The sequence below is a fragment of the Muscardinus avellanarius genome, assembly GCF_963383645.1.
Source record: "Muscardinus avellanarius genome assembly, chromosome: 10".
Classification (NCBI taxonomy): domain Eukaryota; kingdom Metazoa; phylum Chordata; class Mammalia; order Rodentia; family Gliridae; genus Muscardinus; species Muscardinus avellanarius.
The window spans coordinates 50852293-50923147 of NC_137796.1; the positions used below are offsets into that span (position 1 = coordinate 50852293).

The window sequence follows — 70855 nt, forward strand, 5'->3', positions numbered from 1 at the left end:
GATGAGGAGGAGGAGATGAGGAGGAGGAGAAGACGAGAAGGAGGAGGAGAAGGAGGAGATGAGGAGGAGGAGAAGGAGGAGGAGGAGACGAGGAGGAGGAGGTGATGATGATGAGGAGGAGACGAGGAGGAGGAGGAGAAGGAGGAGGAGGAGAAGGAGGAGAAGACCAGGAGGAGGAGGAGAAAAGAAGACGAGGAGGAGGAGGAGGAGGAGGAGATGATGATGATGATGATGATGAGGAGGAGACAGGAGGAGAAGGCGGAGGAGGAGGAGGAGAAGGAGGAGGAGACGAGGAGGAGGAGGAGGAGACGAGGAGGAGGAGGAGAAGGAGGAGAGGAGGAGGAGAAGATGAGGAGGAGGAGGAGAAGACCAGGAGGAGGAGGAGGAGGAGGAGGAGGAAAGAAGACGAGGAGGAGGAGGAGGAGATGATGATGATGGAGGAGATGAGGAGGAGGAGGAGGAGGAGGAGGAGGAGGAGGAGGAGGAGGAAGAAGACGAGGAGGAGGAGGAGGAGGAGGAGGAGGAGGAGGAGCAGCGCAGGTATATAGTCTCAGTTCCTATTACTCAAGAGGCTGAGGCAGGAGTTATTTCTACTCTTGAGCATAAAAATTTGAGGCCAGCCTGGGCAACATAGAACCTTCTCTCAAAACAACAAAAACTTTAAAGCTGGGCGTGGTGACACATGCTTGTAATCCCTGCGCTTGGGAGGCTGAGACAGGAGGATCGCGCAGGTTTGAAGCCAGTCTCAGCTACTTACTTAGTGAGGCTCTCAGCAACTTAGTGAGACCCTGTTTCCAAATAAAGTATAAAATAGGTTTGGGAGTGTAGCCCAAAGGTAGAGAACCTCTGGGTTCCATCCCCGGCACCACAAAAAACAAACAAACAAACAAAACAAGGAGAAATACATGAGGAAAGACACAGAGGTAATAATTAAGTGGTTTATTGGGTTTCAAATACACTAGAGAAAGCCTCGTTAAAGTGTTTTTTTGTTTTTGTTTTTGCTACTAGGAATTGAATCCAGGGACATTCTTCCTCTGAGCTATACCCCCAGCCCTATTTTTTTTTTCTTTGCAGTACTGGAGATGGAACCCAGGGGCATTCTACCTCCGAGCTACACTCCTAGCCCTATTTTTTATTTTGAAATAGGGTCTCGCTGAATTGGAAAAGGCTTCACTAAGTAGCTGAGGCTGTCCACGAACTGCGATCCTCCGGTCTCCGCCTCCCAAGCCCAGGGATTACAAGCGTGCACCGCCACGCCTGGCTGGCTACTTTATTTTCGTGTCTCACCAGGTTGATGAGTCTCTCTACTTTCTGAGGCTAACCTTGAAACTGCAAATTTCCTGTCTCAGCCTCCCAATTAATCCCACTCCAAATAGTGGGATCACAGGTGTGCACCACCACAGCCGTTTTTGTTTTTTTTTACGGATCTTGCTAGGTTGTGAGTCTGACTACATTGCTGAAGCTGTTCTACCTACAATCCTTTCTCAGCCTCCCAAGTATTGGTTGTAAGCATGCTTCACCACACCTGTCTTCTCAAGTGTTGTTCTGAGTAAAGAGCTGAAGATGCAGAGGGAGCGCAGTCTAGGCAGAGGCATGAATGCAGGTGTGTAGGCCGGCGTGGGCGCAGGCTTGTCATCTCAGCATTTGGGAGGCTGAGACCAGAGGATCATAGTTCGTGGACAGCCTCAGCTACTTAGTGAGGCCCTCCGCAACTCAGTGAGACCCGGTTTCAAAAATAAAGAATAGCCGGGCGTGGTGGCGCACGCTTGTAATCCCCGAGCTTGGGAGGCAGAGACAGGAGGATTGCGCAGGTTCAAAGCCAGCCGCGCACGCTGGCTTAGGAGACCCTGTTTCCAAATAAAAATGTAAAAATAGGTCTGGGAGTGTAGCCCAGAGGTAGAAGGGCTTCCAGGAACCCCAGTACCACAAAAACAAGTAAATAAATAAATAAATAAATAAATATTAAAAAATAAAAAATTAGAGCTGGGGGTGTAGCTTGGAGGTCGAATGCCCCTGGGTCTATCCCTAGTACTGCAAAAAAAAAAAAAAAAAAAAGAAAAGAAAAGAAAAAAGAATGATGTAGGTGTGTGTCAGAGAAACTGCAGGGAAGAGGGAGTGTAAGGAGAGGCCGGGAAGGCGCAGGGAGCTGTGAATCCGAGCTCTTGGTCTTTTTCACACTGAGTGAGGGGAGCGGGGCGCAGTGATTGTGGCTTTGCCCGCAGCCTCGTGCAGGCTAGGTGAGAAAGTATCTGTCCCTCAGGCAGAACCTAAGTCCATGAGGGCGGCACCCTGTCTGAACCCTGTGCCTCAGCACTGCTATGATCCGGTGAATCAGTGAGGTCATCTGATGCCCAGCTGGGACTGCGCTAATGACAGGTTAGAGCCGGCGCCCATGGGCTAGAAGTTTGGACTCTTGAGGTCAGTCAGCTGGCAGGGGGATCCTCTCTGTCCCCATTGCTCTGTGCACAGATAAGTTAACTCTGGATCTGTTTATTCCTCTACAAAGTGAAAGCTTACTTCATAAGGTAAAGCATTTTGCACAGAGCCTGCCCTGCAAAGGTAAACAGAGGCCCATTTATGTTAGGGCTTCGTGTGTGTGTGTGTGTGTGTGTGTGTGTGTGTGTGTGTGTGTGTGTGTGTGTTTGGTATTGGGGTATGAACCCAGGGGCATCCAACCAGCTATACCACCAGCTCTTTTATTTTGTAGGGGTGTTGGAAAGCAGGCTGGAAGAAGCGCTTTCCCCCCAGTATGAGAGGTTAACTAGAGAAGTCTTCTTCCATATTAGGATTAGAAATAAGGTATTAAAATATAGAGTTAAGATATAGAAGTAAGGTAGGATTGGAAATAGAATGAAGATCCATAAGCCCAGCTGCCCAGGTTGCAGGATTCAAGGACGAGGGCAGGGGACCCACAAGGTCAAAGCCTCTAATCTCCAGCTTGCCGGCCAAGGTCTTTGTAAATGGGACCCCATCCCCATATCTCTGAGCTAGATCAGCAAACAAGGCCAGGCTAATCTGCTCTCCAGGCAGATTCTTCAGTGCAGAGATAAGCCTGGCCCAGCCAAGGTGGGTGGGAAAGGCAGAGCAGGCTCTGACGTGTGTGGATGCATGTTTTAAAATTATTGGTTGTACTTGTTTGTTCTTGTATCTGATTGGTTGTATTCTAAGGTTGGCGGGCTCGAACTTTTGGCGGGCTCTGACGTGTGTGTAACCACTCCCTCGTGTGTAACCACTCCCTCCTAGGGTTATAAAATTCAGAGCGTGGAGTGGGGAGGGGTCGAACCTCGGCCATAGTGTCTTGGTCTCGACCCCTGGCTAGCCGGGACAGCTGCAGCACAATAAACCTCGCTTGCATTTTACATCTCTTGTGAGTCCTTCGATATTTGGGTTGGTGGGCGATTCTCGGACCCTTCAATTTTATTTTGAAATAGAGGTCTCACTAAATTGCTGAGGCTGGCCTCAAACCTGAGAACCCTGTGAACCTCCAGCCTCAGCCTCCTAAGTACTGGAATTTCCTATTTCCTAGTTCCTATTATTATTTGCAAGTATCTTATCATTATTCTTCATGAAACTGGCAATAGGGTCCTCAGGGTTTTGTTTTGCTTTGTTTGTAGTACTGAAATTAAACCCAGTGGCAACTCTACCTCCAAGCTACATCCCCAGACCAATTTCATTTCTAATTTGGAAACAGGGTCTCAGTAGTGCTGACAACCTCACTAAATTGCTGAGGCTGTCCTTGAACCTGTGATCCTCTTGTCTCAGCCTCTCAAGTACTAGGATTATAAGCAGGTGCTACCACACCCAGCTGGATCCTCAAGTTTAGCTGAAGCAATTGAGCCCAGAAAGAGTGCAGTGTCTTGCCGGGCATGGTGGCGCATGCTTGTAATCCCCGCGCTTGGGAGGCAGAGACAGGAGGATTGCGCAGGTTCGAAGCCAGCCGCGTGCGCTGGCTTAGGAGACCCTGTGTCCAAATATAAAATGTAAAAAGAGGTCTGGGAGTGTAGCCCAGAGGTAGAAGGGCTTCCAGGAGCCCCAGTACCAAAAAAAAAAAAAAAAAAAAAAAAGTGCAGTGTCTTGCCCACGGACTCAGGCTCGCTCTGAGTAGCTGCGAGGCCTTCCACTCTGAAGACTAGTGAGGGCTGTCCTGCTGCCCGAGGCTTCCGGCACAGGGAGAACACGGCCCCATCCTCCGGCTCCCATCCGCTGTTGTGTTAGAGTTAGGGCGTGAGTCTGCCATCTTTCACAGAGATACAAAAGACAGAGGCTTAGCAGAATAGCATCACTTTTCTCTCGCATGAAGCCTGAGCTGGTGTGGACCAGAGCTGGGAGCCCGGCTCTTTCACCAAACATCCCTTTAGGGTCCCGCCATGGAGGCTGGGCCTCCAGCCCCACCACGGGTGCTCTGGACCTAAAGAGCAAGTGGGCGGCGTAACCCTTCCTTCTGAGGACCTGGGGACTGCAACACACACACATACACATACACACACACACACACACACACACACACACACACGGCCACCAGGTGCGGTGGTGGGTACCTGTAATCCCAGCCACTCCGGAGGGAGGCTGAGGCAGGAAGATCACAAGTTCAAGGCCAGCCTGGGCAGCCTAGTGAGAACCCTGTCTCAAAATAAAGCAAAGAGGGCTGGTCAAGCTCAGGGATGGAGGGTACGGGGTTTAATCCCTAGTACTAAAGACACACATCTCACCTGAGAAGACAAGATGTCCCTCAGGGGTCACGGCAACCCTGAAGCTTTTACTTATTCAGTGCAATTTAGGAAGAGATGTCTGGATGCCAACTTTAGTGGGCAGGGAAGCTGAGACAGGACGAGGGGGTGGGTTGCTGAGGGGGCTCTTGGCGAGTCCTGGCGCTCGCCGGGGTTGACTGCAAAAGCCGCAACAGCGAGGCTTGGTTTAGTCTTCCTGGAGTTTACGTGAACAGTTTACACGAAGAGATTATAAACATCACAATCCCTGTCCTAGGATGTTTTCTTTGAAATCAACATCTCAGCAGACGGCTGGCCTTAAGTACACAGGGACTCAGCTTCCTTTCTCATCAGAAAAAGAATTGTACTGGCATTATTATTATTTATTTGGTACTGGGGGCATTTTGTGTGTGTGTGGTAGTAGGGATTGAACCCAGGGACACTCAACCTTTGAGCCCTTTTTATTTTTTGTTTTTGAGTAAGGGTCTTCCTAAATTGCTAAGGCAAGGCTGGCCTTGAACCGGAGATTCTTCTGTCTCAGCCACCACACCTGGTTTATCTTACATTTTTACTTTTTTGTGATACTGGGGCTTGAACCCAGGGGTCTCTGAGTTACATCCCCAGCCCTATTTTTTTTTAATTCTTTATTTTGAAACAGGGTCTACTAAATTGCAGAAAGCCTTACTAAATTGCTGAGGCTGGCTGTGAACCTGGGATCCTCCCTTTTTAGCCTCTCAAGTACTGGGATTATAAGCATGTGCCACTATACTCAGCTTAATTTTTTTTTTTTTCAAGTCTGGGGATGGAACCCAGGGGCATTCTACCTCTGAGCTACACCCCCAGACCTGTTTTTTATTCTTTATTTTGAAACAGGGTCTCACTAAGTTGCAGGGGGCCTCACTACCTGAGGCTGTCTGCGAACCACGATCCTCTGGTCTCAGCCTCCTGAATGCTGGGATGACAAGCGTGCACCACCACGCCCGGCTTCGGCTTAATTAAAAAAAAAAAAATTTTTTTTTGTGGGTCTGGGGGTGGAACCCAGGGGCATTCAATCTCTAAGCTATACCCCCTGCCCCATTTTTATTCTTTATTTTGAAACAGGGTCTCACTGAGTTGCGAAGGGCCCAAGTAGAAGCTGAGGCTGTCCTCAAACCACCATCCTCCTGTCTCAGCCTCCCAGATGCTGGGATTACAAGAGTGAGCCACCACGCCTGGCTGACCACGGCCAATCTTGCTCTGGCCCCTGGTGGTTGGACACTAAGAACAAAAAATCTGGCTGGGCGTGGTGGTGCCCACTTATAATCCCTGCACTTGGGAGGCTGAGACAGGATTGTACAGGTTTGAAGCCAGCCTCAACTATTTAGTGAGACCCTGTTTCCAAATAAAATATAAAATAGGCCGGGCATGGTGGCGCACGCTTGTAATCCCAGCATTCAGGAGGCTGAGACTGGAGGATTGCGGTTCGCGGACAACCTCAGTTACTTACTGAGGCCCTCTGCAACTCAGTGAGACCTTGTTTCAAAATAAAGAATAAAAATTAGGGCAGGGGGTATAGCTTGGAGGTTGAATGCTCCTGGGTTCCATCCCCAGACCTGCAAAAAAAAAAAAATAAAATAAATAAATAAAATAAAATATAAAATAGGTCTGGGTAGCCCAGAGGTAGAAGGCTCCTGTGTTCCACCCCCAGTACCGGAAAAAAAAAAAAAAATCTGGATAGACTATCCTTTGGAAGGTATCAAGGGGTTAGTAATCCAAACTTGGCCTCCACCCAACTGCCTGTCCAGCCTAGAATTGGTTTTATTCTATATTAAGGGGAATAAGCCGGGCGTGGTGGTGCATGCTTGTAATCCCAGCATTTGGGAGGCTGAGACAGGAGGATCCTGGTTCGTAGCCAGCCTCCCAGTAACGCAAAAGTTAAAAAAAAAAAAAAAAAAAAAAAAGGAACGTTAATGGGCTGGGGATATGGCTCAGTAGTTGAGTACTTCCCAAGCATGTGTGAGGCTCTAGGTTCTATCTCCAGCACTGTAAACAAAAAATCAAAAACAAGGGAGGAGAGAGAGACACTGATCTTGGGGAGCCTCCACATGATGCCAAGCCTGCTCTGTGTCCTGGGGGGCTACGTCCCCTCATCCCTGAAAGTGCCCATTGCAGACCCAATGCTGAGAATCACCTCAGTGAAGAGCTGTCAGGGTCGCACCTTACTCACCCGCAAGACCTTCAGGAGGAGGGTCTCCTCTGTGGAAGGCCAGCGATTGGCCCGCGCCCCACAGCATGTTGACTGTGACATTTCATGATCGTGCTGTTCTGCCAGCCCTGATTAATCTGACCCGTTAGAGGCTGGGGCCGCGTATATCCGCTCTGTCTCGTACAGCTACTCTCAACAGAAGCCCAAGCAGCAGAGCGAGGCCAAGTACTCCAGCCCCCTGCAGGCCGCCAGGAGCCGCGCAAGGGGCCGCTGCACCACCCACTAGGCCCCAGCTGAGGGAGTTCAGACGTTACCTGCTGACCTCTAGTGTCACTGCCGGTCACCTCAGGGCCAAAAGGCAACCATCTTTCCCAGCGAGGAGACTCTATAGCAAACAAAGCCTGCGGGGAGGGGCACAGGGTATCCCACTCAGGAACCCGTGTTCATCTTAACTCGCAACGCAACACTGTGCACAGCCTCAGGTGCCACAGAGGGCATCACCCGGGGCCCTTGGGAGAATCCCAGTGGGATTCTGTAGCCAGGAGTGATGGCACATGCTTGAATTCCAATACCTCAGAGGCTAAGACAGGACGATTACAGGTTGGAGGGCAGCCTCAGCAAGTAGTGAGATCCACCAACCTGCTAAGGTTGTTTCAAAATAAAAAGGACTGGGGATGCGGCACAGTGGTGGAGAGCTCGCCTAACTTGAGACCTTTGGTTCACTCTCCCGCCAAAACAGAAAACAGAAGAAAAAAAAAAAAAAAAAGCCAAGCCGGGCGTGGTGGTGCACACTTGTAATCCCAGCATTCAGGAGGCTGAGACCGGAGGATCACGGTTTGTGGCCAGCCTCAGCTACTTACTGAGGCCCTATGCAACTCAGTGAGACCCGGTTTCAAAATAAAGAATAAAAAATAGGGGCAGGGGGTACGGCTCGGAGGTCGAATGCCCCTGGGTTCCACTCCCAGACCCGCAAAAAAAAAAAAAAAAAAAAGCTAGCCAGGTGTGGTGGCGCACACTTGTAATCCCAGGCTTGGAAGCCTAAGACAAGATTGCTGGTTCAAGGACAGTCTCAACAACTAGTGACACCCTGTTTCAAAATATAAATAAAATAGGGGTAGAGGTGTAGCTCAGGGTAGAATACCAGTCCCACACACACAAAAAGCAGCTGGGTACCGTGATACATACTTGTTCTCCCAGTACTTGGGAGGCTGAGACAGAAGAGTTGCAGGTTCAAGACCAGTCTCAGCAACTTAGGCCCTCAGCCTCAACTGAGACTGCTTCAAAACTTAAAAAAAGCCGGGCGTGGTGGCGCACGCTTGTAATCCCTGCGCTTGGGAGGTGGAGACAGGAGGATCGCGCAGGTTCAAAGCCAGTCGTGCTGGCTTAAGAGACCCTGTTTCCAAATAAAAAGTATAAAATAGGTCTGGGAGTGTAGCCTGGAGGTAGAAGGGCTTCCAGGAACCCCAGTACAACCAAAAAAAAAAAAAAAAAAAGTGGCTAGGGTTGTAGCTCAAAGATAGAATACCCCTGGGTTCTGTCCCCAGTACCAATAAATTAATTTAAAAATAGGGCTGGGCACAGCAGGACATGCCTGTACTCCCATAATTTGGGAGGCCAAGATAGGAGAATCACAGGTTTGAGGACAGCCTCAGTAAGTAGTGGGACTCTCATCGAACTAGCAAGACCATTTCAAAATAATAAAATAAGCCAGGCATGGTGGCACACACTTGTAATCCCAGCATTTGGGAGGCTGAGACCGGAGGATTGTAGTTCACGGACAGCCTCGGCTACTTAGTGAGGCCCTGTTTCAAAATAAAGAATAAAAAGTAGGGCAGGGGTGTAGCTTGGAAGTCAAATGCCCCTGGGTTCCATCCCCAGACCTGCAAAAAATAATAATAATAAATAATAATAATAATAATAATAATAATAATAATAATATAGACTGAAGGTGTAGCCCAGAGGCAGCATGTCCCTGGATCAAGGATGTGCCAGTCAGTGTGTTTAGAAACATCCAGGGGCAGGGCCCACAGTCAGCAGTGGCCATGCTGATCACATGTTTTCTCAGCAGGACAGTGCGCCAACAGCAGACGCTGCAGCGCTGGATCAGGACGGAGCAGCGATCGCACCTCTACGCCTCCCCGGGGGACAGATGAGCGCGTCCCATTCCAGTGTGCCCATGTGGCCACCACCGATTCACGCCCAGGCTTGTTTGTGGAATGATCAGATGTGACTATGGCATCTGCACAAATGTAGAGGCCCAGCACATCTTGCACTTGGGCCCATGTGGCCACTGCAGGGAGAGTTGGCAAACAGGGCATTCAACGGATTGGTTGTTTTCTTCATGACCCAGGACTAATCGGCCCAGGAAAGAATCCAGAAAGCCAAGTCACACTGAGCCGCACTCTCCAAGTCCCCTTCTGGTCAGGTGGGCTCAGGCTTGATGTTAGGGGAGATACATTAAACCCAGGAATGATGGGGACAGAATCCCAGATTAAAAAAAAAAAAAAAAAAGCCTGAAGCCAGGCACAGTGGTGCGCACCTGTAATCCCAGTACAAGGAGGCTGAGACAGGACTGCAGGGTCTAGACCTGCCTCAGCAATTTAGCAAGACCCTCCACAACTTAGCTCTCCAACCTGTTTCAAAACCCCAAATAAAAAGGGCTGGGGGGTGTAGCTTGGGGATAAAATGTCTCTGGCTTCAATCCCTAGTATCCAACCAAACCAAGTCAAGCCAGGTGTGGTGGCACACATCTGTAATCCCAGTACTTGGGTGGCTCAGACAGGAGGATCATAGGTTCACCGTCAGCCTCAGGAACTTACTGAGGCCCTCCACAACGAACTGAGACCCTGTTTCAAAATAAAATAAGAGCCGGGCGTGGTGGCACACGCTTGTAATCCCAGCATTTGGGAGGCTGAGACCAGAGGATCGCGGTTCACGGACGGCCTCAGCTACTAAGTGAGGCCCTCTGCAACTCAGTGAGACCGGGTTTCAAAATAAAAAATAAGAAATATAGGGCAGGGGGTGTAGCTTGGAGGTTGAATGCCCCTGGGTTCCATCCCCAGACCCGCAAAAAATAAATAAAGAAATAAATAAAGAAATAAATAAAATAAAATAAGGCTGGAGATGTAGCTCAGAGGTAGAGTGTCCCTGGGATCAAACCCCAATACCAAAATAAATACCAAACAAAACTACAGATTGTTTCTAGACAGAACATCTTATATACAGTTCTAAGATCACTTTGGTAGAGTTTAAAGTGAAAGTCGCACAAAAGAAAACACATGCTCTATTTTAAAAGGGAAGGCCCTTTTTTAATTAAACTTAAAAGTTTTATTTTCTCACAATCCTAATAAAAAAAAATCCTTTGTTTCTACATTAAAAAAAGACATGACTCAAACAAAGGAAACTACTAAAGCACTGCTTTTGTGATGGGAAAGGAGGCAGCAGGGTTCAACGTGAGGGTAAAGTACAGCCGGGGACAGAAGGTCAAGGGGAAATATGCTGGGAGGGAGGCCGCCAGCAGCTGGCACCCTGCCTCCTGAGGATCCCCAACAAGCCCCTCCATGGAGTCACAAACAGACCGAAGCCCTAACGATCTCACAAATACAACCACTCTATTTTAAAAAGCGCACTCGCCCTCCCTTCCCTCTGCTCCCGGGCTCGGGCAGCAGGCCTTCACAGGACGTAAGTGCTCTTCACCAGCTGCTCCTTGTCGTCCTCGGAGCTCCAGACAGTGTGGAGGGCGCGTTCCTGCCTCTTCCGTGCCACCCGGATCAGGCAGACCACAGAGGCTCCCAGGAGGAGGATCAGGACCATGATGAAGAGACCCACCAGGACCACCGCTGGGGACGACAGAGGACCAGTGAGGCAGGAGGCAGGTGGCCACGTGAGCTAGGGCAAGGATTGCACCACCCAGAGAGTCGCCGAGACCCCCGACCAGAGGCCGGGCCGTGTGCAGAGGGTCTCTTTGTGCTCGTTCTTTTCTGTCCCGGCCACCTCTGCTGACCTGTGCCAGTGTGAGGCGGACAGATGCACACAGAGGACCAGGAACGCTTGCCTTTGGTGTGTGTAAACATAAAACCCGGCCAGGTGTGGTGGTGCACACCTGTAATCCCTGTACTTGGGAGGCTGAGACAGGAGGATCGTGGTTTGCGGCCAGCCTCAGCTACTTAGTGAGGGCCCTCCACAATTTATTAAGACCCTGTTTCAAAATAAAGAATAAAAAATAAAAAAAAATCAGGATCGGGGTAGCTCAGAGGCAGAATATCCCTGGGTTCCATCCCCAGTACTGCAAAACAGAAGTAGAAAAAAAAAAAAAAAAAAAAAAGCAATCCAAGTTTTAGCTGGGTTCAATGCTGAACACCTATTTCCCACAATTTAGGAGGCTGAAACAGCAAGATGGGCCAGGCGTGGTGGCACACACTTGTAATCCTGGTACTTGGGAGGCTCAGATGGAGCATTGCACAGGTTCGAAGGCAATCTCAGCTACTAGTGAGTCTCTCAGCAATTTAGTGAGACCCTGTTTCCAAGTAAAATATAAAATAGGTCTGGGAGTGTAACCCAGAGGTAGAAAGCCCGTGTTCCATCCATTCCTAGTACCACAAAAAAAGAAAGAAAGAAAGAAAGAAAGAAAGAAAGAAAGAAAGAAAGAAAGAAAGGAAGGAAAGAAAAAGAAGATGGCAGGTTCTAAGCCAACCTCATCAATTTAGTGAGACTCTGTTTTAAAATAAAAAAATAGCCAGGCATGGTGGCATCCGCTTGTAATCCCAGCACTTGGAAAGGTTCATGGCCAGCCTCAGTTACTTAGTGAGGGTCTCCATAATTTAGTGAGACTGTTTCAAAATAAAGGATAAAAAGTAGGGATGAGAATGTAGCTTGGAGATAGAATGCCCCTGGGTTCCATCCCCGGTGCATAAAAACACAACAAAAACAAAACCATAAAACCAAAAAGGTTCTATGTCCACGCACACACGCCTGGACCAGCAAAAGGAAAAGACACAGGAGGCCAGGGTGGCTGCCTGGGAATGAAGTCGGGTGGGGAGGGTGTATTGGAGTGGAGCCAGCAGGGCCCCTGGTGCTCCTGATGGCCGGTAAACACAACAATGGCTGTCCCTGCGGTTCCACTGGCCACCTGAGATGCTCTTTCCAGGTGGGGCTCACTGGGCTCCCTCCTCCACTGGCTGCTTTAGACACGGCCTTCTGGGGCAATCTCCAAATAAATCAATCAGTCAATCAATCTCTCTCTCTCTCTCCAATACTGGGATGGAACCAGGGGCATTCTACCTCTGAACTACACCCCCAGCCCTATTTTCTTCTTGTTTTTTTTTTTTGTTGTTGTTGTTGTACTGGAGGTGGAACCCAGAGGCTTTCTACCTCTGAGCTATACTCCCAGACCTATTTTATATTTTGTTTGGAAACAGGGTCTCACTAAGTTGCTGAGAGCCTCACTAAGTAGCTGAGGCTGGCTTTGAAACTGTGAAATCCTCCTCTCTCAGCCTCCATAGCTCTGGGATTACAGGCGTGCACCACCACGTCCAGCTCTTATTTGTTTATTTATTTATATTTTTTTTTGCGGGTCTGATGATGGAACCTGGGGCATTCTACCTCTGAGCTACACCCCCTGCCCTATTTTTTATTCTTTATTTTGAAACAGGGTCTCACTGAGTTGCAGAGGGCCTCAATAAGTAGCTGAGGCTGTCCGCGGACTGGGATCCTCCAGTTTCAGCCTCTCAAATGCAGAGATTGCAAGCGTGTGCCACCATGCCTGTGTAGCCCTATTTTTTTTTTTATTCTTTATTTTGAAACAGGGTCTCACCGAGTTGCAAAGGGCCTCACAAGGTAGCTGAGGCTGTCTGTGAACCGCAATCTTCCTGTCTCAGCCTCCTAAATGTTGAGATTACAAGTGTGCACCACCATGCCTGGCTTTCCAACCAACTCTTAAGACCTGAGCAAGGCCCGGTATGGTTGTGCACACCTGTAATTCCAGTAGTAGTGAGGCTGAGACAGGAGAACTGCAGGTTCAAGGATAGCCTCGGCAAGAAGTGAGACTCTCATCAACCTGGCAAGACCCTGTTTCAAAGTTAAAAAAAAAAAATAGGGCTGAGGTAGAGTTGAATATAGAATGCCTCTGGGTTCAATCCCCAGCACCACACACACACACACACAAAGACCTGGGCACGCTAGGTATGATGGCATATGCCTGCTGTGATCCCTGTACTTGGGAGGCTGAGATGGGAGCGGCGCAGTTTAAGGCCAGCCTTAGCAATTTAGCAAGACTCTCAGCGACCTAGTGAGACTGTTTCAAAACAAAAAATAAAATAGGGCTGGGGGTGTAGCTTGGAGGTAGAATGCCTCTGAGTTTAATCCCCAGTATTCCTTCCCCCAAAAAAGGATCTGGGCAGCTTCTCCAGCCCTTGCTCTGCCTAAGAAACCAGGTGCCAGCCTTCAGAACAAGGCAGACCTGCAGGCCAGGTCCTGGCTCCTGAGCAGGCCAGGAAAGAGGACAAACCCGTATGGCAGGTCCTCTGGGCAAAGATCACCATGCAAGACTCAGGCTCAGAAAAAGAAGAGTGGGAGCGGGCCCAGCCTCTCATCAAGCCAGGCTGCTTGAGGGCAGCAGTGTTGGCCAGAGGCTGCTGTGGCCCTCCTGGTTCCCTGGGACTATTTATACCAGACAGCAGCAAAGTTCCCTGCCAAACTCAGATCAGCCTCCACTAGCAGACTCCGCAGAACTCTCAGGAAGACCTTGTCCCCCAGCCATGGCTGGCTGGCCTCCCGGGCGGAGCCGGTCTCTGGAAGGAATGACTCACATCAGCCCTCTGTGTAGTGTGCAGTGGGACAAACGTCCACCACCTGTTCCAAGCTGTCTTGCCATTCTTGTGTATAGAAAGTTTTCTATCACAAAAATACTTAAAGTGAAGGACAATGTGGCCAAGACAACAGGAGCCTGAAGAGCATGGCTGGGCAGAACTACTTGGTCAAGGAGAAGGTGGCAGGCGGCTAGAGGAGGACAGGAGGCCACTGACCTTTGGTGCCAGGGGGCAGGACAGGATACATCTGCTTTCCTGAAAGAGAGCGCACACCCTGAGAAGCCAGCTCCCCATGCCCCCCACCCCCCGGCTGCCGCCAACCCAGGCCCCTGGGGTCCCCTCGGCCTGGGTGCTCACGGAGCTTTTGCTGGGGAGCTTTAGCTCCTGCCGGGGTGAGGCCTCGCTGCTCAGGTGGGGCCCACAGGGCAGCGTTGCCAAGGCCTCGTTTTGGGGTTGGGGAAGGCGACTCACCGAAGCAGCGCTGCATGCATGCATCCTCTGACAGGTAGCTGTTTTTATTGCCCCGGCAGCCTCCATAGATGAAGCGATCACAGGCGTTCTTCTCAGTGTCGAAGTACCAGCGTGAGAAGGCTGCGCGGCAAGGCCCGGTGACTGCCTTGGCAGCGCAGTAATCTGGAAGCGAGAGCAAGAGAGCCCAAGGGACACAGATTAGCAGGGTCCAGAAGTGGAGTCGGGCTGGAATGTGCCCAAATGTGCCTGAGCAGACACACTGCAGCTGGTAAAGAACCTGAAACCTGGCCGGGCGTGGTGGCACATGCTTATAATCCCCGCACTTGCAGCGACCCTGTTTCCAAATAAAATATAAAATTGGTCTTGGAGTGTAGCCCGGAGGTAAAGGGTTCCATCCCCAGTACCACCAAAAAAAAAAAAAAAAAAAAAAAAAAAAAACAAAACAAAACAAAACAAAAAACCAGAAAGCTGGCGTGGTGGCACACACTTGTAATCCCAGTACTTGGGAGGCTGAGATAGAAGGATTGCAGGTTGGAGGCCAGCCGCAGCAACTCAGTGAGGCCCTCTGCAAACCCTGTGTTTTCTAAAGAATAGAGGAAGCTGGGCGTGGTGGCGCACACTTTAATCCCAGCATTTGGGAGGTTGAGACCGGAGGACTGTAGTTCGCGGACAGCCTCAGCTACTTAGTGAGGCGCTCCGCAACTCAGTGAGAACCTGTTTCAAAATAAAGAATAAAAAATCAGGCAGGGAGTGTAGCTCGGAGATCAAATGCCTCTGGGTTCCATCCCTAGACCCGCAAACCCCCCTCCCTCCCCCCCAAAAAAACCAAACCAAACAAAAACAAAAACAACAACAACAACAAAAAACAACCAGAGGAATCAAGCTCAGAGGTAGAACACCCCTGGGTTCATTCCTCAATACTCCCCTCCACACACACACACAAACACACACACGGAAAAAAAGAAGCTCAAAGCCAGGTGTAGTGGCGCACACTTGTAATCCCAGAATTCGGAGGGCGGAGATCGGAGGATCGCAGTTCGCAGACAGCTTCAGCTACTTAGTGAGGCCCTCTGCAACTCAGTGAGACCCGGTTTCAAAATAAAGAATAAGTAGGGCAGGGGGTGTAGCTTGGAGGTCGAATGCCTCTGGGTTCCATTCCCAGGACACCCCTCCCCCCAAAAATCTGGAGAATTACAGGCCCAACCTATCCCAGCTGATGCTCTGCCCAACATTTTCATATGCCTTCATTTTCTTTTTTTCTGTACTGGGGACTGAATCCAAGGGGCATCCTATCTCCAAGGTACACCAATAGCCCTTTTTATTTAAAAATTTTTTTTGTGTGTGTGTGTGTGGTACTTGGGGGTGGAACCCAACAACTTTTCTACCTCTGAGCTATATGCCCAGACCTATTTTATACTTTAATTGGAAACAGGGTCTCACTAAGTTGCTGAGAGCCTCACTAAATAGCTGAGGCTGGCTTCGAACCTGCGCGATCCTCCTGTCTTAGCCTCCCAAGCGCTAGGATTACAAGCGTGTGCCACCACGTCTGGCTTTTATTTTTATTTTCAAACAGGGTCTTCGTAAGTAGCTGAGACTGTCCTCAAGCCTGCGATCTTCCTGTCTCGGCCTCCCAAGTACTGGGATTAGAGAAGTGTGCCACCATGCCGGGCTCAGACACCTTTTGTGCAGTACTGGGGAGAGAACCCAGGGGCCTTCTACCTCTGAGCTACACTACAAGCCCTATTTAATTTTTTTAATTTGGAATCAGGGTCTCGCATTGATGCTGAGGCTGGCTTCAATTGTAATCATCCTCTCTAGCCTCCCAAGTGCTGGCATGTGCCATGCACGGAGCTGAACATTTTCTTTACAGCCAATCGGTGCTCATTTGCAGACTGATATTGTATACCTAATACTGCTCTAGGTATTTACATGTACTGACTCTGCCTCTGAGTCCTGTCCTGGGATTCTCTTTTCACTGTAGTTCAGCTACAGTGTAGCTGTGATGTAACAGCTGTGATGTGACGCAACATTAACTTGCCCACAGCTTGTAAGAGGAGGAGCAGTACGTAAATTCTAGAAGCACATTCTATGCTGCCTCTAAAGCAAATCTTCTCCACTGACATGTACTGCTTCCTGCCAGCCCGGCACACACAGGCTCGTCCTCCTCCACCTACCTACCTCTGGAAGGTGGAGAAGCCCTGCTCTGGGATTCCCTTAATAGAAACCTGCAAGTGTGTCTCAATTCCCCATTAAGTAAAAAATTGTGTTTTGCCCCATGCATAATTTTTTCTTTAAATTATACCTTCAAAGTTGAAGATATCATTAGAGAAGTCATCAGAATCCTGTCTTCTGGGAACTGAAATACAAACATCTTTGTTAGGGAGGCGGGGACAGACACAGGACATATGGCCTAGGCGCCTGAATATAAAGGGTCGTGAAGAGCCCGGGACACCAGTGTCACCTTTAAGAAGCAGTGTGAACCACACCATCTTCCAGTCCTAACGGGCTCTGGAGCGCTGGCCACAGTGAATGGACAATGCAGGGGAGGCCCAACCACCACCCCAGAGTTGCTACGGAAACCAATCCAGCCGCTCTTCTGCTGTGATCAGGAAGTCTTGTTCATACTTTCTGACACAGTCAGAAATTTCACTGTCCTGGGGAAATTATTTTCTGAAACAGGATGCAATCCAGAGTTGGCATGCTTAGGGACTCTCGGGCTCTGGGTCAGCTTAAGCCAGCCGGAGAGTCCGCCGCAGAGCCAGAGTCGTCCCAGAACCGGCGTAGGCTTCCTGGCCTCGCGGAACTGAAGGGACTCAGCCCAATGCTGGCATTTTGTACAAAAGCCAAATCCTGGCAGCCACCTGAGTGAAGTGCTCACTCTCTCGTGAGCACTGGTGTCCACCCAGACTGCACCTGGTGCACGGGCCCGCGACACCCAGGCCCCCGGGGGTGGGAGCAGAGTCCCTCCCTCCATGGCAGCTCTCCCTGGCCCAGCCAAGCCTGGGGACCAGCCTCCGCTGCTTGCTGGAGCACAGCGCCACTCACCTGAGCTCCTGCGGAAGAGTCCTTTAAGCATAAAGGAAGAGCAGGGCGGCTGCTGTCAGCACTACAAAGCAAGCTAACACAAAGCTGGAGATCAAGGACTGCAGGAGACAGACAGGCGGGTGACAGGACCTCGAGCAGAAGGAAGGAGGCAGCGAGGACAACAGGAAGCAAAGGAGGCTCAACAGGCGAGAGGAGGTGGGAAAGGCAAGAGCGCAGCAGACAGAGGCCGTGGGCTCGCAGGGGTCTAGCCACGTGGGCGGTGACCACCTCCAGCCGGGCCCCTCTGACTGCCGGGAGGCACGAGGGAGCCTGGGTCCCCTGGCAGAAGAGGGAGATGCCAGGGAGGAAGTGTTGGGGCCAGAAGCCAGCCACCCGGCAGAGCCTTGTTTGCCTATTCTGAGCCAACAGAACCAGGAGGTGGAAGTCCTCTGCAGCTCCCAAGTTACCCGTGCTCTTCCTCATGACCATCTGGGCAGCCCGTATTCCATCCTGGGTCTTTCTAAGAACCTACCACTTGGAAGAGAGGAAGCGGCTCCATTCCTGCCAGTGCCCAGGTCATCAACGGAATCCTCTGCAAAGGGACAAATAAACAACAGTGAGAAAGCGCACATCCCGGGCTGCCTGACGAAGTCTCTGGGCAGTCCAGGGGTTCAAGCATGTCGCATGCACCGCTCAGACACCCTCACCTTTTTTTGGCGCTGGGACTGAGTATTGAGCCCAAGGCACTTTACCACTGAGCTACACCTTAGCCCTTTCTATTTTTTATTGGGAGACAGGGTTATGTTATGGAGGCTGACTTGGAACCTGCAATCCTCTTGTCTCAGCCTCGTAAGTACTGGGATCACAGGAATGCACCACTGCACCTGGGTACTCACACTGTGTGTGTGTGTGTGTGTGTGTGCGCGCGCGCGCGTGTGTGTGACCTCCTGTCTCAGCCTCCCAAGTACTGGGATGAAAGGTATGGACCACCAGTACTACTTTTTTTGTGTGTGTGGTACTGGGGATGGAACCCTTCTACCTCCAGGCTACACTCCAAGACCTATTTTATATTTTATTTGGAGACAGGTCTCTTAAGCCAGCATGGCTGGATTCAAACCTGCGCAATCCTCCTGTCTCCGCCTCCCAAGTGCGGGGATTATAAGCGTGTGCCACCACGCCTGGCTGGACCACCAGTACTACTTTATGTGGGCCTTCAGTGTGTCATCCTGGATGATAAGCCTGCCGCAACTCAGACTAGCTCCGAGGACTCAACTTTAAGGTCAATTTGCAGGAAATTGATGTACTAAATGACTTTAATTAAAAGAGCTGGAAACCAGGTGTGGTGGCACACACTTATAATCCCAGTACTTGGGAGACTGAGACAGGAGGATTGTGCAGGTTCGAAGCCAGCCTCAGCTATTTACTGAGGCTCTTGGCAACTTAATGAGGCTCTCAGCAACTTTGTGAGACCGTTTCCAAAGAAAATATAAAGTAGGTCTGAGAGGCTAGCCCAGAGGCATAGGTAGAGTGTCCCTAGGTTCCATCCCCCGTATCCCCCCCCCCAAAAAAAAAAGCAGCTAGAAAACAGGGTGGTGAAGTACACCTATAATCCCAGTACTTGGGCTGGGCATGGTGGCGCACGCTTGTAATCTCCATGCTTGGGAGGCGGAGACAGGAGGATCATGCAGGTTCGAAGCCAGCCGTGCTGGCTTAAGAGACCCTGTTTCCAAATAAATATAAAAATATAGGTCTGGGAGTGTAGCCCGGAGGTAGAAGGGTTCTATCCCCAGTACAAAAAAAAAAAAAAAAAAAAAAATCCCAGTACTTGGGAGGCTGAGACAGGAGGATCACAGATTCAACACCTGCCTCAGCCATGCAGTGAGACCCTGTTTCAGGACAAAAATAAAATAGGGATGGGTATGTAGCTTAGAGGTAGAATGTCCCTGGGCTCAATCCACAGAACCAAAAAAAAGAAAGAGAGAGAGAGAAAAAAAGAAAGAACTAGTCCCCCACACGCCAGCTTCCCCACTCCACCTCACCCTCTCTCTTTTCTCTTGTGGTGCTAGAGATTAAACCCAGGAGTGTTCTACCTCTGAGTCATACCCCCAGCCCAAATGCTTTAAAAAAAAAAAAAAAAAAACAGCGTCTGTCTCACTAGGTTGTTGAGTCTTGCTACGTTGCTGAGGCTGTCCTCAAACATGTGATCCTCCTGTCTCAGCCTCCAAGTTCTGGGATTACAGGTGTGCGCCAGGCGCCCGCTCGCTCTCCTCATCAGCTCACCCTCTGGCAACTGCCTACATGGACTCACATGCGGGCACAGGTGCGTGGCTGTCAGTCCCCTGGGTGGTTCTAGTTCTCATTATAAATTAATAAACGGGCATCCTCATTGTCATCTGGCCTCCCATGGAGCTTGCTGCAGAGGGCTCCAGGGACCAGAGGCGCTGTCACTTCTCAGCTCTTTCACAGGCCCCTGTGAGAACAACACACCCAGGAGACACACAGCCAGATGCCTACAAATGAGCTTTTGGCACCTTGCGGCTGGGCCTAGGAGTCAGGGCACCTGCTTTCCCCCTGCAAAATGCAACCCTTTTCCCCAGCAGTGAAGTCCTCACACCTGCGGGCACCTGCTTGTGTCCTGAGAAGACGGAGCTGCGTAGTGCAGCCAAGAGGCAGAATGTACTGTCGGACTCCTCCCCCACCTGGAACCATCACACCCGAGAAAGATCCCTCTCTCCCTCCCTCCCTCCCATCCTCCCTGCCGAGTGAGGGCTGGCACAGCTGATGTAATCATGCCTGCCCCTTGGCTCTACAAGCTCTTGCTGAGAGAAAAGCAACTCGAGCCTTGGGCTGCCCTGTCACTTCTGGCTTCACACCCGAGGCCACCAAGGCTCTGCGGGTTAAAAGCTGGTCTGATCTCTAAATGCAAAGCTCAAGGCCAGGAGAGATGAGAGGCTGGGAAGAGACTCGAGACTTCAACACAGCCAAGGAGGGCAGGGGCAGGCTGACAGTGACCTCTAGGGGGCACTACACAGAACCAGCACTCAGCCTCGTCACCAGGAGAAGCTGCATGAAGGCACACACGCAAGTGTCAAGAAGACAGGAACTGAAAACCTTTACAGGAGCGCTGGACAGCCCCGCCACGTCCATGCCGCCATGCTCTGCCATGAGCCAGCTGGGGTCACGGCCTGGGTGTGCTGTCTGGGCCTCAGGGTTTTTTTTTTCAGGTCTGGGGATGGAAGCCAGGGGCATTCGACCTCCGAGCTACACCCCCTGCCCTATTTTTTCTTTATTTTATTTTGAAACCGGGTCTCACTGAGTTGCAGAGGGCCTCACTAAGTAGCTGAGGCCGTCCGCGAACCGCGATCCTCCAGGTCTCGGCCTCCCGAATGCTGGGATTACAAGCGTGCACCACCACGCCGGCTCTGAGCCTCAGGTTTTTATTTAAACTCTAAGGCTGAGTGCTGGGAAGCTAAACTCCAGGGCACATGTTCCAGTGTTAACCTGACTCATAACCTGGCTGTGTGAGCTTTGCAGGTCACGTGATTGGACATAAAAATAACCCGAATGCCCAGGGAGCCCAGGCAGCAGTGGGAGTAGCTCAGAATCCCCCCACACACCCCGGGCTGGGCTGCTACGGCACCTACACCCAGAAGGGAGAGGAAGGGAGAGCGAGGGCCAGCAGCCCTTTGTGGGAGAGGGAGGAGCTTGTGAGGTCACTGTGTCCTACAGGGACCTGCACTCTGGCTGGTTTCTTCTGCTTTTTAAAACTTCTCCGAGGACGGGCATGGTGGTGCATGCTTGTAATCCTAGTACTAGGGAGGCCGAGACACAGGAAGATGGCAAGTTTGAGGACAATCTCAGCAGGCAGTGAGATTTCCTAACCTAGCAAGACTCTGTTTCAAAAAATAAATAGGGCTAGAGTTGTAGCTTGGAGGTAGACTGCCCCTGTGTTCAATCCTCAATGCCACACACAAAAAGAAAAAAACCTCCTCCCAAGTTCCCCCGTGAGGAGGGTACTGCCAAAGGCGCTCACACCTTAGGGCACGGAGCGCCTCTAAGCAGCAAGCCTCCCAGGCTCCCGGTCTTACCTGTGGTGCCTGTGACGCCAGCGCACTTCTCTAGACACTGCTCCTTGCTCTGGTAATTGTTGCCATTCCCTTCACAGCCTCCATAAACAAACAGCTGGCAAGACCCCTCGGTGACATTGTACCACCACCTGGGCATGGAGGCCCGGCACGGCCCCACCACCTTTGCAACTCGGCAAGAGTCTGAAATACAAAGTAGAACCCAGTTGGCGTGGTGGGCCAGGGCTGGCGTCACAGGACACACACATTCCTGTGGGCGGCCCACGATCTCCCCAGCCCCCAAGAGCCAGGGCCCTGTGGTACAGCCAGTTCCTCTGTGAGCTGTGTCTCCTGCGTGGGGACTCCAACCCTCCCATTTGACTGGGTTTCAGTGCGGGGAGATTCTGTCCCCCGCTCCCCTTTTGGTACTAAAGATCAAACCCAGATGCATTCTACCTCTTAGCTACACACAGTCCTTAAAACAACTGAGCCGGGCGTGGTGGCACACGCTTGTAATCCCACCATTCAGGAGGCTGAGACTTAGGATCACGGTTTGCAGACAGCCTCAGCAACCTAGTAAACCCTGTTTCAAAATAAAGAATAAAAAACAGGGCAGGGGGTGTAACTTAGAGGTCAAACGCCTTTGGGTTCCATCCCCAGACTCGCAAAACAAAATACAAAAAACAAAAACAACAACAAAAAAAACTGTGTGCGTGTGGTACTGGGGATTGAACCCAGGGGTGTTATACCTCTGAGCTACATCTTAGCCCCATTAAATTTTTTTTTTTTTTCCCTGCAGGTTTGGGGATGGAACCCAGGGGCATTTGACATCCGAGCTACACCTCCTACCCTATTTTTTATTCTTTATTTTGAAACGGGGTCTCACTAAGTTGCAGAAAGCCTCACTAAGTAACTGAGGCTGTCCGTGAACCTCGATCCTCCGGTCTCAGCCTCCCGAATGTTGGGATTAAAAGCGTGCACCACCACGCCTGGCTTATTTATTTTGTGTGTGTGGTACTAGGGATGGAACCCAGGGGCATTCTACCTCAGAGTTACCCCCAGCCTTGTTTTTTTTAAATTATTTATTCCTTATTTTGAAACACGGTCTCATAAAGTTGCAGAGGGCCTAAGTAGCTGAGGCTGTCAGTGAACCTGCGATCCTCCTGTCTCAGCCTCTCGAATGCTAGGACTACAAGTGTGTGCCACCACGCCTGGCTTAAAATCATTTATTTATTTAGGTACTGGGTATTGAACCCAGAGGCATTCTCCCTCTAAGCTATACCCTCAGTCCAATTTTATATTTATTTTGAAACAGGGTCTTGCTAGGTTGATGAGTCTCACTACTTGCTGAGGCTTTCCTCAAACCTGTGATATCCTCCTGTCTCAGTCTTCCAAGTACTGGGATTACAGGCACAGACCACCATGCCTGGCTCTGCCCTTACTCCGTTTAATCAAAGACATACATATCCTGTATAGAAGCATGGATTTCAAAGACAGAACAGACCCCAGGACCCTTAAACATGCTGCTCCATCCAACACTGAATGGCAGAGCTGGAGAAGCGAGGTGAGGAAGAAGATGCATTGTTGGCACAGACTCCAGGGCCTGGCCTTTTCGGCCCCCTTCCCACCCAGCAGGCCACTGCACACCCTCGGATCCAGCTCTATTTCTCCCACCCCAAAGGCAATGCAGGTCACATCCCTGCTCCAGAACATTCAGTGGTCCCCATCTGAGCGTGCTGAGGGAGACCTGGCTTCCAAGGAGTCCCAAAATCTGATGCCACTCTCATAAAAGAAACAACAACAACAACAAAAAGTTACAAAGTTCCAACCAGATCACTTATAATTAAAAGGCTAGACAGTGGCCTCTCTTATAATGGGATATAACAGATCAGGAGTCAGGGCCTCATGACTCATACCAGGAACCCCAGTACTCGGGGAGGCCGAGACAGGAAGATCGCAAGTTCAAAGATAAATTTAGCAATTTCAAAAGATCATTAAAAGGGGGGGGGGGGCTGTAGGTGTAGCTTGGAGGCAGAATGCCCCTGGGTTCAATCCACAGTACAAAAAGGGGGGAAGGGAGCATCACTAGCCTAGAGGAACTCCTGCACCCTCTCCTGGAGGAGCCCAAGGGTAGAAAAGCAGCCACACAAGGGAGGAGCCCAAGCAGGGGCTCCACCACTGCCGCTGCACCTCGGCACGGCGACCCTGCACTCAGGACCCGCGAATCCCACCTGCGCAGGACTCAGGGTGCTTGATAAACAGGTCTCAAATAACACACCCTTGTGGCACACTTGCTCACAGGTCGGGGTTCAAGCCTCTCTAGCTGTGTTCATGTTTGCTAGGTTTATTTCACCACCTGGGGATCACCCCTGAAAGCACAGGTCAGGATCTGTGCTTCTATTGCACCTCCCAAGATGTGCTTGGCAATGGGCATGAATCACATGTTTCTCAAAACACCAATCTCTGATGCAAGAGGTCACTTCTGAGACCACCTCCTCCAGAATGCTCACGAATTTAGAGTTTACATGTTGGTCAACCCCAGGTGGCTTGCATAGCAGATAATCAGCTCCTGAAGCAGGAAGTGAGATCTGAAAGCAACCATCCATTAAATCACCAGTTCGAAGCTCCTTTATCTGGATGTTTCACTGAATTAAGTCATAGAGCATGCCCAGAAAAGACAAGTCAACGGAGACAGAAGGTGATGGGGTGCCTGGGGTTTGGGATGGGCATGGGGAAGGATCTTCAGGGGATGATGGGACTGTTCTAATCCCAGGACTTGGGAGTCTGAGACAGGAGAATCACAGGTTCAAGGCCAGTCATAGCAATTTAGGGAGACCCTGTTTCAAAACAAAAAATAAAAAGGGCTGGGGTACAGCTCAGAGGTAAAATGCCCCCATGTTCAAGCCCCAGTAACCCTTGCCAAAAGACTGGATTGTGATGATAGTTCTGTAAAATACACTAAACATCCTTGGAATATATACTTAAAATAAGTGATTTAATATCATGTATCATTTTATTTTTCTATATTGTGGTATTTGGGATTGAATCCAGGGGTATTCTACCTCCAAACTAAATCCTAGCCCTTTTTTACTTTTTGTACAGAAACAGGGTGTTGCTAGGTTTCCAAGAGTCTCATTAGGTTGCAGAGGCTCATCTCAAAATTGCCATCCTCCTATCTCAGCCTCCCAAGTACTGGGAATCCAGGCATTCACCACCACATCTAGCTTATAATTTATTTTTTTATTTTTTATTTTTTTGGTGGTACTGGGGTTCCTGAAAGCCCTTCTACCTCCGGGCTACACTCCCAGACCTATTTTATATTTTGAAACAGGGTCTCGTAAGCCAGTGCGGCTGGCTTCAAACCTGCACGATCCTCCTGTCTCCGCCTCCCAAGCACGGGGATTACAAGTGTGCACCACCACGCCCGGCCATCTTATAATTTTTAAGAAAAACACAGGGAAGCCAGATGCAATGGCACAGATCTATATTCCCAGTACTTGGGAGGCTGAGACGGGTGAACTGCAGGTTGGAGGCCAGCCTCACCAAGTAGTGAGACTATCAACCTGGTGAGACCATGTTTGGAAAAAAAATTAGCCAGGCATAGTGGCGCGCGCTAGTAATCCAGTACTTGGGAAGCTGAGAAAGAAGGATCACAGCTTCACAGCCACCCTCAGCTACTTAGTGAGGCCCTCTGCAACTATGTGAGACCCTGTTTCAAAATAAAGAACAAAATAAGCTGGGCGTGGTGGCGCATGCTTGCAATCCCAGCATTCGGGAGGCTGAGACTGGAGAATCATGGTTCGCAGACAGCCCAGCTACTTAGTGAGGTCCTCTGTAACTCAGTGAGACCCTGTTTCAAAATATAGAATAAAAATTAGGGCAGGGGGTGTAGCTCGGAGGTTGAATGCCCCTGAGTTCCACCCCCAGACCTGCAGAAAGAAAGAAAGAAAGAAAGAAAGAAAGAAAGAAAGAAAGAAAGAAAGAAAGAAAGAAAGAAAGAAAGAATAAAATAAGAATGCCCCTGGGTTCAATCCCCAGTACTGGGGGGGGGGGGGAATTGGGCTGAGTGTATAGCTTGGAGGTAGAATGTCCCTGGGTTCAATCTCCAGTAACACACACACACACACACACACACACACACACACACACACACACACACAGCTGAGTTCAGTGGCAGACACCTGTAATCCCAACTACACCTACTTAGGAGGCTGAGGCTGAAGCAGGAGAATAGCTTGCCTTCAAGAGTTGGAGGCCAGCCTGGGCAACATAACAAGAGCCTCCCAGTCTCTACAAAGAAAAGTTGGGGTGCTTTTTTTTTCTGTGGTACTAGGGATTGAACCTAGGGGCATTACCTCTGAGCTAAACCCCAGTCTTATTTTATTTTTATTTTAAAACAGAGTCTCACGCTGGGCGTGGTGGCACACGCTTGTAATCCCCGCACTTGGGAGACTGAGACAGGAGGATCACGCAGGTTCAAAGCCAGCCTCAGCTACTTAGTGAGGCTCTCAGCAACTTAGTGAGAACCGTGTTTCCAAATAAAATATAAAATGGGTCTGGGAGTATAGCCCGGAAGTAAAAAGCCTCTGGGTTCCACCCCAGTACACACTAAATAAACAAACAAACAAACAAACAAAGTCTCACTAAGTTAATGAGAGTCTCACTATTTGCTGAGGCTGTCCTCTAACCTGTGATCATCCTGTCTCAGCCTCCCCAGTACTGGGATTACAAGTGTGAGCCACCGTGCCCAGCTTGGGTCACCTTTTGCCAATAATACATCAACCAGAACCAGCTCATGTACACCTGCAGCAGGTACTTTTGACAATAAGCCAAAGGTCACAAAACACAGGTAAACAAGGCCCAGGAAAAACATGCAGAAGAGTCCTCTAGTGTATGATTCAGCCCAACCCACACTGTGTCAAATGCCAGAGGCAGTACTGCTACCAACAGGACAAGAGGAAGGAGGATCACACAACATCCAGTTATGATCCCACTCTGCAACCATCCAGCCCGGGCACACCCAGCCTATCCAGAGCACCCACAGCCCACAGCCTCCCAAGTACCGGGATTACAACCACGCGCCATTACGCTCGGCTCTGGTACAACTTCCTCTCTCTCTCTCTCTCTCTCTCTCTCTCTCTCTCTCTCTCTCTCTTTCTTTCTTTCTTTCTTTCTTTCTGGTACAGCTTCCTTTCTCTCCCTTTCTTTCTCTCTTTCCTTCTTTTTGTTGGTCTATACTAGGGATGGAACCCAGGAACATTCTACCTCCAAGCTATACCCCCAGCCCTTTTTATTCTTTATTTTGAAACAGGGTCTCACTGAGTTGCAAAAGGCCTCACTAAGTAGTTGAAGCTGTCTGTGAACCATGATCCTCCTGTCTCAACCTTCCAAATGCTGGGATTACAAACATGTGCCACTACACCCGGCTCTGGTATAGCTTTTTATTTTTTATTTTTTAATCTTTTTTTTGGTGGTACTGGGGTTCCTGGTTGCCCTTCTACCTCTGGGCTACACTCCCAGACCTATTTTTACATTTTTATTTGGAAACAGGGTCTCCTAAGCCAGCGCGCGCGGCTGGCTTCGAACCTGCGCGATCCTCCTGTCTCTGCCTCACAAGCGCGGGGATTACAAGCGTGCACCACCACGCCCGGCCTGGTATAGCTTTTTAATAAAAATATTTTTTGAGGGAAAAATTGTGTACTTCAAATGGGTCAATTCTATACTATGTGAAATACTTTTCAAAAAAAAGGCCAAAAAACAAAACCAAAATAAAACAAAGGCCAAAAAGCAAAGGGAGGGGCCAACAAAGATCAGTACAGCCAAAGAATAACCACCACACACCTTGCCAGGAACAAAGCAGGTGCTCCATGGCAGAAATTAGCGGCTTCTCGTAGGAGCCAGCTATGTGCTATATACTGGGAACAGGAGCCTGAGGGTATGTGAAGAGGAAGAGAAAAGAGACCTCTGTAGGGATTAGTCAATTCTACACTGCCCAGCGTCTAGCCCACATCTTACAGGCTCAGACACGCACATACCCAGTGTGCAGAAGCTTCCCTGGCACACAGGAGGCTACAGCAAACCTGAGCACCAGGTTACGAGTGCACAGTAAGAATATCCAGGGACAGGCGTCGTGGCGCGCACTTGTAATCCCAGCATTTGGGAGGCTGAGGAGGATCGCAGTTCACAGACAGCCTCAGCACGTGGTGAGGCTCTTTGCAATTCAGTGAGACCCTGCTTCAAAATAAAGAATAAAATGTAGGGCTGGGGGTATAGCTCAGAGGTAGAATGTCTTTGAGTTCAATCCCTAGTACTGCAAAAACAAAACAAAACAAATTTTTTGTTTTTTTAAACAAAGAATAAGCCTGGCATGGTGGTACACGCCTGTAATCCCAGTATTTGGGAGGCTGAGACAGGAGGATCACAGGTTCAAGGACGGTCTCAGCAACTCAGGCCCTTGGGAACTCAATGAGATGCGGTTTCAAGATAAAAAGTAAAAAGGGCTGGAGTGTAGCTCCAAGGGGTCAATCCATAGAGTGACAGAAAAAATAGAGATGAAATGATTGAAAAATGATTGGTCTTAGAACAGTCTTGGGAAGCAAGCGTGATGTCAAGTCCTGCTTGTGCCTTCACAAGTGCTAAAATGCAAAATTAAGTACATTCCACAAGTTTCCAAAACACAGATGAGAAAAACAGGAAACAGCGGAAGGTACCCAAACTTGGATGCACTCACTTTAGAAAATGTGAAGTAAATACGGACTCATCTTTAGGAAACAACATACGTTTGGAAAAATACCGGAAATGTTTAAAATCTCATACTACCTGAAATATGACCTAACTTACAAAATCCTGGCAGGCATTCTGATCATTAGCTGTTTAACATTGCAAAACAGACTGGTCTTCTGACTGGTGAGTGATACCATGGAAAACAGGTTTCTCTGGTTTTGAGGTCCCTAGAGCTTTAACCACACAACCAGCCAAGGGCTCAGACGGCTTCGCCCCCGGTGGCCAGCTGGAATGATCTGCTGTCACCTTCCAACAACACATGACCAAAATTCTAGGCTCCCAGGCCAATCAAATCTAATTTTATAAGCTTAAGATAGTACCTCATCATTCTTCAAAAATGTAGTTGCAGCTGTGCCCACTTTGTGCTAAAGAAAGTTTACTTTAGGAAAATTTCAAGCATACTAAACAAGTACAGAAAGTACTCTAATGTGAGTGTATCCACTTCTCAGCTTTCTCAAATTCTAGCTTTTTTCTTTCTTTGGTACTGGGGATGGAACCCAGGGTCATTCTACCTCTGAGCTAAACTCCCATCCTTATTTTATTTTTATTTTGAAATAAAGTCTTACTAGGTTCATGACTCGCCGAGACTGTCTATCCTCTAATCTGCAATCCTCCTGTTTCAGCCTCCCAAGTACTGAGATAACAAGCCTACACCACCAAGCAGGGCTTTAAATTACAGCATTTTATTCTTTATTTGGATACAGGGTCTCACTAAGTTGCAGAGGGCCTCACTAAGTAGCTGAGGCTGGCCTCCCAAGTACTGGGATTACAGGCATGCACCACCACACCTGGCTAAATTCTAGCATTTTATTTTTCTGGTACCAGGCATAAAACCCAGGGCATTCTACCTCCATGCTACACCGCCAGCCCAATTTTTTTATTCTTCATTTTGAAACAGGGTCTCACTAAGTTGTGGAGGGCTTCACTAAGTAGTTTAGGCTGGCTACGAACCTGGATCTTCCTGTCTCAGACTCCCAAGTACTGGGATTACAAGAATTCTAGCTTTTTTTTGTGTGTGCAGTACTGGGGATGGAACCCAGGGGCATTCTACGTCCAAGATACACTCCCAGCCCTATTTTTTATTCTTTATTTTGAAACAGGGTCTTACTGAGTTGCAGTAGTAGCTGAGGCTGTCCTCGAACCACGATCCTCCCAACTCAGCCTCCCAAATGCCGGGTTCATAAGCTTGCATCACTATGCCAGCTTTTATTCTTTATTTTGAAACGGTCTCACTGAGTTACAAAGGGCCTCACTAAATAGCTGAGGCTGTCCGGGAACCTGTCTCAGCCTCCCAAATGCTGGGATTACAAGCATGCACCACCATGCGTGGCTAAAGTTTACTCTTAGCATTTTCATTCTTTTTTTTGTGTATGTGAGTATTGGGGATGGAACCCAGGGGCATTCTACCTCTGAGCTACACACCCTGCCCTATTTTTTTCATTATTATTCTTTATTTGGAAACAGGGCCTCACTGAGTTCCAAAGGACCTCACTAAGTAGCTGAGGCTGTCTGTGAATCGTGATCCTCCTGTCTCTGCCTCCTGAATGCTGGGATTACAAGCATGTGCCACCATGCCTGGCTTTTATCATTTTCTTTGTGGTACTGAAGATTGAACCCATGGACATTTTACCTCTGAGCTACACCCCCAGCCCTATTTTTTAGTTTTTATTTTGAAAAAGAGTCTCACTAAGTTGCAGAGGGATTCACTAAGTAGCTGAGGCTGGCTGTAAACCTGCAATCCTGTCTCAGCCTCCCAAGTCTGGGATTAGAAGCCTGCACCAACCATCATGCCTGGCTTATTTTATTCTTTATTTTGAAACAGGGTCTCACTAAATTGTGCAGGGCCCCATTAAGTACCTGAGTCTGTCCATGAACCTGCAATTTTCAGTCTCACCCTCCCAAGTTTGGGATTACAAACCTGTGCCACCATGCCCCAGCTTCAAAGTTTACTTTTAAAACAAGAAGCCGGGCATGATGGTGCATGCTTGTAATCCCAGCATTCAGGAGGCTGAGACCAGAGGATAGCAGTTCGCGAACAGCCTCAGCTACTTAGTGGGGCCCTTCACCACTCAGTGAGACCCTGTTTCATAAAATAAAAAGACTAGCCGGGCGTGGAGGCACACATTTGTAAGAGACTCTGCGCTTGGGAGACTGTGACAGGAGGATCACACAGGTTCAAAGCCAGCCTCAGCTACTTAGTGAGGCTCTCAGCAACTAGGTGAGACCCTCTTTCCAAATAAAATAGGTCTGGGAGTATAGCCTGGAAGTAGAAAGCCTCTGGGTTCCACCCCTAGGACCACCAAATAAATAAATAAATAAATAAATAAATAAATAAATACTAAAAAGTAGGGCTGGGGGTGTAGCTTAGAGGTACAATGCCCCTGGGTTCCATCTTCAGTAACACACACACACACACACACACACACACACACACACACAAACTAGCAATGATGAGTAATACCAGTACTTGGGAGGCTGAGACAGGAGGAGCGCAGTTTTGCAGCCAGTCTCAAACTATTTAGTGAGGCCTTCTGCAATTTAGACCCTAATTCAAAATAAAGAATAAAAGCCTGGCGTAGTAGTACTCACTTGTAATCCCAACGTTTGGGAGGCTGAAACAGGAGGATCGCAGCCCGCAATTCGAGGACGGCCTCAGCTACTACTTAGTGAGGCCTTTTGCAACTCAGTGAGACCCTGTTTCAAAAATAAAGAATAAGCCAGGCGTGGTGGCGCACGTGCTTGTAATCCCAGCATTTGGGAGGCTGAGATGAGAGGATCGTGTTTCGCGGACAGCTACTTAGTGAGGCCCTTTGCAACTCAGTGAGACCCTGTTTCAAAATAAAGAATAAAAAATAGGGCTGGGGGTATACAACCTAGTTTCAATCCTCAGAACCCCAGAATTCCCAGAACAGCTAAAAAATAGAGCTATAGATATAGCATGGAGGTAGAAATGTCCCTGTGCTCAATCACCAGTACAAAAAAAAACCCAACAACTGTGAAATGATAAATTTGCCATCAGGACCATACAACAAATTCATAATCCATTCTCCAGTGTTTCTGGGGTCACCTGTATATTAGCCATGTGCCCAGTGGCCAAGACTTCCTGGGGTTAATGAAGTCATTCCCTGCAGGACTCTCCCTCCGCCTCCCCATGAATCACAAGCCACTCATCCTTATGTGGCCGGCTCAAAGGGGAGGCCCGGCTGCCTGGTCAGCTATCTCAAGACAAGCCTGAGTGTGCAGCTGACTAACAGTTGGTGAAGTGAGAAAGGGGGAAGAGAGAGTGAAAGAGGAAAAGCTTGCTTTCTCCACCCCAAGCTGCTCCCCAAAATGCTGAACAGCCCAAAGGAATGATTATAGAAAGGGGCCACTCTCCCTCAGTGGACCTAAAGACAGGCCCTCTAGGGCCTGTAAAGCCCATGCTTTTTTCTTTCTTTTTTTTTTTTTTTGGTGTGTGTGGGGGGTACAGGTGATGGAAGCCAGGGGCATTCTACCTCTAAGCTACACCCTCAGCCCTATTTTTATTCTTTATTTTGAAACAGGGTCTAAGTTGTGGAGGGCTTCACTAAGTAGCTGAGGCTGGCTGTGAACCTGCGATCCTCCTGGGTCCAATACCCAGCAAACATAAACACATACACACACACACACAATCTTAGAGAACCCCTGGCTGAACCCCAACCAACTCTTTTTATAGTACTGGGGACTGAACTTAGGGGTGTTCTATCCTCAAGCTATACCCACAGACCTTTTAATTTTTATTTATTTTGGGGAGTGCTGGGGATTGAATCCAGAAGCATTCTACTTCAGAGCTATACCCCCAGTCCTATTTATTTATTTACTGTGTGTGTGTGTTAGTTACTGGGGATAGAATCCAGGGGCATTCTACCGCCACACCTATTTTTTTTTCCCTCTCTTTTCCCTGATTCTAAGGATTTTGAACCCAGGGGCATTCTACCTCTGAGCTACACCCTCAGTCCTATTTTATTTTTTGTAGCATTGGGTATTGAACCCAGGGAAATTTTAACTCTGAACTACACCCTCTGCCCTATTATATATTTTTATTTTGAAACAGGGTCTCACTAAATTGCAAAGGGCCTCTTTAAATGGCTAAGGTTAAAGCTGGGAATGGTGGCGCACGCTTATAATCCCAGCATTTGGGAAGCTGAGAATGGAGGATCCTGGTTCGCAGACAGCCTCAGCTACTTATCAGGCACTTCACAACTCAGTGAGACTCTGTTTCAAAAAAAAAAAAAAAAAAAAAAAGACTAAAAAGCTAAAAGGTACAATGCCACTGGGTTCCATTTCCAATACTACAAAACAAATAAATAAATAAAATAAAATAAATAAATATAAGCTGGGTGTGGTGGCACATGCTTGCAATCCCAGTGCTTGGGAGGCTGAGACAGGAGGATTGCACAGGTTCGAAACCAACCTCAGCTACTTAGTGAGGCTCTCAGCAACTTAGTGAGACCCTGTTTCCAAATAAAATAGAAAATAGCTCTGGGTCTGGGAGTATAACTCAGAAGTATAACCCAGAAGGTCTTTGGGTTCAATCCCCAGTAACACACACACACACACACACACACACACACAATAGGGCTGGGGGGTGTAACTCTGAGGTAATGCCCCTGGTTCCATCCCCAGTCCCGTTAAAAAAAAAAAAGTCACGCAGGTGCTGGGCATGATAGCACATGCCTTTAATCCTAGTACTTGGGAGTCTAAGACAGAGGATTGTAGGTTTTTGGCCAGCCTCAGCAACAACTTAGTAAGACTGTTCCCAAATAAAAAATAAAATAGGGTTAGCCGGGCGTGGTGGCGCACGCTTGTAATCCCTGGCTTGGGAAGCCGAGCCAGTAGAATCACACAGGTTCGAAGCCAGCCTCAGCTGCTTAGTGAGGCTTTTCAGCAACTTAGTGAGACCCTGTTTCCAAATAAAATATAAAAAAGATCTGGGAGTATAGCCCGGAGGTAGAAAGTCTCTGGGTTCCACCCCCAGCACCACCACCAAAATCAATCAATCAATCAATCAATCAATAAAATAAAATAAAATAGGGTTGGGGATATTGCTCAGAAGTACAATGCCTCAGGATTCTATCCCTAGCACCAAAAGGAGTGGGGGAAAGAGGGCAGTGGTGACAGGCAGGTAACTGAAAGGAATGTAAGTAATTATAGACAAAGGGGACTTGCATACGTCATGCCCCAAAGAGGCTCTCCAGCTGGGTATGGTGGCACAGGCCTGCAATCCTTGCAATTTGGGAGGCTGAAGCAAGATTACAAATGCAAGGCCAGTCTGGGCAATTGAGTGAGACCCTATCTCAGAATAAAAATGGCCTGGGGATGCAGCTCAATAGTAGAGCACTCTTGGGTTCAACCCTAGTACTACTGCAAGAACAAAAACAAGAGGAACCCAGCATGCAGGAGCTGTCCAGTAATCCCAGTACTTGGGAGGCGGAGAAAGGAGGCTTGAAGACTGGAGACCAGCTTCAGCAATCAATCTAGTGAGAACCGTAGCAACCTGGTAAGACCCTTTAAAAAATAAAAAATTAAAAAAAAGGAGCCGGTGTGTGGTAAACGCTTGTAATTCCAGTACTTGAGAGGCTGAGACAGGAGGATCGCAGGTTTGCAGCCAGCTTCTCCTTAGTGAGGCCCTCTGCAACTTAGTGAGACTCTGTTTAAAAATAAAGAATAACAAATAGGGCTAGGGGTGTAGATCAGAGATAGAATGTCCCTGGGTTCAATCTCCAGTACTGGGGAAAAAAAGGGGGTCTGCGGGTAGAGCTCGGAGGTAGAAAACAAAACAAAACAAAAGAAGAGGCTCCTAGCCTCGGCCTGTGAGTGCTATGCAGGAACATAAGCCTGTGTTTTGGTCAGATCTTCACATTTTTCATGCAAAGCCAAAAATCAACTTTTTACATAAGAAATTCCCAACTCTGCCAACTGTACAGGTCATGGAAGGGCTGTGTGAAGCCTCCTGGAAAAGGCCGCTTTCCACTGTGGAGTAGATTTGTGCCTGGACGCTAGAAACACCAGTGCAGGATACGTTTCCCTACTGGTTTGCAGGCTGGCAGGACACTTCCCCAGGCCTCGGAGAGCCCATGCACTTCCCACAGCCTTCCCGCTGCCCTCCACCACCCAGCCTCACCAACACGGTCAGTTTCAGATCAGGAGACGCTGATCAGACAAAAAGGCCCAGACTCCAGAGTGAACCCTCATCTCCACACGCCTGTTCTGTCCCCACCTCCACCTCACAACTCCCGGGACCTCTGAAACTCAGGACCTGTCTTCAGCAAAACCTCATTTCTTCAGTTTTTCTCTGAATTCGTGTCACTTTAGCCAGACCCGGAGCATCCTCTCCAAACCCCCAGCTGAGACCCCACCTTAACAGAGTTCACTGCCCGCCTGTGTGTCATCTGACCCAGCTCCCTACTCCTCTCCTCCGTAATCTCTACGCAGGACTGCTGCTGCCCAAGCTGCTCTTCTCACTCTTTGCAATTTCCACATCTGGCAGATGATCATCAGGCCTCTGGGTTCTTCCACCTTCTCTGCATGACCTGGTCCTCCCTACAGCCAGTCACGCCCAGATCTGACCTCAATAACAGCAGCCTCTTCAGAACCTGGGTTTCATCACCTACAGTCACTGCCCAGTGTGTCCCTCCAGAATCAGCTCCAACTGTTGGTCCTACCTACCGCCTTTCCTCTGCCCCTCCTCTCCCTTTTCTTCACACGGACTGAGTCCCAGGAACAACTATGTTAATTGCTCCCTCAGACACATTCTCTACTCCCTTCCCTCTCCACACCTGCACCTGTGCATGTACCAGGAGGAACACCTCACTCTTAGCAGATAGATGACCTTGCTTCCTGAGAAATCCAAAGCAATTGAAGGGAGGGGTAAAAAAAAACACATCAAACCGCCTGTTGCTTCAGATTAAGTTGTTCAAGCTTTCAAACAAACAGCACTCTAGATAAGTGAGGGCAGTAGTTCACCTAGCCAGACAGTCATACTTCTGAAAGGTCAACAGGTTCAGTCGGCTGGGGTAGGGGTGATGGGGGAGGAGGCCCTATGAACAGAGAAAGCCTCTGCTGCCAGACTTGGCTTTGTCAATTGTTACTGTGTGACCTTCTACAATGCCTGTGGCACCACCACCACTCCAGGTTATTTCCAGGATTAAACAGGCAATACCAGCTCACAGTAAGTGTAACCGGATGTAGTCACAAGCCAGGTAACTGGAGGCACCTCCTAACATAACTACTTCATCTAAAAACTCCAGAAGGGCTGTCAAATTCTGGTTAACACTGCAATAGTCAACACAACCATTTCTGATTGGGGTTCTCTGGAACTGAGCCTCTCTCCACTGGCCCCTGGAAACCCCAATAACTTTTCCCCCTGCCTCAAGCCTAAGGCAATTAGCCATTCTCAAGGCTATCAAGAGGATGCCCTGTCAAGCATACATTCTGCTTCCTCTTTCACCCAATATGTTGGCCTGTAAAGCCCTGGGCCAGCCAGGTGTGGTGGGACACACCTGTAATTTCAGTACTTGGGAGGCTGAAACAGGAGAATTGCAGATTTGAGGACAGTCTCAGCAACTCAGACCCTCAGAAACCTAGGGAGACCCTGTTTCAAATTTAAAAAATTACAAGGGGTGGGGGTGCAGCTCAGAAGTAGCTGGGTTCAGTCGCCCTTACCAAATACAATAGAATAAAGCAATGCCCTGGGCCCACTTTGCCCACCTCCCATTTCCTCCTTCCTGCTTCAGCTTCAGCCACCAGCCTTTTTCCTTGAACATAACCAAGTCTGTAGGAGCCTCAAGGCCTTTGTACCCCATTATCTCCAGACAGCTGGACAACTGGTTCCCAAGGTCTTTGTGTGGCTGCTGTCTCCTCATTCTTCATTTTATTATTTATTTCTTGTGGTATTGGGGATGGAACCCAGGGGCCTTCTATCTCTGAGCCACACCCCTGAGCTATTTTACATTTTACTTGAAAACGGGTCTCACTGAGTTGCTGAGAGCCTCACTAAGCTGTGGCTGGCTTCGAACCTGAGATCCTCCTGTCTCACCCTCCCAAGCGCTGGGATTACAAGCATGCGTCACAACGCCCGGGCATCATTCTCCATTTTAGAGCTCCGATGCCACCCTGCTCAGAGACCTCTCCTGACCACCTGAGCTAACGCCGTCACCACCATCCACCATCATCTTCCGGCACCGGGTCCCTGCACTTCACCCCATCCACGTACCTCTTACTCATTTAATCTTGTGGCAAGAGTCAACTTAAATGTCCACTGTCTCCCCCACTGGGCTACACGCTCGGTGAGCGCGGGAGCCCGAGTCCACTGTCCACACCGGCGTCAGCACCGTCCCTGCCACACTGCAGGGGCTCGCTAGGTTGGCTGAATCCAGGGGTTCTTCTTTCGAGAGAGCTCTTCACAGCCCGCTGGTCTGAAGCAGCCGAGGTAACTACGCTCGAAGACGCCCACCCCTGCTGCGCCATGCCAAATACCGTCTCCTACCAAGGTGCCTTCTCCTAGGGCCCCGGCGAGGTTCCCCCTCCATGGCGGTCTCTGACAAACCCTTTCTTCTCGGGCGCCAGCAACGGAGCTGGAGAAGCTTCAGGAGGCGGCGGCCCGAGGCCGAGGGGTGGGGACGGGGCTTCCTCGAGCCAGAACCGCCGCGCCCCCCCCCCAGCCACCTGCCCGCGGGTCCCCAGGCCGCGGGGCTCGGCGCTGCGCAGTCCGGCCCGGAGGCCGCGCCCGCCGGCAGGGACCCCCGCCCGGCCCCCGCCCGGCCTCACCGTGCACGTCGCGGGCCCCGCCGGCCGCCTGCGCCCCCGAGAGCAGCAGCGATGCCAGCAGGGCGAGGAGCGCCCGGCCGCCGCGCCGCCCGCTCGGCCGCGCCATCGCCGCCCGCGCCGGGCTCCCGCAGGCAGGTCGGGCACCTGAGGCTCCCCCGCCTCGGCGCCGCCGCGTCCCCGCGACCGCCCGAGTCGGAACCGTCCGTCCGCCGCGCGCAGGCTCGGGGCGCCGGAGGCAATGGCGGACGCCGCGCAGCAGCAGCGGGAAGGCGCGGCCGGGGCGGGCGCACCTGGCGGGCGGGCGGGGCAGGCGCGCGCATGCGCAGGCGCACCTGGGCCCCGCCCCTGAGCCCGGCCCCGCCCCTCACCTGCCCCCTGGGCCGCCGCGGCCGGGGGCCCGCGCTCCGGTGGACCGCTGGCGGCGCGGGCGGCCCCTGCACCCCCGGCGGACGGCACCTGCGCCCGGGGCTGGGCCTTTGAGTGGGAGACTTCAAAGTGCTTTTTGGAAACCTGTGGCTTTTTGCTCATCAGGCTTTAGACTTTTTTTTTTTTTTTTTTTTTTTACAGGTCTGGGGATGGAACCCAGGGGCATTCGACCTCCAAGCCACACCCCCTACCCTAATTTTTTATTCTTTATTTTGAAACCGGGTCTCACTGAGTTGCAGAGGGCCTTACTAAGTAGCTGAGGCTGTCCCCGAACTGCGATCGTCCCATCTCAGCCTCCCCAATGCTGGGATTACAAGTGTGCATCACCACGCCCGGCTTCTAGTGAGACTCTTGTTTTATTTTTTATTGTTTATTTATTTATTTATTTATTTTTTGCGGGTCTGGGGATGTAACCCAGAGGCATTTGACCTTCGAGCTACACCCTCTGCCCAATTTTTATTCTTTATTTTGAAACAGGGTCTCACTAAGTTGCAGAGGGCCTCACTAAGTAGCTGAGGCTGTCCGCGAACCGTGATCCTCCGGTCTCAGCCTCCCAAATGCTGGGATTACAAGCGTGCGCCACCACGCCCGGCAAGAGACTCTTGTTTTTAGACAAAAAAAAAAAAAAAAGGGGGGGGGGGAGTCAGGAATCCAGGAGTGGAGGTGCACCTGTGATCCCAGTACTTGGAAGGCTGAGACAGGAAGAGCACAGGTTCAAAGACCCTGTTTAAAATTTAAAAATAAATAAATAAATAAAAAAGGAGACCGGCAGCGCAAGCCTGTAATCCCAGTATTTGGGAGGCTGAAACAGGAGGATCAAGGTTCACGACCAGCCTCAGCTACTTAGGCTCTTGCAATTTAGTGAGACCCTGCTTCAAAATAAAGAAAAAGCTGAGCGAGGGGGCACACACTTGTAATACCAGCATTCAGGAGGCAGAGACCAGAGGATCACAGTTCATAGACAGCCTCAGCTACTTAGGCCCTCCACAACTCAGTGAGACCCTGTTTCAAAATAAAGAATAAAAAATAGGGTAAGGGGTATAGCTCAGAGGTCAATGCCTCTGGGTTCCATCCCCAGACCCGCAAAAATAAATAAATAAATAAATAAATATTTAAAAATAGGGCTGGGGGTGTAGCTCAGAGGCACAATGTCCCTGAATTCCATCCCCAGTACCGCAAAAAAAAAAAAAAAAAAAAATTAAAAAAAAATTAAAAAAAGAATAAGCCGGGCGTGGTGGTATAGCTTCTAATCCCAGCATTGGGGAGGCTGAGACAGGAGGATACAGGTTCACAGACAACCTCAGCTACTCAGTGAGGCCCTTTGCAACTCAGTGAGACCCTATTTCAAATTAAAGAATAAAAAATAGACTAGGGGTGTAGTTTGGGGGTAGAATGCCTCTGGGTTCCATCCCCAGTACTGCAAAAAATAAATAAGGAAGGAATAAATAATAAAAATTGGACATGGGGTGTGATGGCACACCCTTGTAATCCCAGCATTTGGGAGGATCGAGGCTTGACAGCCTCAGCTACTTATGAACCTCTTCACAACTCAGTGAAACTCTGTTTCAAAATAAAGAATAGCCGGGCGTGGTGGTGCACGCTTGTAATCCCCACACTTGGGAGGCTGGGACAGGAGGATCGCACAGGTTCGAAGCCAGCCTCAGCTACTCAGTGAGGCTCTCAGCAACTTAGTGAGACCCTATTTCAAAATAAAGAATAAAAAATAGGGCTGGGGGTGTAGCTTGGAGGTCGAATGCCCCTGGGTACCATACCCAGTACCACACACACAAAAAAAGAATAAAAAATAGGGCTGGGGCGCTGGGTGTGGTGGCGCACGCTTGTAATCCCAGTGCTTGGGAGACTGAGACAGGAGAATCGTGCAGGTTCAAAGCCAGCCTCGCTGTCTTAAGAGACCCTGTTTCCAAATAAAAATATAAAATAGGTCTGGGAGTGTAGCCCGGAGAAAGAAGGGTTACATCCCCAGCACCATCAAAAAAAAAAAGAAAAGAAAACCACACACGCACATGCACACACACGCACACACACACACACACACACACACACACACACACACACGAGGAAAGGGGGGTAAGGGTCTGGAGGTGTGGCTTAAAGGCAGAATGCCCGTGGGTTGGCTCAGAGAAAGAATGCTCCAGGGTGAAAATAGTAATAAGATATTACTATGAAGAACCTTCATTGAGTTATCAATATGGTGTTTTTTGTTTGTTTGTTTTAGTGGCACTGGGGATTGAACCCAGGGGCATTCTATGAGCTACACCCAGCACTGTTTTATTTTTTAAGCTTGAAACCGGCTCACTAAGTTACTGAGGCTGGCCTTGAACCTGTCATCCTCCTCCCTCAGCCTCCCAAGTACTGGCTCAATATGGCTGAACACGTTGAACCGTGGAGGGTCTTCTTCTTCTTCTTCTTCTTCTTCTTCTTCTTCTTCTTCTTCTTCTTCTTCTTCTTCTTCTTCTTCTTCTTCTTCTCCTCCTCCTCCTCCTCCTCCTCCTCCTCCTCCTCCTCCTCCTCCTCCTCTTCTTCTTCTTCTTCTTCTTCTTCTTCTTCTTCTTCTTCTTCTTCTTCTTTTTGTGGGGGATGGAACCCAGAGGCATTTGACCTCAGAGCTACACCCCCTGCCCATTTCTTTCTTTTTTTTTTTTTTTTTTGGTGGTACTGGGGATGGAACCCAGAGGCTTTCTACCTCCAGGCTATACTCCCAGCCCTATTTTATGTTTTATTTTGAAACAGGGTCTCACTAAGTTGCTGAGAGCCTCACTAAGTAGCTGAGGCTGGCTTCGAACCTGTGCGATCCTCCTGTCTCAGCCTCCCAAGTGCAGGGATTATAAGCGTGTGCCACCACGCCCAGTTTATCTTTATTTTGAAACAGAGTCTCACAGAATTGCAGAGGGCCTCACTAAGTAGCTGAGGCTGTCCACGAACCGCGATCCTCCGGTCTCGACCTCCCGAATGCTGGGATTACAAGCGTGCGCCACCACACCTGGCTTAGTGGAGGGTTTTTCTGCCAGCCATTTTATTAATCTTGCAGTGAGGTTCTGGGACTCAAGGTCAGTAATCTGAATGTGAGGCCAATGGTCTCTCCCAGCACTTGAATGTCCCACCCTACTATGTTCTGGCTTCCGTGTGTGTGTGTGTGTGTGTGTGTGTGTGTGTGTGTGTATTACTGGGAATAGAACCCAGGGCCTTCTACCTCCGGGCTACACTCCCAGACCTATTTTATATTTTATTTGGAAACAGGGTCTCTAAAGCCAGCTGAGGCTGGCTTCGAACCTGCACGATCCTCCTGTCTCAGCCTCCCAAGCCTGGGGGATTACAAGTGTGCGCCACCACGCCCAGCCTCCCAGACCTATTTTACATTTGATTTGGAAATAGGGCCTAACTAAGTTGCTGAGAGCCTAAGTAACTGAGGTTGGCTTCAAGCCTGCACGATCCTCCTGTCTCAGCCTCCCAATTCTGGGATTACAAGTGTGCGCCACCATACCCATCTTGAATGCATACTTTTCTAAAATACTCTTTCTCTCTACCAGAATATTATTTGCAAGAATAATCTTGAAAGAATCATTATTGTATTTGCTCTTTAGTTTTTAGGTGTTTTTTTTTTTTTTCCTTCCTCAGTGCTGGGACTGAGCTCAGAAGGACTCCTACTATTGAACTGTAGCCCAATCCCTTTTTAAATTTAATTTTATTTATTTTGTGGTATTGGGGGTAGAACTCAGGGGCTTTTCTACCTCCGGGCTATACTCCCAGACCTATTTTTTATACTTTATTTGGAAACAGGGTCTCACTAAATTTCTGAGAGCCTCACTAAGTAGCTGAGGCTGGCTTTGAACTTGTGGAATACTCTTGTTCAGACTTCCTAGTGCTGGGATTACAAGCGTGCGCCACCACGCCCGACTCTTTCTTCCTTCCTTCCTTTATTTATTTATTTATTTATTTATTTATTTATTTATTTAATATTTGGTGGTAATGGGGGTGGAACCCAGGGGCTTTCCTACCTCCGGGCTATAATCCCAGACCTATTTTATATTTTATTTGTTTTTTGTTTTTTATGGTACTGGGGATGGAACCCTTCTACCTCCGGGCTGCATTCCCAGAACTATTTTATATTTGTTATTTGGAAACAGGGTCTCTTAAGCCAGCAAGGCTGGCTTCGAACCTGCGCAATCCTCCTGTCTCTGCTTCCCAAGAGCAGGGATTACAAGCGTGCGCCACCACGCCTGGCTTTTATATTTTATTTGGAAACAGAGTCTCACTAAGTTGCTGAAAGCCTCACTAAGTAGCTGAGGCTGGCTTCGAACCTGTGAGATCCTTCTGTCTCAGCCTCCCTAGCACTGGGATTACAAGCGTGCGCCACCACACCCAGCTCCTTTCTTATTTTTGAGACAGGATCTCAATAAGTTACAAAGGCTGGCCTCAAACTTGTTATCCTCCTGGGCCTGTGCCACTGTGCCTGGGCCCTCAACTCTAAATATCTTTTTTTTTGAGAAGGTGTTACTGGGAATGAAACCATGGCCTTGCTCATGCTAGGAAAGTGATCTATAACTGAGCTGTATCTCCAGCCTAGCCCTAAATGTATGCAAATGTATGTGTAAGTATGTATGTATATGTGTGTATGTATGTATGTATATGAGTGTATGTGTATATAGAGAGACATATATATATGACGGGATGGACACTGGAGATTGAACCCAGGGGCATATACCTCCCAGTTATATCCCCAACCCTTTTTTTTTTTTTTTTTTTTTTTGCAGTACTGGGGATGGAAACCAGGGCATTCTACCTCTGAGCTATACCCCCAGCCCTATTATTTATTCTTTATTTTTGAAACAGGATCTCACTGAGTTGCAAAGGGCCTGCCTCATTAGCGTGGTTGCACACGCTTGTAATCTCAGCATTTGGGAGGCCGAGACAGGAGGATTTGGGTTTGCGAACAGCCTCAGATACTTAGTGATGCCCTCTGCAACTCAGTGAGACCCTGTTTCAAAATAAAGAATATAAAAAAAGGATAGAGGTTCCACTTGGAGGTAGAATGCCCCTGAGTTCCATCTCCAGTACCGAAAAAAAGAGAAAAAGGTCCTTACTAAGTAGCTGAACCTTTTTTTTTTTTTTTTTTTTTTTTTTTTTTTTGCAGGTCTGTGGATGGAACCCAGGGGCATTTGACCTCCAAGCTCTATCCCCTGCCCTATTTTTTTATTCTTTATTTTGAAACCGGGTCTCACTACATTGCAGAGGGCCTCACTAAGTAGCTGAGGCTGTCTGCGAACTGCGATCCTCCGGTCTCAACTTCCCAAATACTGGGATTACAAGCGTGTGCCACCATGGCTGGTTTAGCTGAACCCTTTTTTATTTTTTGTTTTGAAATAGGGTCTCCCTAAGTTCCTGAGAGTTTTACCAGGTTGCTGGGGCTGTTCTAAAACCTTCAATCCTCCAGTCTAAGCTTCCCAAGTACTGGTATTACAGGCATAGGCTACCATGTCCAGCTTAACCCTAAATACATACATACACATACATACATACATATATATATACACATACATATATATGAAAATACATATTTTATACATATATGTATGTGTGTATACACACACACACACACACACACACACACACACACACACACACACACACATATATAGATACTGGGGATGGAACCCAGGGGGTATTCTCCCTCCAAGCTACACTCCCAGTCCTATTTTTTATTCTTTATTTGGAAACAGAGTCTCACTGAGTTGTAAAGGGCCTCACTAAGTAGTAGCTGAGGCTGTCCTCAAACCATGATCCTCCTGTCTCAGCCTCCCAAATGTTGTGCTGACAAGCATGCGCCACCACACCTAACCACCAGTCTTATTTATTCTTTATTTTGAAACAGGGTCTCACTGAGTTGCAAAGGGCCTCACTAAGTAGCTGAGGCTGTCCGCAAACTGCGACCTCCTGTCTCAGTCTCCCAATGCTGGGATTATAAGCGTGGCCCACCAAGCCCAGCTTAACATTAAATATTTTAATTGATTATATATATATATATATATATATATATATATATATATATATATATATATATTGTGTGTGTGTGTGTGGTACTGAAAATTGAACCCAGAAGCACTTTTACCTCTGAATTATACCCCCAGGCTGATTTTATTTCTTATTTGGAAACAGGGTCTCACTGGGTGGCTAAGAGCCTCATTAAATTGCAGGCTGTCCTCAAACCTGTGATCCTCCGGTCTCAGCCTCCCAAGTACTAGTATTACAAGCATATGCTACCATGCCTGAGTCTATTTTACTTTATTTATCTATTTATTTATTTGGGGTACTGGCAATTAAACCCAGGGACATTCTACCATTCTACCTCCAAGCTACATCCCCAGCCCTATTTTTTATTCTTAATTTTGAAACAGGGTCTCACTGAGTTGCAGAGGGCCTCACTAAGTAGCTGAGGCTGTCCTCAAACTGTGATCCTGTCTCAGCCTCCAAACTGATGGAATTGCAAGTATGTGCCACCATGTCCAGCTCCAAGCCCTATTTTTTATTTTGTATTTTTATTTATTTATTTATTTATATTATTATTATTATTATTTTGGTGGTACTGGGAATGGAACCCTTCTACCTCTGGGCTATACTCCCAGACCTATTTCATACTTTATTTGGAAACAGTGTCTCACTAAGTTGCTGAGAACTTCACTAAACAGTTGAGGCTGAAATGTGTGCCATCCTCCTGTCTCAGCCTTCCAAGCGCTGGGATTACAAGTGTGCACCACCACGCCTGGCTCTATTTTTTATTTTAGAGTAGGACAATTTCTTCTTTCTTTCTTTCTTTCTTTCTGTCTGTCTGTCTGTCTGTCTGTCTTTCTTTCTTTCTTTTTCTTTTCTTTTTTTTTTGTGCTACTGACAATTGAACCTAGGAACCCAGGTATGCTAGGTAAGTATTCTATCACTGAGCTATACCCCAGACCCCATTTTAATTTTTATCTTGATTTCTTCGGGTTCTTGGTAGCACTTTAGTCCAAAATAATGGCCTCCTGTCATTTTTACTTAACAAAAAAACATTGCTCAAATTCAACAAAATAGCCTGGCACAGGGGCTCATACCTGTAATCCTAGTTCTTGGGAGGCTGAGACAGGAGGATCACAGGTTCTCAGCCAGTCTCAACAACTTAGTGAGGTACTCCACAACTTAGTGAGACCCTTTAAAAAAAAATAGGGCTGAACATCTAGGTCAGCGGTAGAATGTCCCTACATTCAATCCCCAGTATCAATCAATCAGTTAATCAATAATCAGGTGTGGTGTAACACACCTATAATCACAGTACCTGGGAAACTGAGACAGGAGAATCACAGATTCAAGGCTAGCCTCAGCAATTTAGCAAGGCCCTCAGCAAGTTAGTTAGACTCTGTTTCAAAATAAAAAACAAGCCAGGCGTGGTGGTGCACACTTGTGACCCCAGCATTTGGGAGGCTGAGACCGGAGGATCACAGTTCACGGACAGCCTCAGCTACTACTTAGTGAGGCCCTTTGCAACTCAATGAGACCCTGTTTCCAAAAGAAGAATAAAAAATAGGACTCGGGATGTAGCTCAGAGGTAGAATGCCCCTGGGTTCCATGCCCAGTACCGCAAAAATGAACAAACAATCAAAATGAAAAATAAAATAGAGCTGGAAGTGTAGCTCAGAGGTAGAATGTCCCTTAGTTCTATCCCTAGGACTGCCAAAATAAAATTTAAAAAAATCACACCTTTGGTCCGGGCCCCTGGCCCTGACCCTGGGCGGGTGGGCAGGCGCTGGCGGGGCACCCCTAGGCAACCCCCTCCCCACCCGGAAGGACCCTGTAAAAAAGGAAAAGAAAAAGAAAAAAGAAAAATATCGGAGAGGGGTCAAGGAGGTGGCGGATGCCAGGATACTGGAGATGCAGACAAAACTTATCCAAATGAACTGGAATTACTGGAAAAATTCCCCGCTAAGGAGGACTGCTTCTTCTCTACATTGTTAAGACTCTTGGACATCACCTGTAAGGAGAGAGACTTTAGCGGAGACCAAGGAGAAAGGCGGTGCTGAAAGCGATCTCCGCATTGGCGGTGGAGACTTGTATTCAGGAGAAGCAGAAGTCGGAGCCTACCAACCTTATTTATTTTTTTTTTTTTGGAGAAATTATACCAAAGGTAGAATGCTACCATCGCACATGCTTAGGAAGACTGGACAACATTCAGAGTGGAAAAAGTGCTTGGGAAAGATTTGAAATGGTGGAGGCAGTGGCAATGGCAGTGGCCAGTACTCAGGGGAGGCAGAGATCTGATGCATTACACCTGGAACCTTTGAAGTAATGACCCCAGAGGCAGTATGCTACCACCACGCACCCTCGAGAACGTGGGACAAATGGTTGGGCGAAGACGGTGCTCGGATTAGAGCCTGCTGAGGGTGAGGCCGGCGACGGACACAGCAAAACTGGGATTGGAGCCTGTTGTGAGGCAAGGCCAGTGTTGGGGCCTTCAAGGCCGGGATCAGAGCCTGCCGAGGGGTTAGGCCGGTGCCAGGGCCAATGGCCGGCATCGGAGCCAGCTGTGAGGCAAGGCCGCTACTCGGGCCTCTGAGGCCAGGATCAGAGCCTGCTGAGGGGTTAGGCCAGTGCCGGGGTCAACGGCTGGCATCGGAGCCTTCCGTGAGGCAAGGCCGCTATTGAGGCCTCTGAGGCCAGGATCGGAGCCTGCTGAGGGGTTAGGCTGGTGCCTGGACCAGCGGCCGGCATAGGAGCCTTCTGTGAGGCAAGGCCGGTGCCGGGGTCTCCGAGGCCAGGATTGGAGTCTGCCAAGGGGTTAGGCCGGTGCTGGGGCCAGCGAGGCCGGGATTGGAGCCTGCCATGAGGCAAGGCCGGTGCTGGGGCCTCCGAGGCCGGGACCGGAGCCTGCTGAGGGGTTAGGCTAGTGCCGGGACCAGCGGCCAGCATCGGAGCCTTCCGTGAGGCAAGGCCGGTGCCGAGGCCTCCGAGGCCGGGATTGGAGTCTGCCAAGGGGTTAGGCTGGTGCTGGGGCCAGCGAGGCCGGGATCAGAACCTGCCACGAGGCAAGGCCAGTGCTGGGGCCTCTGAGGCCGGGATTGGAGTCTGCCAAGGGGTTAGGCCGGTGCTGGGGCCAGCGAGGCCAGGATCAGAGCCTGCCGTGAGGCAAGGCCGGTGCTGGGGCCTCCGAGGCCGGGATCAGAGCCTGCTGAGGGGTTAGGCCGGTGCCGGGGCCACTGGCCAGCATCGGAGTCTTCTGTGAGGCAAAGTCGCTATTGAGGCCTCTGAGGCCGGGATCGGAGCCTGCCGAGGGGTTAGGCCAGTTCCGGGGCCAGCGACCAGCATTGAAGCCTTCCGTGAAGCAAGGCTGCTACTGAGGCCTCCAAGGCCTGGATCGAAGCCTGCCGAGGGATTAGGCCGATGCTGGGGCCAGCGAGACCAGAATCGGGGCCTCCCACGAGGCAAGGCCGCTGCTTGAGCCAGCGAGGTCTGGATCAGTCCACTGGGTAGCCAGGCCACAACTGGGGCCGTCAAGAGTGGGATGGGGCCGGGCGTGGTGGCGCACGCTTGTAATCCCCGCGCTTGGGAGGCAGAGACAGGAGGATCGCGCAGGTTCGAAGCCAGCCGCGCACGCTGGCTTAGGAGACCCTGTTTCCAAAATAAAAATGTAAAAATAGGTCTGGGAGTGTAGCCCCGAGGTAGAAGGGCTTCCAGGAACCCCAGTACCACCAAAAAAAAAAAAAAAAAAAAAAAGAGTGGGATCGGTATTTGCAACGCGGCATGCACAGAGAAATATCGCAGAAAATGAAAACCAGATGCTTCCCCTAATCAGCAATAACTAGGAGGAAAGGGGCAACAGGAAGTGGTCGAGCTATAGAAAGGGCCCTATAGTGAAGCAATTAAGGTGACCAATCAGAGGGTATGGAATAGGGGAGGATGGAGCCTCTTTAAAAAGCAGGAGGTACATAAACAAATGTATCAAAGTTAATCACCAAACAAGCATGGGATCCAGGGAGGGGGAGGAAATGGAATGGGGACTGGATGAGGGCTAATTGGATGATGTGTGCTTGTATATCCTCTCAAGTCTTGTATTCCAATGTGATGTATGATTACAATGCACCAATAAAAATAAATTTAAAAAAAATCACACCTTTGCCACTCCGTGTGTGTGTGTGTGTGTGTGTGTGTGTGTGTGTGTGTGTGTGTGTTACTGGGAATTGATCCCAGGGACATTCTACCTCTTAGCAGACTTTTTTTTTTTTTTTTTTTTTTTTGTAGTACTGGGGCTGGAACCCAGAGGCATTTTCAACCTCTGCCCCCCCCAGCCCTATATTTTATTCTTTTTTTTTTTTTTTTTTTTTTTTTTTTTTTACGGGTCTGAGGATGGAACCCAGGGGCATTCGACCTCTGAGCTACAGCCCCTGCCCTATTTTTTATTCTTTATTTTGACACTGGGTCTCACTGAGTTGCTGAGGGCCTCACTAAGTAGCTGAGGCTGTCCATGAACCGCGATCCTCCAGTCTCAGCCTCCCAAATGCTGGGATTACAAGCGTGCGCCACCACGCCTGGCTTTTATTCTTTATTTTGAAACAGGGTCTCAGTGGCAAAGGGCCTCACTAAGTAGCCAAAGCTGTCCTTGAACTGTGATCCTCCGGTCTCAGCCTCCCAAATGCCATGATTACAAGTATGCACCACGATGCCCGGCTCGGCATTCTACTTCTGAGCTACACCCCCAGCCCCATTTTTTTATTCTTTTTTTTTTTTTTGTGTGTGTGTGTGTGTGTGTGTTACTGGGGATGGAAGCCAGGGTCACTCTACCTCCGAGCTATACCCTCAGCCCTATTTTTTATTCTTTTTTTTTTTTTTTTGCGGGTCTGGGGATGGAACCCAGGGGCATTCTACCTCTGAGCTACACCCCCTGCCCTATTTTTTTATTCTTTATTTTGAAACCGGGTCTCACTGAGTTGCAGAGGGCCTCACTAAGTAGCTGAAGCTGTCCGTGAACCGTGATCCTCCAGGTCTCAGCCTCCTGAATGCTGGGATTACAAGCGTGCGCCACCACGCCCGGCTTTTATTCTTTATTTTTTGAAACAGGGTCTCACTGAATTGCAAAGGGCTTCACTAAGTAGCTTTGGCTGGCCGTGAACCCAGATCCTCTCAACCTCCCAAATACTGGGATTACAAGCATGTGCCACCATACATGGCTCCCCAACCCTATTATTTATTCTTTATTTTGAAACAGAGCTTCACTAAGTTGCAGAGGCCCTCACCAAGTAGCTGAGGCTATCATCAAACGGCAATCATCCTATTTCAGCCTCTCAAGTACTGGGATTACAAATGTGTACCACCACGCCTGGCTTCCAGCCTTTTTATTTTTTTTATCTTGAAACAGCTCTTGCTAAATTGCTGAGGCTGGCATCAAACCTTCAATCCTGCTGTCTCAGCCTCCTAATTACTGGGATTACAGGCACGTGCCACAGTAGGCACAGACAAACCCTGGAGCAACCCAACCAGTGTCCTTAGCGTACATCCGCAGCCCAGGTCCTTGGTCCTTGTCCTTGTCTGCAAAAAGTAACAAGATTCAGGCAATACCCCAGCACCGAAAACACTGAAGCAAAATTATGTAACTCCTTCTCTAGTCCAGCTCCTGGCTTTTCTCCCTCCATAAATACCAACATTCCAAGCCAAAGGGTTGCTTTCTCTCCCTCTGGAATAGGTCCCACTCTCCCTGGAATGTCCATTCCTTGCTTTATTCTCATGGTGTGTGTGTGTGTGTGTGTGTGTGTGTGTGTGTGTGTGTGTGTTGCATCAGTTACTGGGGATTGAAACCACAGGCATTCTACCTTCAAGATACAATCCTAGCCCAATTTTATTTTTTATTTGGAAACAGGGTCTCCCTAAGTTGATGAGAGTCCCACTACTTTTTTGAGGCTGTCCTCAAACCTGGAATCCTCCTGTCTCAGCCCCCCAAGTACTGGGATTACAGGCAAGTACCACTACGTTCAGCTCCTTGCTTTATTCCTACAGCCTCGCATTCCGAATGGCCACACTCTTCCTCAAATATGCATATGCCTTTCTCAATAAATCTGTTGGTATCTCTGAGTGGCAGGTACTGAAATTCTTTTCTGTTATGTATACCAAGGACTCCATTTGTTCTGAATTGAGGTCCCCACTTCTGGAACTCTTGCAGTGACAGGATAACAAAATATTTTCTTCATCTTTTTTTCTTTTGTGGTTCTTGATAGGCCAGGCCCCCCCCTCTTCCCCCCACGTGGCCCCACAGCAGAGACAGGATGCAGAACCCTGGAAGCCAAAAGTGGAGATATCACGAGAGAACCCAGGTGCCCAGAGATCCCAGGCATCATGAGGCTCCAGATGTCAGGGACACTGTTAGCCCCACCCACAAAGCCCCCCCTTCGGCTTAAAACAAGGGTACTTCCTCCCCGCCACGTGTGACTCAGCCAACCAACAGGGACTACTTGGGACTCTCTGGACATGTGGCTCGTCAGTCCCTTCTCCCATGGCTGGCTGACTCCCCAAAGGTTCCAGGCTCTTGATTAAAGCTGTTGTTAATAACCTGGTTGAGCCGAGCCGGGTGGCTCACGCTTGTAATCCCCGCGCTTGGGAGGCAGAGACGGGAGGATCGCACAGGTTCGAAGCCAGCCTCTCTGGTTTAAGAGACCCTGTTTCCAAATAAACAACCTATAAAAATAGGTCTGGGAGTGTAGCCTGGAGGTAGAAGTGTTTCCAGGAACCCCAGTACCACAAAAACAAACAAACAAAAACAACAACAACAACATGATGCTTGCCTTCTTCACAATTTCCCCAAACTCTATTTTCAGCGTTATAGTTCTGAGGATGGAACCGAGGGGTATTCTACCTCTGAGCCACACTCCAGCCCTATTTTGTATTTTTATTTATGATTTATTTATTTATTTATTTATTTTTGTGTTTTATTTTATTTATTTTGTGTTTTATTTTATTTATTTGTGTTTTATTTTATTTATTTATTTATATTTGTATTTATTATTTATTTTATCTTTCTTCTTTCTTTCTTTCTTTCTTTCTTTCTTTCTTTCTTTCTGGTACTGGAGATGGAACCCAGGGGCTTTCTACCTCCAGGCTATACACCCAGACCTATTTTATATTTTATTTGGAAACAGGATCTCACTAAGTTGCTGAGAGCCTCACTAAGTAGCTGAGGTTGGCTTCGAACCTGTGAGATCCTCCTGTCTCAGCCTCCCAAGTACTGAGATTACAAATTTGCACTACCACGCCCAGCTTTTATTTCTAATCTTATTAAAACACAAGAATTTGCTGGAATCCCGGTGTGGTAGCGCACGCTTGTAATCCCAGCATTTGGGAGGCTGAGACCTGAGGATCGCAGTTCGTGGACAGCCTCAGCTACTTAGTGAGGCCCTCTGCAACTCAGTGAGACCTGGTTTCAAAATAAAGAGTAAAAAACAGGTCAGGGAGTATAGCTCGGAGGTCAAATGCCCCTGGGTTCCATCCCCAGACCTGCAAAAAATAAAAAAAAATAAAAAAGAATTTGCCGGGCTTGGTGGCACACACTTGTAATCTTAGCATTTGGAAGGCTGAGACAAGATCGTGGGTTCACGGCTAGCCTCAGTTACTACTTAGTGAGGCCCTTTGCAACTCAGTGAGACCCTGTTTCAAAATAAAGAATAAAAAATAGGGCTGGAAACCAGGTGTGGTGGCACACACTTGTAATCCCAGCATTCAGGAGGCCGAGACAGGAGGATCGTGTTTTGCAGGCAGCCTCAACTACTTAGTGAGGACCTTTGCAACTCAGTGAGACCCTGTTTCAAAATAAAGAATAAAAAAAATAGGGTTGGGAATGTAGCTTGGAGAAGAATGCCCCTGGGTTCCATCACCAGTACCGCAAAAATAATTAAATAAATAAAAATTTTAAAAAAACAAGAATATGTAAAATCACAGAAATCTAAGACTCAAATTGTGCCTGATACAATCCCAAATGCCCATAGTGCTAAGGACTTATTTTAAAAATGAACAGGAATAGCTGAATCCTTCATGCGTCAGGGTCAACTGTGTGTACTTGGGAGTTTTCTATACAGTCACGCATTGTTTTATGCATTTTTTTTGTTTGTAAGGTACTGGGGATTGAACCTAGGGGCATTCTACCTCTGAACTACACCCCCAGCCCTACTTTTTTATTCTTTATTTTGAAACAGGGCCTCACTGAGTCACAAAAGGCCTTACTAAGTAGCTGAGGCTGTCTGCGAACCGTGATTCTCCTGTCTCAGCCTCCAAAATGCTGGGATCACAAGTGCACGCCACCACGCCCAGCTAATTTTATTCTTTATTTGTGTGTATGGTATCAGGGATTGACCCAGGGACATTCTACCTCTAAGCTACATCCCCAGCCTGATTTTTAAATTTTTATTTAGAAACAAGGTCTCACAAAAAGCCGGGCGTGGTGGCGCACGCTTGTAATCCCAGCATTCAGGAGGCTGAGACCCGGAGGATCACTGTTCGCCGACAGCCTCAGCTACTTAGTGAGGCCCTCCGCAACTCAGTGAGATCCGGTTTCAAAATAAAGAATAAAATATAGGGCAGGGGTGTAGCTCGGAGGTCGAATGCCCCTGGGTTCCATCCCCAGACCTGAAAAAAAAAAAAAAAAAAAACCCCAGTGTCTCACTAAGTTATGTATTGCCTCACTAAGTAGCTGAGGCTGTCCACAAACCTGCAATCTTCCTGTGTCAGCCTCCCAAGTATTGGGATTACAAATGTGCGCCACCATGCCCGGCTATGCATTGTTTTTAAGAATGGAACCTTGTTCAAAGAAATGCACCATTAAGTACAATGCATGATGGCACACGTTTGTAATCCCAGTACTTGAGAGGCTGAGACAGGACAGTCACAGGTTTGAGACCAGCCTTGGCAATTTAGTGAGGCCCTTTGTAACTCAGTGAGATGCTATTTCAAAATAAAAGAATAAAAAAGGGCTGGGCATGGTGGCACACACTTGTAATTGTTAGGTTGAAAATAGAGTTAGGGAGGTTAGGAAGGAGGCAAAAACACCAATTGGGTTATTCAGACCCATACCCTCCAGAGAGTCAGCTGGCCGTGGGGTAAGGGACTGACGGGCATCTGGAGAGTTGCGCATAGTCCAGATCAGGCGGCTGAGTCACGTGGTGGATAAGAGGCACTGATGTTTTATAGGCATGCCAATTCTCTCAGGACATCTGTAGTCTCGCGGTGTTTGGAGTCTTGAGGCACCTGGAGTCTCGCGATATCTCTGCTTCTGGTTTCCGGGGTTCTGCCTCCTGTTCCCGCTGACCTCACGTCGGGGAGGGACCCGACTTATCAGTAATTCCAGCATTTGGGAGGCTGGGACAGGAGGATCACAGTTCACCGACAACCTCAGTTACTTAGTGAGGCCTTTTGTAACTCAGTGAGACCCTGTTTCAAAATAAAGAATAAAAAATAGAGGCTGAGGGTGCGGCTCGGAGGTAAAGTGCCCCTGGGTTCCATTCACAATACTGCTAAAAAAAAAAAAAAAAAAAAAAGGCTGGGAGTGTGGCTCAGAGGTAGAATGTCCCTGGGTTCAATCCTCGCACTAAAAATAAAAAGAAAGAAAAAAGAAAAAAAGAAATGCATCATTAGGTGACTTAGTCATTGAGCAACAATACAAAGTACAAACCTAGATGTGTATGTCAACCACTCCCTGTGGCCTTGGATACAATCAAGATAAAGTGTGGCAGAGGGGTGTGGTGGCACATACCTATAATCACAGAACTCGGTACACCGGAGGGTCACTTGTTCAAAGCCAGCCTCAGCAATTTAGCATGATCCTGTTTCCAAACAAAAAATAGAATTTGGCTGAGAATGTAGCTCAGAGGTAGAGCTCGCACAAATTCAATCCCCAGCATCACATAAACATATAAAAAAAAAATACACACGGCCAGCGTGGTGGCGCACGCTTGTAATCCCCGCGCTTGGGAGGCTGAGACAGGAGGATCGCGCTGGTTCGGAGCCAGCCTCGCTGGCTTAAGAGACCCTGTTTCCAAATTTAAAAAAAAAAAAAAAAAAAAAAAGGTCTGGGAGTGTAGCCCAGAGGTAGAAGGGCTTCCAGGAACCCCAGTACCACCAAAAAAAACCAACAAACAAAAATACACACACAAATTATAGCCTTCCTACTAGGTGTGACCCAATATCTCCTTGTATTTCTTTTGCTTTGTTTTTGTACTAGAGATTGAACCCAGAGACATTCTACCTTCAAGCTACACCCTAGCCTGATTTTATTCCTTATTTGGAAACAGGGTCACACTAGGTTGCTGAGAGCCTTGATAAGCTGCGGAGACTATCTTTGAACACGCGCTCTCCTGTCTCAGCCTCCCAAGTACTGGGATTACAAGTGAGCACCACCGCATCGGCCTGGCTTGTCTTTCCAGTTTCTTGATGATATCCTTTGAAATTCAAGTTTAAAATTTTTTTGTTGTTTTCCTGGGAATTGAACCCCGGGGAAGGGGAGCATTCTACCTCTAAGTTAGACCCCCAGCCCTTTTTACTTTTTTGTTTTTTAGTACTGGGGATTTAACACAGTTACCTTCTACCTCTCAGCTACACTGCCAGTTCTATTTTACTTTGTTTGTTTGTTTGTTTGTTTGTTTGTTTGTTTTGGTACTGGGGATTGAACTCAGAGCATTCTACCTCTGAGCTATACCCCCAGCCCTATTTTATTTTGAAATAGGGTCTCGCTAGACTGATGAGAATCTTGTTACTTCCTGAGGCTAAGATTCTCCTGTGTCGGGCTCCCAAGTACTGGGATTATAGGCAAATGCCATCGTGCCTGCTTTTTTTTTTTTTTTTATGATACTGGGAGTTGAACCCAAGTACATTTTACCTCCAAGATATACCCCAGCCCTATTTTTTTTTTTTTTTTTTTTTTTTTTTTTTGGTGGTACTGGGAATGGAACCCAGGGGCCTTCTACCTCTGGGCTACACTCCCAGACCTATTTAATATTTTATTTGGAAACAGGGTCTCTTAAACCAGCTGAGGCTGGCTTCGAACCTGTGCATTCCTCCCGTCTCAGCCTCCCAAGCGCTAGGATTACAAGCGTGCACCACCACACCCGGTTCCCAGCCTTATTTTTTATTTTATTTTTTAAATTTTTTTATTTTATTTTTTTGCAGGTCTGGGGATGGAACCCAGGGGAATTCTACCTCCGAGCTACACCCCTTGCCCTATTATTTTTTATTCTTTATTTTGAAACCAGGTCTCACTGAGTTGCAGAGGGCCTCACTAAGTAGCTGAGGCTGTCCGCGAACCACGATTCTCCAGGTCTCAGCCTCCCGAATGCTGGGATTACAAGCGTGCGCCACCACGCCCGGCCCAGCCCTATTTTTAAAAATTTTATTTGAAAACAGGTTCTTGGTATGTTGGTGAGAATTTCACTTATTGCTGAGGCTGTCCTTGAACCCGTGACCCTCCTGTCTCAGTCTCCTAAGTACTGTGCCACCATGCCCAGTCTTATTTTGAAATAGGGTCTCACTAATTTGCAGAGAGCCTTTCCACATTGCTGAGGCAGGTCACAAACCCGCAATGCTCCTATCTCAGCCTCCCAAAGTTTATATTAATTAATTTATTTATTTATTGCATTACTGAGGATGGAACCCAGGGGCATTCTACCTCCAAGCTATACCCCCAGCCCTATTTTTTATACTTATTTTGAAACAGGGTCTCACTGAGTTGGAAAGAGCCTCACTAAGTAGCTGAGGCTGTCCGTGAACTTGGATCCTCCTGTCTTAGCCTCCCCAATGCTAGGATTAGAAGCGTGTGCCCCCACGCCCGACTTTTTTTTTGGGGGGGTGGTACTGGGGGTGGAACCCAGAGGCTTTCTACCTCCGGGCTATACTCTCAGACTTATTTTTTTATATTTTATTTGGAAACAGGGTCTCACTAAGTTGCTGAGAGCCTCACTAAGTAGCTGAGGCTGGCTTCGAACCTGCGCGATCCTCCTGTCTCAGCCTCCCAAGTGCAGGGATTACAAGTGTGCGCCACCACGTCCGGCTCCAAAGTTTTAAACTTGATGGTCCTATTTATGTTTTGTTTGTGGTGGTAGGAACCAGCTGTACCACTGAGCACCACGGCAGCCCGTTTATCTAGAGTTTTCTTGCTTAGGCTGTGTGTCTCATCCAAGAAACCATTCCCTACTATGGACCAGTTGAAGCAAAGAAGAAAGACATGGCCAAGTTTAAGGGTTTTGTTTTGTGTTACTGGAGATTGAACCCAGGGATGCTCTACTTCTGAGCTATACCCCAAACCCCACTCCCACTACTTTTTTTTTTTTTTTTTTTTTTTGCGGTACTGGGGATGGAACCCAGGGGCATTCTACCTCCAAGCTACACCCCCAGCCCTATTTTTTTATTCTTTATTATTTTTAAACAGGGTCTCCTTGAGTTGCAAAGGACCTCACTAAGTAGCTGAGGCTAGCAGAGAACCACCACCCATCTGTCTCAGCCTCCCAAATGCTGAGACTTCAAGTGTGCACCACCATGGCTGGCTTTTTTTTTTTTTTTTTTTCATAAGGGGTATTGAGTCCAGGGGCCTATTACCTATGAGCTATATACAAGTACCCAAGACGTTTTTTGTATGAGTGGGATACTGGGGATGGAACCCAGGGGCATTCTACCTTTGAGCTACACCCCCAGCCTTATTTTTTATTATTTATTTACTTTTGGTGGTTCTGGGGCTCCTGGAAACCCTTCTACCTCCGGGCAACACTCCCAGACCTATTTTTATACTTTTTTAAATTTGGAAACAGGGTCTCTTAAGCCAGTGTGGCTGGCTTCCAACCTGCGGGATCCTCCTGTCTCCACCTCCCAAGCGCTGGGATTACAAACCTGCGCCATCATGCCCAGCTTTTTATTCTTTATTTGTAAACACGGTCTCACTAAGTTGTGGAGGGCCTTACTAAGTAGCTGAGGCTGGCCGCAAACCCAGATCCTCCTGTTTCAGCCTCCCAATGCTGGGATTACTATTTATTTATTTATTTATTTATTTATTTAATTTTTGTAGTACTAGGGATGGAATTTAGGGGCATTCTACCTCCAAGCTACATACCCAGCCCTATTTTCCATTCTTTATTTTGAAACAGGGTCTCAGGTTCTCATTGAGTTGCGGAGGGCCTCACTAAGTAGCTGAGACTGTCCAGGAACCGCGATCCTCCTGTCTCAGCTTCCCAAATGCTGGGATTACAAGTGGGTGTCACCATGCCCAGCCTTTTTATTTTTTTTTTCTTTTAATTTGGAAACAGGGTCTCACTAAGTTCCTGAGGGCTTCACTAAATAGCTTAGGCTGGCCCTAAACCTGCGAGTCTCTTGTCTCAGTCTCCCAAGTACTGGGATTACAAGTGTATGTCACCATGCCCACCACTCTTCCCTTTTTTTGAGACAGAATCTCACTAAATTGCACAGGCTGGCCTTGAATGTGCAATCCTCCTTACCTGGTATTACAGGCATAAGCCACCACTAGTCCCAAGCCAAGCTCTGTATTTACTTATTATGTTTACTGTTGGTCTCCCCAAAGGTGTCACCTCTAGGAGGGCTAGGCTTATCTGTTTTGGCTCACTGCTCTATCCCTAGGACCCAGAACAGCGCCTGGTAAAGAACAGTTAATAAGCCAGGCGTGGTGGCGCACGTAATCCCAGCATTCAGGAGGCTGAGACCTGGAGGATCGCGGTTCGCGGACAGCCTCAGCTACTTAGTGAGGCCCTCTGCAACTCAGTGAGACCCGGTTTCAAAATAAAGAATAAAAAATAGGGCAGGGGGTGTAGCTTGGAGGTCGAATGCCCCTGGCTTCCATCCCCAGACCCGAAAAACAAAAAACAAAAACAAACAAACAAACAAACAACAACAAAAACAAAAAACAGCTAATAAACATTTGTCACTAGGCTAGTGGTGCACACCCGTAATCCTAATACTTGGGAGCCTGAGACAGGGGAATCACAGGTTAGAGGCCAGCATCAGCAACTTAGTAAGATCCTCAGCAACTTCACGAGACCCTGTTTCAAAAAAATAAAAATAAAAAAAATGAAAGCCAGGCGTGGTGGCGCACACCTGTAATCCCAGCATTTGGGAGGCTGAGACAGGAGGATCGTGGTTCATGGACAGCCTCAGCTACTCAGTGAGGCGCTCTGCAACTCAGTGAGACTCGGTTTCAAAATAAAGAATAAAAAATAGGGCAGGCCGGGCGTGGTGGCGCACGCTTGTAATCCCCGCGCTTGGGAGGCAGAGGCAGGAGGATCGCGCAGGTTCGAAGCCAGCCGCGTGCGCTGGCTTAGGAGACCCTGTTTCCAAATATAAAAATGTAAAAATTGGTCTGGGAGTGTAGCCCGGAGGTAGAAGGGCTTCCAGGAACCCCAGTACCACCAAAAAAAAAAAAAAAAATAGGGCAGGGAGTAAACTCAGAGGTCAAATGCCTCTGGGTTCAGTCGTCAGTACCAACAAATAAAAAAAAATAAAACAAAATGAGCTGGGTGTGGCGGTGCATGCTTGTAATCCCAGTACTTGGGAGGCTGAGACAAGAGCATCACAGGTTCACAGCCAGCCTCAGCTACTTAGTGAGACTCTCTGCAATTTAGTGAAACCCTGTTTCAAAATAAAGAATAAAAGCTGGGCGTGGTGGCGCACGCTTGTAATCCCAGTACTTGGGAGGCTGAGACAGGAGGATCGCACAGGTTCGAAGCCAGCCTCAGCTACTTAGTGAGGCTCTCAGCAACTTAGTGAGACCCTGTTTCCAAATAAAATATAAATAAGGTCTGGGAGTATAGCCCGGAGGTAGAAAGCTTCTGGGTTCCACCCCCAGTACCACAACAACAACAACAAAAAGAATAAAAAAAATAGGCCTACGGGTGTAGCTTAGAGCTAGAATGCCCCTGGGCTGGATCCCCATTACTGCAAAATAAAGTAAAAGAAAAGAAAAAGAAAAAGAAACATTTCTTGACTGGAGCAAGTGAATAAATAAACAGATGTGTAGATGAGTGTTGGAATCAGTGTTCAGGCCGGGTGGGGTGTAGCTCAGTTAGTGCTTGCCTAGCACCTGTAGGGCTGGGGGAGCCAGGGTCAGTAGCTCACACCTGTAATCCCAGTACTTGGTTTAGATAGGAGGATCACAAGTTCGAGGCTAGCCTCAGTCATTTACTGAGAGCCTCAGCAACTTTGCGAGACTCTGTTTCCAAATAAAAAAAATAAAATAAAATAGGCTTGGGGTGTAGGTCGGAGGTCGAATGCCCCTGGGTTCAACCCCCAGTTACCACCCCCAACTCACACTCAGGAGTTGGAGGTCTCAGCGGCGAGGCCCGGCCCGGGCAGGAGGAGCCGGGGCGGGGGGGGGGGGGGGGGGGCTCCGGCCGCGGCCACCAGGGGGCGAGGACGGGCGGGTCCCGAGAGGCCGTGCGGGGCGAGACCCCGACGGGCGCGGGCCGGGGGCTCCCCACCCCGCCCAGCCGGGGGCCGGCGGGACCGGGGGCTCCCGGCGCGCGCAGAGGCCGGCCCTCGCCCGGCAGGCGGGGAAACTGAGGCGGGGCGGGGCGGGGCCTGCGCGCCGAGCCCCGCCCCCGCCCCGCCCCGCCCCGGGCCCTCAGAGGCGCGGGAGCGGGCGGGGGCCAGAGCCGGGATGGCTGCGCAGCGGCTGGGCAAGCGCGTGCTGAGCAGGCTGCAGCCCCCCGCGCGCGCCCGCGGCCCGGGGGGCAGCCCCGGGGGGCTGCAGAAGCGCCACGCGCGCGTCACCGTCAAGTACGACCGGCGGGAGCTGCAGCGGCGCCTGGACGTGGAGAAGTGGATCGACGGGCGCCTGGAGGAGCTGTACCGCGGCAGGGTAGGGCGGCGGCGGGGGGTCCGGCGCACCTCCCCTCTTGCTCCACGGACACGCGTCCAGGGGCTTCGGGTGTGGGCGGGGAGGCCGCCAAACCGGGGGCCGGGGCCGCCTTCTATGATGAAGGGGGGGGGGAGCCGGCGTCCTTAAAATCAAACTGTCACGGGGACCGGGGAGATGGGACCACGCGGGAGGCGCAGCAAAGGAAGCGGCCGCGTACACAGATGTGTACAGCCACACACCAGCGCACGAGGACACACGTCGTGGGCACGTAGGCATCGACCTATGCCAGGAGCCGCAGACCCCCACACACCGCAGCCGCACAGAGTGGCTCAGGTGACAGCCGCTCCCAGATAGATAGCATCGACTCCTAGACGGTGCAAGCTCCCCCCGGCTAGCCTGGGCTACAGGGTGACTCCAGTTACACACGACGCCGTTATCTTCTCAAGGAAAAGCTGGCGCCCCAGTGACAGATGCCACAGCCACTCGCAGGCAGTTACAGCCACACCAAGAATCTCAGAAGCCCTATGGGCAGAAGGACACGAGTGGCTGCCCTCGGGTGAGGGAGCAGAAGCGACAGCTCCGTGTGTCCACATGGACACCGGCGCTTTATTTTTATTTTTTTTTGTAGTGTTAGCAACTGAACCCAGGGGCATTCTACCTCCGAGCTACACTCCCGGCCCTATTTTTTATTCTTTATTTCGAAACAGGGCCTCACTAAGTCGCAGAGAGCTTCACCAAGTGGCTGAGGCTGGCCGCGAACCCAGATCCTCCTGTCTCAGCCTCCCGAGTACTGGGATTACAAGCGTGGGCCACGGTGCGCAGCTTGATACTGTCCCTCGAGTCTGCTGAAAGTCATGCTTTCTACAACACCGCCCCAGGTTCCCGGTGGTTCAGCAGTTCACAGAGCCCTCGGCACAACCCAATGGTGGTGGAAGCCATGGGCCCTCGCAGGGACATAGGGTCCTTCTGGAAGCGGGCGACTCAGCCCTGGTGGTAGGTGACATCCTACGAGGCCATCCTCAGATGATGGGCGCCTCAACTGGGCTCGGATGCGCTACCATGAGACAAACAACAGCCACGTGCTGTAGCTCAGGCAGGACCATAGCCAGGCCCAGAAGGAAGCCACCCAGCCAGCACCACCTATCTATCTCTTTGCCTCCGCCAGCCGGGGCCCTGGTATCTGCGCTGAGACAGGCGCAGGCGCAGACCGTGACACTGCAGTTCCAATTCCAGGCCTTGGGGGACCCTTCTTGGTTTATAGGACCCCACCCCCACGGCTCAGCGCCGCAGCCGGACTTTGGCGGTGGGACAATAGACTCTGTAGCCACAGGGATCTCTCTCTCTCTCTCTGGACAGCTGGGGCCTGTTCCCGGCAGGGGTCCTGAGCCAGGCATCATTTGGGCCACTGCCCAGTGAGGCCAAACTCCTTGTTTCCCCCTCTCGGCCTGTGACTCATCTCACCACCCACCTTAGGAGGCCTGGGTGGTCGCCTGCTGGGACCCAGCCTTTTGCACTTTGGCCCCTGGATGCTGGGCCTGACTCTGAGCCCTTCCCGTCCCCTGGGGGAAGGGGCCTGCCCGCTCCAGCAGGCTCCCCTCCCCCGCACCTAGCGCTAAGACTTTTCCTTGAAAGGGCAGAAGCCAGCCCCTCTCCTGAGTCCCAGAATATGACCACATTCCAAGACTCGACTTGACCAGGCCTGTTTCCCGCTATGGGAACCGCAGGCAAGGGGAGAGACCCGTGCCAGCCCCAGGCTCCCGGGCCCACAGGCCCAGGCGTCGGGCTGGTACAGGGCTCTGGGCCCCTGTCACCCCATCTGCCACCCCTCCCCCAGCACCCAGATGTCCCGCCTTGGCGGTGCTGTCCCTGACTGCCACGTTATTGCTCCAGAACCCGCCAGCTGGGCCCTAGGGTCCCTTGGGGCGCCTCCAGAGTCCTGGACAAAGGCGGGGTGGGGGTGGGGAAGGGACCCTGACCCCCCTCCCCTTGCCCTAGGAGGCAGAGATGCCAGATGAGGTCAACATTGATGAATTGTTGGAATTGGACAGTGAAGAGGAGAGAAGACAGAGAATCCAGGTAGGTGAGAGGAGGGCGCCCTCCAGGACCTGCACTGCTCCCCAAAAAGATTAGCCACAGTTAACGTGTTTCTTGATCACCCTGTGGCCAAGAAACTGTGACCAAACACCCACTCCATTGCTTCTCTCTTTCTCTCTCTTGGACTAGGGATGCAACCCAGGGGTGCTCTACCCCTGAGCTACATTTCCAACCCTTTTTACTTTTTAAATTAATTAATTAATTAATTAATTTTTTGATACTGAGGATTGAACCCAGGGGCATTCTACCTCCGAGCTACACCCCCAGCCCTATTTTGTGTGTGTGTGTGTGTGTGTGTGTGTGTGTGTGTGTGTGTGTGTGGTACTGGGGATAAAACCCAGGGGTTTTTCTACCTCCGGGCTACACTACCAAACCTATTTTATATTTTATTTGGAAACAGGGTCTCACTCTGTTGCTGAGAGCCTCACTGAACTCGCGCAATCCTCCTGTCTCAGCCTTTCAAGTACTGGGATTACAAGTGTGCGCCACCACGCCAGGCCCCAGTCCTATTCTTTATTTTTTACTTTTTTGAAACAGTCTCAGTAAATTGCAGAGGGCCTCACTAAGTAGCTGAGGCTGTCCGCGAACTTGTGATCCTCCGGTCTCAGCCTCCCAAGTACTAGGAGTACAAGTGTGCGCCACCACCCCTGGGCTCCTAGCCCTTTTTTATTTTATTTTGAGACAAGAACTCACTGAATTGCCCAGGTTGGCCCCAAACTTACAATTCTCCCTCCCCAGCCTCCCATAGTAGCTGGAATTATAGGTGTGCACCACCTCGGCCAGCCGTTTAGTAACTTTTCCCCCATCAACCTCTGAGCTACACTCCCAGCAGCTTTATTTTATTTATTTATTTGCGGGTTTGGGGATGGAACCCAGGGGCATTTGACCTCCAAGCTACACCCCCTGCCCTATTTTTTATTCTTTTTTTTTTTTTTCCAGAACTGGGGATTGAACCCAGAGACATTCTACCTCCAAGCAGCACCCCACCCCTATTTTTTTTTTTTTTTTTTTTGTGGTACTAGGGTTCCTGGAAACCCTTCTACCTCCGGGCTACACTCCCAGACCTATTTTATTTTTGGAAACAGGGTCTCTTACGCCAGCACGGCTGGCTTCAAACCTGCATAATCCTCCTGTCTCTGCCTCCCAAGCACGGGGATTACAAGCGTGCGCCACCACACCCAGCTATTCTTTATTTTTTTAAATTTTTTTTATTATTTTTGCAGGTTTGCGGATGGAGCCCAGGGACATTCGACCACCGAGCCACACCCCCTGCCCTATTTTTTATTCTTTATTTTGAAACCGGGTCTCACTGAGTTGCAGAGGGTCTCACCAAGTAGCTGAGGCTGTCCACGAACCGCGATCCTCCGGTCTCAGCCTCCCGAATGCTGGGATTACAAGCGTGCGCCACCACGCCTGGCGCTCCATTTTATTTTTTATTTGGAAATAGGTCTCACTAAGTTGTAGAGGGCCTTGCAAAATTGCTGAGCCTGGCTGCGTACCTGCGATCCTCCTGTCTCAGTCTCCCAAGTACTGAGATTACAGGTGCCCACCACCACATCTGGCCATGACTCTTTGAATCTTCACAAAACCCTATAAAGGGGGAGTGGTGAGTTGGCCTGAGCCACCCTCCCCCCTCATGCCATTTTGGCATGGGGCTGTAACTATTTTCTGTATTTCTATCTTTTTAATAAACTTCTTTAAATCTTAAAAAAAAAAAAAACCCTATAAAGTAGGCACGATTATTTTCCCCATTTTCCACATGAGGAAAATGAGGCCCAGAGAGGCTGGATAGTTTGCCTAGCATCACACAGCACTGTAGGAGGAGGTGGGACGTCTGTCTGTCCACCCTGGATTCCGTTTGTCTTGCTGCCTTGGGGCTTTGTGGGGAAAGGGAAGGGGCTGCGGGGTGCGAGGAGGTTTTAGTCATTTGCCATTTGGGGGCTTATTTATTTAATTATTTATTTTTTTAGGGACTCCTGAAGTCATGCACTAACCCCACAGAGGTGAGTTTCCAGTCCCAGTCATGGGCCCTGTCTGTCCCCTACCCCAGTGCAGATGACAGGAAGGCGGCTGACAGTAGAGGTTGGATCCTTGGGCATCTACTCTGGGAGTGCCCTGGCTTACAGCGCTTCTGCTCTCCAGAAATGTGCTTTATCTTTCTCCTTTCCTTCTCCTCCTCCCCTCCCCTCCCTCCCCCTTTCCTCCCCTCTTCCCTCTCCCCTACCCCTCCCTCTCCTCCTCTCCCCATCTGCCAGGCCCCATTATCAGCTCCTGCTGAGCAGACCCCATCTGTCTCCTGTCCTGCCCCACTGCCTGCCTGTCCTTTAGCTGCGGGTTCAGCAGCTCTCCCCTCTCACAGCTGCCCCCCCCCACCCCGGGGCCCCACCTCTTGGAGGCCCCCATCCTCCAGCCGTCCAGCCCCTCCCACTTCCTTCCTTGCTTTAAAAGGGAAAACTATTTGTGTTTCTCCAACCAGCTGTGGGCTGCCCGAGGGACAAACGTCACTGTCTGTCAGTCTGTCCTGGAGCCGGGCTCAGACCTCAGTCTCTGGGGACCCTTCTGGTCATCTCATAGCCCCAGAAACCTCTCAGTATCTCTGTTTCTATAATTCTCTCCCTTTGGCTCTGGGCCTTTTTTTTTTTTTTTTTTTTTTGTACTGGTGGTTGAACCCACAAACATTGTACCTCTGAGCTACACTCTCAGCCTCCCCCCCTTCATTTTGTGGTGCCGGGGATGGAACCCAGTGTATTCTACCTCTGACCTACACCCCCTGCCCTATTTTTAATTCTTTATTTTGAAACAGGGTCCCACAAGTTGCAGAGTTGCAGAGGGCCTCACTAAGTAGCTGAGGCTGCCTGAGAACCACCATCCTCCTGTCTCAGCCTCCCAAATGCTGAGATTATAAGCATGGGCCACCACACCCAATTAATTTTTTTTTTTTAATTTTGAAACAAAGTTTCACAAAGTTCCTGAAGGTCTCCCCTAACTTGCTGAAACTGGTCTCAAACCTTGATCCTCTTGTCTCAGCCTCCCAAGTACTGGGATTACAGGGGTGCCTTTGGGTCTGGGTCTCAGCCTCTGTCCACCCCTGTCTTCCTCTCTCCTCCATCTCTGTCTGTCTCCGTTTCTCCCTGTCTCTCTCTGTCCCTCCATCTCCCTCTTTCTGTGTCTCTTTCTCCATTTTGCTCTCTCTCCCCATCTCTTATCTCTCACTACCCCCAACTTCACCTCCCCTCAGAAGGAGGTCCCCCAACAGGGTATGGGTGGCCCCCTCCCGAGTTCTCAGCACCCCCGCCCTGTCCTCAGGACTTCATCCGGGAGCTGCTGGCTAAGCTGCAGGGCCTCCACAAGCAGCCCGGCCTCCGCCAGTCCAGCCCCTCTGACGAGGGCAGCCTGAGCCCCCACCAGGACCGGGCCCGGACCGCACCGCCCTGACCTGCCCCCGCACCGCCTCCCTCTCCGCGCCCTCTGTTTATAAGTTGTATTTAATGGTTCTATAACAATAACACCGTGTGTGCCTGTTCTTCCTCTCTGGGTTGCCCTGGGCTTCCCCGCGGCCCCTCAGCGCCCCGCTCCTGCTGGGTTCCCGCGTCCCTGCACCCGCAGCTGGTCCTGCCAGATGGAGGAGCGCTCCTCCTGGGCCAGAGAGCATGAGAATGGACCCTCTGACCTTGCGGCGCCTTGGGCTCACATCCGGCCCCCCCTTCCCCGGTCCCCATGGGCCCAGACGCCCAGGGCTGCTGTGCAGGACCACGGGTCCCTGGGCTAAGGGAATGCACACCACAGTCCAGTGTGCATCCATCCTGTTACCCCAGCACAGGCGGCCACACAGCGGTCAAGCCATTTGTCTACACGTAATGTATATTATCGGGCTGTTATTATGCGCTCGACATGGACACTGGGATTGAGGCCTTGATAAACTAGCAGGAAGGTGCTCACACACTGGGGGTGAAGGATGGGTGTCTGGTGAGAGGAGGGGCCTTGGATGGGCCCAGGCCTGGGGAAGTAAGGAAATCCCAGAGGACTTCCTGAGGGAAAGGACGTCAAGGCAGGGCTTAAAAGATGGGGTGGGTGAGGCCGGGCGTACACGCTAATCCCGGTGCTTGGGAGGCGGAGACAGGAGGATTGCGTAGGTTCAAAGCCAGCCGTGCTGGTGTAAAAGACCCTGTTTCAAGAATATAAAATAGGTCTGGGAGTGTAGCCCGGAGGTAGAAGGGCTTCCAGGAACCCCAGTACCACCAAAAAAAAAAAAAAAGAAAGAAAAAAAAAAAAGATGGGGTGGGTAGACATTTGTGTCAGTCCAGGGAAAGTACCAAATACTGGCAAGGACTTTCTCCAATCAGAATGGACAACGTCCCCCAGACCTGGGTCAAGGAAGTTCATTTAGTGTGGAAGGGTTAATTCATCCTTCCAGGCTGGGCCTCAAAAGTGGATAGTGAGCCCGTGGTGGTGGCGCACACTCGTAATCCCAGCATTCGGGAGGCTAAGCCAGGAGGATCGCGGTTCATGGCTAGCTTCAGGTACTTAGTGAGGCCCTCTGCAACTTAGTGAGACCCTGATTCAAAATAATAAAGCTGGGCATGGCCACACATGCTTGTAATCCCCATAGTTGGGAGACTGAAACAGGAGGATCCCAGGTTTGCAGCCAGCCTCAGAGTGAGGCTCTTAGCAATTTAGTGAGACCCTATTTCAAAATAATAAAAAATCAGGCTTGGGGTGTAGCCCGGAGGTAGAATGCCCCTGGGTTGAATCCCTAGACATAAATAAATAAATAAATAAACAAACAAACAAACCGAGCGTGGTGGTGCACACTTGTAATCCCAGTGCTTTTTTTTTTTTTTTTTTTTTTTGCGGGTCTGGGGATGGAACCCATTCGACCTCTGAGCTACACCCCAGCCCATTTTTTTTTTTATTCTTTATTCTGAAACAGGGTCTCACTGAATTGCAGAGGGCCTCACTTAAGTAGCTGAGGCTGTCCACAAACCGAGATCCTCCTATCTCAGCCTTCCAAATGCTGGGATTACAAGCGTGCGCCACCACGCCCGGTTTATAATCTCAGTACTTGGGATGCTGAGACAGGAGAATTAATGGTTTGCAACCAGCCTCAGCAACATAGTGAGGCTTTCAGAAACCTTGTGAGACCCTGTTTCCAAATAAAGAACTAGCCAGGTGTGGTGGCGCATGCTTGTAATCCCAACATTGGGAGGTTGAGACGGGAGGATTGTGGTTCACAGCCAGCCTCAGATACTACTTAGTGAGGCTGTTTGCAATTCATTGAGATCCTGTTCCAATATAAATAATAAAAAATAGGGCTAGGGGTGTAGCTTGGAGGTACAATGCTCCTGGGTTCCATCCCCAGTACTGCAAAATAAAATAATAAAATAAAGAATAAAAATAAAACTGGGGCTGGGGATGTAGCTTGATGGTAGAATGTTCCTGGGCTCCAGCCCCAGTACCACCAGAAAAAAGAAAAAACAAAAAACTAGCTGGGCGTGGTGGCACACACTTGTATTCCCAGCATTTGGGAGGCTGAGACAGGAGGATGGAGGTTCGTAGACAGCCTCAGCTACTTATAGAGGACTGATGCAACTCTGTGAAGACCCTGTTTAAATGAATAAAAAATAGGTCTGGGGTGTACTTCAGAGGGAGGATGCCCCTAGGTTCCATCCTTAGTACCGTGAAAAAAAAAACACCCAACAAAAAAAAAATAAATAAAGAACTAAAAACAGGCTAGTGGTATAGCATAGAGGTAGAATATTTCTAGGTTCAATCCTCAGTACAAAAAAAGTTAAAGTAATAACAAAGGGCTGTGGGTAAAACTCAGAGGTAAAATGTCCTGAACTCATGGGCAGTGTATCTCTAAGCTATACCCTAGGCCTATTTAATTTTTCTTTTGGAACAGGACCTTTATGAGTGGTCAAGAATCTCACTAAGGCCGGGGCGTGGTGGCGCACGCTTGTAATCCCAGCATTTGGGAGGCTGGTTCGCGGACAACCTCAGCTACTACTTAGGGAGGCCCTCTGCAGCTCAGTGAGACCCTGTTTCAAAATAAAGAATAAAAAATAGGGCAGGGGTTGTATCTCGAGGTCAAATGCCCCTGGGTTCCATCCCCAGACCCGCAAAAAAAAAAAAAAAAAAAAAAAAATCTCGCTAAGTTCCTGAGGCTGGCCTCAAATAAGAAATCCTTCTGTTTCAGCCTTCCATGTACTGGTATTACAGGTGTATGCCATGATGTACATCTGTGTTTTTTTGGTTTTTTTTTTCTGTCGTACTGGGGATGGAGCCCAGGGATATTCTACCTCCAAGCTACACCCCCATTTTTTTTTCAGTACTGGGGATGAAACTCCGGAGCATTCTATCTCTGAGCTACATCCCCAGTCCTATTTTTTAGTCTTGTTATATATTTTTTGAAACAGGGTCTCACTTAGTTGCGAATGGCCTTGCTAAGTAACTGAGGCTGTCCGCGAACCACGATCCTACAGTCTCCGCCTCCCGAATGCTGGGATTACAAGCGTGCGCCACCACGCCTGGCCCTATTTTTTATTCCTTATTTTGAAACAGGGTCTTACGGAGTTGCAAAGGGCTTCACTAAGTAGCTGAGGTTGTGAACTGTGGTATCCTGTCTCAGCCTCCCAAATGCTGGGATTACAAGCATTTGTTACCACACCCGACTATTTTTTTAAATATTTATTTATTTATTTATTTATTTATTTATTTATTTATTTATTTATTTATTTATTTATGGTGGATTTGGGAATAGAACCCAGGGGCATTCTACCTCCAAGCTGCACCCCCTACCTTATTTATTTATTTATTTTACTTATTTATTTTACTTATTTTTTTTTTTGAGGGTCTGGAGATGGAAGCCAGAGGCATTTGACCTCCAAGCTACACCCCCTGCCCTATTTTTAATTCTTTATTTTGAAATGGTCTCACTGAGTTGCAAAGGGCCTCACTAGGTAGCTGAGGCTGTCTGCGAACCGTGATCTACTGTCTCAGCCTCCTGAATGCTGGGCTTACAAGCGTGCGCCACCACGCCCGGCTTATTCTTTTATTTTGAAACAGGGTCTCACTGAGTTGCAAAGGGCCTCACTAAGTAGCTGAGGCTGTCCTCGAACCGCGATCTTCCGGTCTCAGCCTCCCGAATGCTGGGATTACAAGTGTGCGCCACCACGCCCAGCGTTAATTTTTTATTTTTGAGGCAAGGTCTGGCCAAGTTGCCAAAGCTGACCTCCAACTTGGAAGCCTTCTATCTTAGCCTCCCAGGTAGTTGGGGTTACAGGTGTGCACCACTGCACTTGGCCCTATTTAGTAAATATTAGTCACAAGTGCCCAGTGGTTCCAGCTGTGTCTGTAAGGTGACTGGCGGGCAGGGGCTGTGTTTAGCCCTGGCCCGGGGCTGGAGTTGGGGTGCCTAGGAAAACACAGGGTCTCCTCTGCTGACTGAAGTTGGGCCCCTCCCCACCAGGACCACCCAGCGGTCCTGCCAGGATTGGGTGCCCGTCCGGGTGTCTGCACCCCTGTTTGGGAGGAAGAGAAGGTGCCTCCAAGGACGAGCACTGGGAGTGCCCTGGGCTGTCCAGCCCGGCAGGTGGCCTTGCTGTCCCTGCTCAGGTACACACTAAGGCCTCCCTTTCCTTCCTGCAAATGCAGAGAATGTGTGGAGAAGGGCGGAGTCCCCGCCATCACCTGGGCCAGAACCCCTGCCTGGGTCAGGGAACCTTTCCTACTTCTCTCTCACAGAACCTGTTTTTGGTTCCTCAATCATCTTGGGGCGGCCTGTGCTCCCACAGTCCTGGGGGTGCCACATGTTGGACATCTCAGTTTCCTCACCCAGAAAACAGGAACCGAAGCCCAGGATAGCGGCGCTACTTGCACAAAGCCCCACAGCTGAGCAGGGTAGCGCAGGGCTTCAATCTCAGACAGGACTCCAGAGCCCGGAGGCTTCGCCCCCTTCCCCTCGTTCCCCTGGAAACCCTAGCAGTTTCTGACCCCGATACTTGGGAGTCTGAGACAGGAGGGCCAAGAACTTGGGAGGCAGCAGGCGTGGTGGCGCACGCTTGTAATCCCAGCACTCGGGAGGCTGAGACCGGAGGATCGCGGTTCGCGGACAGCCTCAGCTACTTAGTGAGGCCCTCTGCAACTCAGTGAGACCCGGTTTCAAAAGAAAAATGAAAAAATAGGGCTGGGGTGTAGCTCAGAGGTAGAATGTCCCTGGGTTCCATCCCCAGTAACACACACAAACACACACACACACACACACACACACACACACACACACCAAGAATAAAAAATAGGGCTGTGGTGTAGCTTGAAGATAGAATGACCCTGGGTTCAGTCCCCAGTACCATAAATAAATAAATAAATAAATAAATAAATAAATAAACAAACAATAAACAAACATCATTGTCAACCTCATCATGGTGGGAGAGGGTCAGCCATTAGCTTTCACAGCCACCATCCCCGGCCAGTACCACGACCTTGGAAGCTGGAGTCACAGGCCCTCTGATACGGGAAGGGCTGGCGGCCAGCGTTGTGTTCCTGACCTGCTGCCCCAAGCTCTGCCGCTCCCCTCCCTCCTAGAGCCTGTGGTCAGCTTCACGCTGGAGAAGATGAGGCTTTTTCTCACTCCCCCTCCCCGCCAGCCTCTTTCAGCCCCAGTCCCCGTTCCTCTTTCTGCGGAAAGGTCACACTTTTTATCAAATTTTTTGTATTGTTGCAGCATTTCTGCAAACATATATGAATGTGAATTCATTCATATTCTCCCACTCCCTCTCCTCTCCTCTCCGTGTCCCTCCCTCTCTCTCTACTGTGGATTGAACCCAGGGGCATTTGACCTCCAAGCTACACCCCCAGCTCTATTTTTTATTCTTTTATTCTTTTTTTTTTTTTTTTTTGGTGGTACTGGAGGTGGAACCCAGAGGCTTTCTACCTCCGGGCTATACTCCCAGACTTATTTTATATTTTATTTGGAAACAGGGTCTCACTAAGTTGCTGAGAGCCTCACCAAGTAGCTGAGGCTGGCTTCGAACCTGTGTGATCCTCCTGTCTCAGCCTCCCAAGCGCGGGCATTACAAGCATGCGCAACCACGCCTGGCCTTATTATTCTTTATTTTGAAACAGGGTCGCCCTTTTTTTTTTTTTGTGGTGCTGGGAATGGAACCCAGGGGCAGTCTACCTCCGAGTTATACTCCCAACCCTATTTTTTAATTCTTTATTTTGAAACAGGGTCTCACTGAGTTGCAAAGGGCCTTACTAAGTAGCTGAGGCTGTTTGCGAACCGCGATCCTCCTGTCTCAGCCTCCCAAGCGCAGGGATTACAAGCGTGCGCCACCACGCCTGGCCTTATTATTTTTTTATTTTGAAACAGGGTCTCACTGAGTTGCAGAGGGCCTCACTAAGTAGCTGAGGCTGTCAGCAAACCAAGATCCTCCAGTCTAGTCTCCTGTATGCTGGGCTTTCTTTTTGTGTGTGTGGTGCTGGGAATGGAACCCAGGGGCAGTCTACCTCCGAGTTATACTCCCAACCCTATTTTTTATTCTTTATTTTGAAACAGGGTCTCACTGAGTTGCAAAGGGCCTCACTAAGTAGCTGAGGCTGTTTGCGAACCGCGATCCTCCTGTCTCAGCCTCCCAAGCGCAGGG

The 70855-nt window shown here is 49.4% G+C and overlaps 2 protein-coding genes across 3 annotated transcripts; one reads left to right on the forward strand and one right to left on the reverse strand.

The window, feature by feature from the left end:
* Positions 1-10563: 10563 nt before the first annotated feature.
* Positions 10564-36932, reverse strand: SPINT2 (serine peptidase inhibitor, Kunitz type 2; the record flags this gene model as incomplete). The annotated part of the gene is made up of 7 exons (XM_080704662.1): positions 10564-10730; positions 13914-13952; positions 14169-14330; positions 16471-16524; positions 17725-17784; positions 21281-21460; positions 36827-36932. 7 exons carry the CDS (start codon positions 36930-36932, stop codon positions 10564-10566), a joined length of 768 nt encoding a protein of 255 aa, XP_080560788.1.
* Positions 36933-58916: 21984 nt separating this feature from the next.
* PPP1R14A (protein phosphatase 1 regulatory inhibitor subunit 14A) lies at positions 58917-64646 on the forward strand (the record flags this gene model as incomplete). 2 transcript variants are annotated; one of them, XM_080704168.1, is made up of 4 exons in its annotated part: positions 58917-59117; positions 61113-61193; positions 63182-63214; positions 64518-64646. In XM_080704168.1, the coding sequence occupies 4 exons, from the start codon at positions 58917-58919 to the stop codon at positions 64644-64646; spliced, it is 444 nt and encodes a 147-aa protein (XP_080560294.1). The 2 variants fall into 2 exon arrangements, with proteins under 2 accessions (XP_080560294.1, XP_080560295.1); XM_080704169.1 differs by lacking the exon at positions 61113-61193.
* Between the last annotated feature and the right edge of the window lie 6209 nt (positions 64647-70855).